The sequence below is a fragment of the Folsomia candida genome, unplaced genomic scaffold (genome assembly GCF_002217175.1).
Source record: "Folsomia candida strain VU population unplaced genomic scaffold, ASM221717v1 Fcan01_Sc054, whole genome shotgun sequence".
NCBI lineage: Eukaryota > Metazoa > Arthropoda > Collembola > Entomobryomorpha > Isotomidae > Folsomia > Folsomia candida.
This window is the reverse complement of record NW_019091246.1, coordinates 341,329-411,850: the sequence shown is the minus strand read 5'-3', so window position 1 is coordinate 411,850 and position 70,522 is coordinate 341,329. Positions and strand designations below refer to the sequence as shown.

General features: G+C 37.6%; 7 protein-coding genes and 1 non-coding gene across 11 annotated transcripts in view; 4 read left to right on the top strand and 4 right to left on the bottom strand.

The window, feature by feature from the left end:
* The window catches only part of LOC110862347 (retinal dehydrogenase 1), a 7,086-nt gene extending 5,048 nt beyond the window's left edge, over positions 1 to 2,038 (top strand). For both annotated transcript variants that reach the window (XM_022111539.2, XM_022111540.2), the window contains exons 7-10: positions 363 to 418; positions 503 to 1,010; positions 1,514 to 1,588; positions 1,680 to 2,038. In XM_022111539.2, the coding sequence (XP_021967231.1) occupies positions 363 to 418; positions 503 to 1,010; positions 1,514 to 1,588; positions 1,680 to 1,749 (709 nt within the window). In that variant the 3' untranslated portion in view covers positions 1,750 to 2,038. The remainder of the gene's footprint in view (positions 1 to 362; positions 419 to 502; positions 1,011 to 1,513; positions 1,589 to 1,679) is intronic.
* A 622-nt stretch (positions 2,039 to 2,660) lies between these two features.
* On the bottom strand, positions 2,661 to 17,583 carry LOC110862345 (nuclear factor interleukin-3-regulated protein). Of its 2 annotated transcripts, none has more exons than XM_022111537.2 (4): positions 17,189 to 17,583; positions 6,460 to 6,944; positions 5,756 to 6,368; positions 2,661 to 5,506 (listed from the first exon to the last, which is right to left on the bottom strand). In XM_022111537.2, exons 1-4 carry the CDS (start codon positions 17,226 to 17,228, stop codon positions 4,920 to 4,922), a joined length of 1,725 nt encoding a protein of 574 aa, XP_021967229.1. In that variant the 5' UTR covers positions 17,229 to 17,583; the 3' UTR covers positions 2,661 to 4,919. The 2 variants fall into 2 exon arrangements, with proteins under 2 accessions (XP_021967229.1, XP_021967230.1); XM_022111538.2 differs by lacking the exon at positions 17,189 to 17,583 and adding an exon at positions 10,498 to 10,801.
* Positions 17,584 to 33,152: 15,569 nt separating this feature from the next.
* On the bottom strand, positions 33,153 to 36,612 carry LOC110862316 (muscle-specific protein 20). Of its 2 annotated transcripts, XM_035845428.1 has the most exons (9): positions 36,404 to 36,612; positions 35,994 to 36,310; positions 35,743 to 35,821; positions 35,480 to 35,658; positions 34,956 to 35,022; positions 34,751 to 34,888; positions 34,549 to 34,690; positions 34,414 to 34,458; positions 33,153 to 33,987 (listed from the first exon to the last, which is right to left on the bottom strand). In XM_035845428.1, exons 3-9 carry the CDS (start codon positions 35,791 to 35,793, stop codon positions 33,971 to 33,973), a joined length of 639 nt encoding a protein of 212 aa, XP_035701321.1. In that variant the 5' UTR covers positions 35,794 to 35,821; positions 35,994 to 36,310; positions 36,404 to 36,612; the 3' UTR covers positions 33,153 to 33,970. The 2 variants fall into 2 exon arrangements, with proteins under 2 accessions (XP_035701321.1, XP_021967188.1); XM_022111496.2 differs by lacking the exon at positions 35,994 to 36,310.
* Positions 36,613 to 38,199: 1,587 nt separating this feature from the next.
* On the top strand, positions 38,200 to 42,951 carry LOC110862303 (protein Star). Its single transcript, XM_035845430.1, has 5 exons — positions 38,200 to 38,706; positions 38,792 to 38,976; positions 41,856 to 42,050; positions 42,129 to 42,353; positions 42,763 to 42,951. The coding sequence occupies exons 1-5, from the start codon at positions 38,565 to 38,567 to the stop codon at positions 42,919 to 42,921; spliced, it is 906 nt and encodes a 301-aa protein (XP_035701323.1). The 5' UTR covers positions 38,200 to 38,564; the 3' UTR covers positions 42,922 to 42,951.
* Positions 42,940 to 66,196, bottom strand: LOC118433481. The gene is made up of 12 exons (XM_035845429.1): positions 65,939 to 66,196; positions 49,383 to 49,626; positions 48,943 to 49,035; positions 48,815 to 48,870; positions 47,953 to 48,209; positions 47,765 to 47,884; positions 47,150 to 47,687; positions 46,214 to 46,823; positions 45,963 to 46,028; positions 45,836 to 45,906; positions 45,527 to 45,769; positions 42,940 to 44,320 (listed from the first exon to the last, which is right to left on the bottom strand). The coding sequence occupies exons 1-12, from the start codon at positions 66,072 to 66,074 to the stop codon at positions 43,923 to 43,925; spliced, it is 2,832 nt and encodes a 943-aa protein (XP_035701322.1). The 5' UTR covers positions 66,075 to 66,196; the 3' UTR covers positions 42,940 to 43,922.
* Positions 59,647 to 59,788, top strand: LOC118433483. The gene has a single exon (XR_004833405.1). It is a non-coding gene; the product is annotated as a U4 spliceosomal RNA (small nuclear RNA).
* Positions 66,197 to 67,655: 1,459 nt separating the features above from the next.
* On the bottom strand, positions 67,656 to 68,743 carry LOC110862296 (vesicle transport protein GOT1B). Its single transcript, XM_022111476.2, has 4 exons — positions 68,568 to 68,743; positions 68,395 to 68,486; positions 68,035 to 68,295; positions 67,656 to 67,844 (listed from the first exon to the last, which is right to left on the bottom strand). The coding sequence occupies exons 1-4, from the start codon at positions 68,590 to 68,592 to the stop codon at positions 67,800 to 67,802; spliced, it is 423 nt and encodes a 140-aa protein (XP_021967168.1). The 5' UTR covers positions 68,593 to 68,743; the 3' UTR covers positions 67,656 to 67,799.
* Positions 68,744 to 68,817: 74 nt separating this feature from the next.
* LOC110862297 (peptidyl-prolyl cis-trans isomerase NIMA-interacting 4) lies at positions 68,818 to 69,843 on the top strand. The gene is made up of 3 exons (XM_022111477.2): positions 68,818 to 69,192; positions 69,284 to 69,403; positions 69,489 to 69,843. Exons 1-3 carry the CDS (start codon positions 69,049 to 69,051, stop codon positions 69,645 to 69,647), a joined length of 423 nt encoding a protein of 140 aa, XP_021967169.1. The 5' UTR covers positions 68,818 to 69,048; the 3' UTR covers positions 69,648 to 69,843.
* The last annotated feature ends 679 nt before the right edge of the window (positions 69,844 to 70,522 follow it).

The following is a 70,522-nucleotide window of genomic DNA, read 5'->3' as shown; positions in this document are numbered from 1 at the left end:
CTCGCCTCTGGAGATTTATTTTAAAATTCTGGACGACAAATTTTATTCAGTAAATTGATTAATTGAATAGCCGTGAGTTCAGCCAGTTCGACGAGTTCCATTTTTTTTGAAGACGTCATTAGGCTTGAGATCTCCTTCAAAAACTGACAAAATCTAGAGTGTACATATATATTTTTTTAAATGGCAACCATCTGCTCTACGAATTTGCCGTCGGGAATTTTTATTCTCAAGGCTAAAAACGTTCATTACATATTTGTCAAATGCATATAATCAGTGCAAAGTATGCCTATGCTTTTATTGCAAAATGCATAAAATATATGATTGCAAATATTCATAGCTTTTTATGCAAAATATTTTTTCAGAGTGACTCTCGAGCTCGGAGGAAAAAGCCCGCTTATCATCTGCGCCGATTCGGATCGTAAGTTGTCGTGATTATGATTATCTCAATTTTTTTTTAAAACCTGACCTTTTCACAACTTCCCCTCTCTCTGATTTTTTCCAGTCGACCAAGCCGCTGAAATCGCGCACGGTGCCATTTTCAACAACCACGGCCAAAACTGTTGCGCTGGATCGCGCACCTTTGTCGAAGCCTCGATTTACGACTCGTTCATCGCCAAGGCGAAAGCTCTGGCGGAGAAGAGGAAGGTTGGCGACCCCTTCGGCGATGGTGTCCAGCAAGGCCCGCAGATTGATGAGACGCAGTTCAAGAAGATCCAAGACCTGATTGACTCAGGGAAGAAGGAGGGCGCGACGTGCGTGACGGGTGGGGGTCGCTGGGGCGAGAAGGGCTACTTCATCCAGCCCACGATCTTCGCCGATGTCCAGGACAACATGAGAATCGCCAAGGAGGAGATCTTCGGACCCGTCCAGTCCATCTTCAAGTTCAGCGACATCAACGAAGCCATCGAGCGCGCCAACGCGACCAAGTACGGACTCGCGGCCGGTATTATGACCAATGATATCAATAAGGCGCTCCTCTTCGCCCAGTCCGTGCAAGCTGGGTCCGTCTGGTGAGTGCCTTTTTTCACATAATTGTGCATTTTTTGTGCAAATTATACTTCTTTTAAAACAATTTGTGAAAACATTGGTATGAAAATCTTTTTTTAAGATAGACAATTCAGAAATTAATTTCATTAAGTTTCTAAAATTTTTGCGTTACTAAAAGCCTTTTTTAAATTTTATTAATATTTCACTATATTTTTTAATAAAGAGATAACCAATAATTTTTTTAGGGTAATTTTTCAGTGCATTTTAAAAGAAAGTCACCAATTAAATAATTTCATACAATTTGGCGAATTTCATTTTCTAACAAATTTTTTTTATTTTTTATGAAAAATTGTGAGTTCTTTAGCAAACAAGAAATGTATACCAAAATTGTCCCAAAATTTTAGCAATTTTTTTAAAAACTTGATATGTAAGACTGAAAAAAATTCTAAAAAATGCACACCAAAAATTGTTGTTGTGAATATTGTGTTACTTAAAAGATACAAATTCAGAGCTTCTTGTTTTACAGGGTCAACTGCTTTGACATCGTGTTTGCCAACGCTCCCTTCGGCGGATACAAGCAGTCTGGACAAGGACGTGAATTGTACGTAAAAATATAAAACTTTATGAAAAATTATACCTGGAAATTTTACCCCGACTTACAAATTTTCAAAATTTCTCTCATTTTTTTCCAGGGGCGAGGTTTCCCTGAAGGAATATTTAGAGACGAAAACGGTCACAATTGCACTGACGAAGAAGGTCTAAAAACTTATTTGGAATCAGCCAATTCATTTCCAATCAAATTATCGTTGCCAAATTAATTCAAACAAGCGTCTTGAACTGCTTTTACGTTTCTATTGATTTCTATTGTTCTATTTTTCACGTTAAAAACCAACTTTTTCTGTTAGTAGACACATTTCAGGAGTGGTTTATAAATTAAATTAGTCCAAAGTTTCTCTAGTTTTTGTAGACTTGAAGATTTTCAAATTTTGAAGGATATTTAGTTTCCAAATAATTCTGGCTTTAGAATAAATAACATTCTTCTAAAAAATCATCTCGTTTTCAAAATTTATTTCTTAAGCCATTGCATATGTAAATTGGATCTTTTTGAAGAGTTGATTACTGCGGCTCATAATTAATAAAATAGAAAAATTCTGTTAAAAATTCATATCATTTTCATATTTTTTTACATTAACTACAAATAGTGGTTTGCTTATCCGATTTTGACCAAACTAGTACCAATCGATAACAAATTTAATTAGTATGAAATTTACTGCACGATTTCTCCTCTTCGGATGCAAAATCTCTGCCAAACGTGCTCATTGGCAGATCGTGTCTTTTGCAAATTTCATATCAACTAAATTTGTGATCGATTGACAGTGTCAATTTGACACTAGTTCCTGACCTGCACCCCAAGCGTTGATTCGGTACTCGCGTCTAAAGGTGCTGACAAGGTGGTGAAATGGAACAAGGTCATAATTTCATGCACTCTACTCATCGCTCTCTTATAAATATTGCTTTATTGCTTTATTATCAGACTCTCAATTTTAAATTTGTATGCAAAAATTGTAATCAAAAATGAAATGTTTAATCAGCAGCATGCAACGCTTTTAAATATGCAAATTTGTGTCTCCTAATTATAGCACAAAATAAAACACAAATAAGCACCGATTTTGTACCGTTGAACAATTGCTTTATAATTTATTTCAAAATAAATAACACTTCATCATCATCCTCACTAATTAATCAACATGACATAATTATTCTTATTTGTATAACAGTTAAAATAAATATGGTACAGAGATAAGTTACATGCAAAAATTCATCATATTTCAATAATAATAATAATGACGTATTTACTTATGTATTTATTTATTTATGTAAATGTAAGGTAATTAATTAAATTTTGTCCACTAACTTAATTTGGACAGGGGTACAACGATGAGCTACTTACTTGGCTACCAGGTAAATATGTGTATGCAAATTGTACACGACTTTATTTAAACCTACAGATCTAAACTTTCTCTTAATTTTTGCGTAATACTTAAAGATTTTTCTTTAAAATTTGATCCAATTTAAAAAACAAACTCGAAATTTTGATTGATTGATTGATTTTTTTACGGTCAGTTCGATTTTCACTTGGTCCGAAAACAAGTAATGATTTTTTTTACAATTTTGCTGGAATTTTAATATCTTGAGCAGGAATTCATAAATTCATTTGCTGTTTTAGATTTATTTAGTAATACTTTTTTTTACGTTTAAAATTTGAGAGTGAATTTTTCAATTGATATCCGCACACACATTTTTGTCTCAATCAGTCCATTTCTTTGAAATTTACTATATTTTAACTTCGTAAATGAAATGGTAATACAAAAAAAGTAAAGTAAAATATTTCTAGAAACAAAATAACAATCTTTTCCTGCTGCCAACAATTTTATAAATATTTTTCATAAAATTATTACATTATTATTTTAAAATACAGCCGTCGCAATTAATTAATTGGTTGGTGGTGGTGGTTTTCATAATATAAAAATATATCCGTATTACATACAAATCAAGTAAGTAAGTAAATAAAAATGTGCAAAAATGGGAAGTGCGAATATTTATGTAGAGCGAAAAACTAAGGAATTGTGGAATAATGAATAATGACCCTGTTAAGAAGTATGTACTCGTATTTGGAATTTTGAAGGGTAGCTGAATACAAAAAATTAAATAAGAGGAATGATTTCACAGTTTAATTAGAGGTCAAGAAGGTCAAGTTTAAGATAGTAGAACAGTAAGTGACGACTTAATTAATTAGTCGTGAATAATTTGACGGAGAGAAAAAATCAAGAATTTTTTCATAAATTCTAAACTATTGAGAATGTTGTAATGTTGATATTTTCTAATTATTACTTATGTATTTATAGCGAACCCCTCGTTCTCACTTAAATTCTTTCAAAATTCGCAATTTTTTTGCGAATATTTATTTAGCACTAAAAAGATTGATTGTTTTTCAGAAATTAATAAAATTGCGTGCAACATTTTCATTTATCGGGCTCATTTTTTCCTCGCCATCTCATCACAAATATCACACTGATTGATTTTTTTGGTACAAATAATGATTCTCACGTGACCACGGTCAATCACAATCAAATAGATAATAGCACGCATTAGAATTTCCTACAGTTTTCTTGAGGTACACGATTTTTCTAGTCATAAATACCCTAATTTATTAAATAGTGATGAATTTCTGCTATAAACTACGATTTGCTGGCTTCCGGGCTTTCCTCTCTGTCGGATTACGACGACATTTCCCAAAATTTTGGGTTCCTTTCTAAATATTTATCATAATTTTAGAGATAAGATAAGATTTATTTAGCTTATCATGCAGCCATTTTCCTACAAATTAGCACTATTTCTTGAGATGATCACTTGTTTCTTTTACTACATATCAGTTCATATAATAATTTACATAATAATATTTTTCTTCTCGACAGGTACACAGAGTGGAATTAATTAATTATTTAATTATGAATACAAGTTGCGAAAACGACACGATTTTTTTTACGTAATAAATAAATTTTTAAATTCAGCCCAGCAGATTTTGTGAAATTTTACACATTTTTTTTTCACCCCCAAAAAATACCGGGCAGAATTCAGAGGTACAAGTTTACAGGTAATTCATGTAGTTTCTCTTAGATGAAAAAAGCTGACACTTTTTTTAGCTATGTACATACAATTTTAAGAGGTAATTTTTACACAGGTAATTTTTCCTCCCACGTGACGTGCGTGGTGTCTACGTTTAAAGCTCCATTAATTTTAATTGTTACATGAAAAATGATAAATAATAAGGATTTTCTACTTATGTAAATATGAGATGGAATTTTATTTTGAGGGGTCCAAAAAAAGTGGAGGAAAAAACGGTACAAAAAATTGTACATGAATTTATTTATTTATGACGAATCGCACGAATTTTCGTCATGCGTGGCATCCCCGGAACTCGTCCCGGTCGGTGTTTTCTTGACGAGAAAGCTTTTCAGACAGGCAACCTCAGTCGCCAAACGGGCCAGTTCCGATTTCAGTTGAACATTCTCCGTCTCAAGGACGGAATCTTCGACGAAGCGCTTTTTCACGCGTTTTCGCTGGGGTCCGGTACCCCCTTGCGAATCGCCGAGCGGTTCGCCGGCTCCGCCTTGCGACGAGGGCGCGCTCGGGCGCTCCTTCTTGATCGGGGCTAAGTGTTGGCGACCGAATTTATCCGTGATTTCGCCGTTGATTGAAATCCCTGAGTCGCGCTCGTCGGATGATCCAGAACCAGAATTTGTCGAGTCGTCGTGATCCCACGCGGTGCAGGGGGACACTTGCAATTCCTGTGGTTTGAGGGGATGCACCCCGACGACGTAGCCGTACGGGGGGATTATGATTTGCTGCTCTTTTTCGCCAAGGTTAATCTTGTGGCGGAGTTTGTGTGGGAGGCCGGAGTTGGTCGAGGAGTTGTTGTTATTATTCGCAGCGACGGCGGCGGAGACTTTGCTCATTACTGGAAATATTGGGAAGAAATTTTAAATTAGTTTAGTTTAAGGGGAGATAATTTCATAGATAATTTGGAAATTTTTGTAGCGAAATTTGCAAAACGTGTTGAAAACTGGTTGCGTGTCGTTTGGAAAATAAATTTATAACGAGATTATGGACAATTGTGGGTGCAACAATTAAGAAAATTTAAGGGAGATAATTAATTGATTCGGAAAATTTGCGAAATTTTGCCCAAATTTGAGGTAAAAATTCGTACCGTTCGCAATTGTGGGTGGTGAGTCGATCTCGACATCCGAATGATCCTCCTCCTGATCCATATTTTCCTCATGGCTCGACGAGATACTGAGATTTAGAATGTTCTCCGACGGTGAAAGTGAGCTCCGATGGCTGCCTGACGAAGAAAGCTGACCCTGTCCCCCACTCCCCCCTCCGCCTCCTCCTCCTCCCCCATTATATCCGTTATTATTCCCCCCAGGGCTGATGTACTGAGACTTGTTGTCAATATCGAGGATGGGATGGTGGTGATGGTTCACCATCGAGTTGCTCCTCTCCCTCCGGCCCCGCTCCATCGACACGTCGCGCGGGTGTTGGAACGGGCTTCGGCTGCGAGAACGGTCATCCATCCTCCGATCGTAATCGTCTCCCGGGCTCATTTCCCCCGAACTCATCCGCTCCCTCGACCTCGACGAGTTTGATCGGGACGAGGACGGTGAGCCGCCGTGATGATGGTGACCCCCTCCACCGTCCCGCTTGCCGTGATAATTCGGTGGGTAGACCTTGGTCCTCTTGGAGAAGGAGAGGAGCTGCTCATTGCTCGGCAGGGTGGCCAAGACTTGTTCCAGAATGATGAGATTGTCCCCGCTGATGCCCTATTGGAATTAATAAAAGTAGGTGGTTTATTTATTTTTACTAGTAATTGATTGAACGAAATGAATAAATCTAGTGTTTAAAGGCACTTACGAACTTGTCCTTGATCGCGTGCAGTTGTGCTTTGAGCACGTGGTTCTCCTTCGTCAATTCGAGCACGCGTTGTTCGAGGACCATGTCGTTGAAGCGGCGCTTTTCTCGGGACCTCTTTGCGGCCTCGTTATTGCGACGACGGCGGTCCCAGTAGGAATCGTCCTTCTTGTTGTCGGGGATGAATTCGCGCTGTTTGCGCTGGGTGAAGAGGTCCTTGCGCTTCATGGCGGCGGCTGAGGAGGCGGAGGAGGCTGAGTTCCCTCCGCCGGGGGTGCAGGGACCGTTGCTGAGGTCGTAGGCGACCTGTGGGGGGAGGGGGAAGCCGGGTGTGTGGGGTGGGGGTGGGTGTGACTGGGAGGGGAATAGTTGTGAGACGAGGGAGGCGTTGGGGTGGTTCATGACGAGGGAGGAGGAGTGTGGGGGGCCTTTGAGGTCGAGGGAGTCTTGACCGTGAACTAGCATGACTTGGCGGCGGAGGTGGTTATCTAGAGAGATAAGAGAGAGAGAAAAAAAATTAGGTGAGTTGTGGGATTATGAGGGAAGAATTGGTGACATTTTGGGTACAATTTAACGACGGAGGTCTCCCAGCGTATGCTCTCAGATTTTGACAAACTATAACTAATTTCAATCGATAGCAACTTTAATTAATATGAAATTTGCAAAAAGGCATGATCCCCCAATGCTCAGGGTTTGGCAGAGATATTTGCATCCGAAGAAGAGTAAATTTATGGAGAAAGTGCAAAATTTGTCCAAACTGAGACGCAGAGAGAGAGAGAGAAATTAGGTAAATTTCGGTGTTATTCATCAATGGAGTCACCGGGTACGAGAGAACAGTTGACATTTAGTGTAAAATGATGAAAGGAAATCGTACTACAAATGGAAATTAAATCCTTTGATCAATTTATGTCTACTCCTTGACAAAGGAGAGAATGAACACAAACTCTAAACGAACCGAATTCCCAGTCCGCTCATCAATCCGTTTTACCCGGAACAATTAACCCTTCAAACAACCCGACAAATTCATGCATAAATCCCTTCAAAGCAAAAAAAACTCGAGTTGTTTGACCCACAGACGCGTCTCAATTTGTTGTTTATCAAGCTTAAAAATAATGTCACAACAAGGATTTAATGCTGACAAGTGGTGGTCGTGGTTGAGATATTTCAGTGGTTTCATTTTTTCTCCCCCATACAAATCATTAAGTAAGTTAATGTGCCCTCATTCGAGCCAAAAGGTTATCATTCGTTCCTCCTCCCAATAAATGAACTGCGTAATTTATTAAGTAAGTAAATAAACACCATCAAATCTCAATTTCCCTCATACTTAATAATGTGAAAAAACAGGTCGTCGTAAACAAGGCCAGGAAGCTATTAGTGATTCGATCCGAGAGTAAGTAAATTGAATTGGGTACGTGGATGTACAATTCGGGGAAAATGTGCAGCCGAGGAGAAACGAGAAAGTACAACACGGAAAATTGAGAACTTTCTTTCTACGCCGTCATTTTCTAGCCCGTGGTTTGCTTTGGTTTGGTTTCCTATCTGGAACGAAATCACATCTCTCTCGACGACGACGAAAGAAGAAAATGATCGATACGGAAAGGGAACGAAGGAGGAAAAGAGATTAAAAAACAACGTCTCCTTCTTCCGGACAGAGAAATTTCTGGTGGAGAAATTTCTGTCAAAACGGAACAGCCAGCAGGCCACACACATGTCAAAGTAGGTACGCGAGAGAGAGGAGGTCGGAGAAAGTTCATGGTGAAAGCCATATCAGGACACGGGAAGGAAAATCTATCTCCGCTCGTTTGTCCGACCCGAAGCAGCAACCTTTCCATCTCCGTCCGACTGACGGGCACGTGGCGTTTCGCGTGTAACCTTGAAGTCAATTATTTTAGAGGAGAAAGCGAATTGAGACGAAAACAAGGAATTAGAGGAAGCCCTGCTCCCTCCAACCTCATAAAAGTTTCATCATCCCGAATAAATAATCTAATCTCCTCGGGAATAAATCTACTCCCGACGAACAGACAACGACCATGGTTCGAAACCTGATCTGATGGAAACCGTTGGATGTAAATTCTACTTGCACCGTTAGCGTGTCTGTATGTAAGTTGTCGTCACGTCGGTTGTTTCAGCAGGTTAACCAAATTATGGGGAAAAGTTGTTAAAAACAAGCTTGCCGTCACTACTAATTCCTTCTTCCAGCTCATCTCTCATTCGTGGTTTGGTTAGTCTTGTTTACGAAATGTGTCCTTCGACTTCGACGAAGTGGATGGAAAATGCATGGAAATCAAAACGAAACGAGGCTGCTCCTCCTCAACAACAAGATTTCGTGTTAATAAATAAATAAACTCGCTTTTTTAAGCATTAAAACTGCAGCAGGATTTATAATCGAATAATATATCGCTCCCATTTCGTGGAATTTGTGGTGATGATGATGAATGATAATAAGTAAGTGATGGGGGATACATATTATGTCATGCACGCCAGGCAGACGTGCACACACAATGACTGCTCGTGAATAATACACGTCCAGGATATGGATAATTTCTTGTTTTTCTCTGTACTTGATAGATACATGGGTTACGTAAGAGCTCTGTGGTGGCTGGTCTGGTGGTGGTGTGGTGTGTATGTCGTTATTCACCATTTTTTCCCCTTATCGTCACACACATATTATTATTATTATGTATTATTTTCCAGTAAATTTTTTCCCCATCATTACATTACGCAATCACAAACTGGAATCGGAATCGTATACTTATTTACGTATTTTTTTTATAGACGAGCAGAGTTGTAGGTGGGGCATGTCGGGGGCATGGGTGGTAGGGATGATTTACTATATTTTTGGCTAACATTAGGCCGATTTTTACCCTGGGAAATTTATGTCAGCCCGAAATGCCTAAAAATGTCATCAATTTGTGCGTCCTGTAGCTTTTATGCTTATTCCGATTCCATTTATTCGCCCGATTTGCCGTATTTGGCCGGATTTTATATCAATTTATACCTCAATAACACCAATTATTAGCCCAGGGAAATTTATATCATGCCCGAAATGCCCAAAATGTCATGAATTTGTGTGCCCTGCAGCTTTTCATAGCATTTATTCGCCCGATTTGCCAAATTTGACCCTCCATAACTCCCCATGAAATAATTTTCCTGCCCCAACTTTCCCTGCTGAATTTTCATGCCCTGTCCATCTTACAACTCCAGATGCACCGGAGTGATTAAACCCCTTAAAAAATCAAACATTTCATAAAAATTCTTGTTATCAACAACAAAAACCTGAATTATTTTTCCTTCTGCTTAAAAACAAGACCACCACCGCCACATACTTAATCTCGAACAAGTTTGCAGATCTGAAACTGTGTATGTATGAATCTCTCTCTGTGCTAATAAATATGCATGCAACAACACCTCTCTCAACTTGTATCTCTCTCTCTCTCTTTCTTCGCAGTTGGGATGAAACGCAGTAAAATATGAGTTTACGTACACCGTGTATTCGAATATGTAATAGTTAGTGCAGCCTCTTGTTTTCACACAGATATATGCACTATGTGTAATTTTGCAAATGTAGTGGCGGTGGTGGCGGTGGCGGTGGTGATGATGATCATCATCATAATTTGCACACAACGTATCTCTCACATCCTCCTCCGATCGATGACCAGTGCAGAAAAAAGGAGGGGGTGGGTGCAAAAAGGTTCAATTTCCTTAAAAAACTAACCAAATCCTTGTAAAGAGATGCATGTATGCGAAAAGTTGTTTACATACGCAAAAAAATAATACTATGCAAAACGTAGAAAGGATTTAGTTTGCGAAAAAAGAAGTATTTATAATTTCCTTTTCATTCCTACTTTTCCCTGTACCATTTCCAGGAAAGGATTTTATCCCGAGAAAGCCGGAGTATTTATTTCGCGAGGTGTGATAAGCCCGGATTTGTCCCTATGCAATTTCTCGCTCTCTCTTTTTTCGCAGAGTTCATACGGCAGAAAGGATGCAATGCAGCTCGTTACGTTTTATAATGATTCCCAAACTTTTTTCTTTTTTTACCTTCGTTTGTAAAGTTTCCAAAAATTCTTCACAATAACAACTTTTCCCCAAATGAAGAATGTGATGATGAGAAATCCATTATTTTTCCGAGAAACTCAATAACAAAACTTGCACACTAAACACAGAAGAAGATGACGAGGAGGATAAAGTGGTGACGATGACTGCCTAAAAATATGTCCGTATTAGTTAAACACACGCTCTGTTTTTTGAGCCTGCTTGTTGATGACACGAGAATGAGTGGACTACTAACAACTCGTCATGCTGATCCCATAAAGCAGACACGACCACTGCGGTACTGGTACTGCTGCCGCTGGTGCTGGTGGTGGTGGTCTGTTTGTACCAAAGGTAAACTTGTGCTAGCACCAAGTTACGCAATCCTGTGTGCCAACAACTCCGAGAAAAAAGGAGGCTGAGAGTATTACGACACCGTGCAAAACACATAGATGATGACCAGCCAGACTCTGTTATTATTGTTGTTATCAGCAGCATTAAACCTCATCCTTGGTTAAAATGGGAACCGCATCGTTTATGAGATAACTCTGCATGCATACATCAGATTAGATTAGGGGCATCCGCGTGGTTTTGACGGATTTTAAGGTCACCACCACCACCACCACCGCAAAAGTCTACCCGGTGAGAAGAGTGACAACAACACGGCAATGTCACACAGCGTGAGTGAGTGAGGGTCTCTCTCTTTATGCGAAATAATGCCATTATTGTAATCGATTCGGGGAAAGGAAGCCTGCTTTCTCCGTTTTTTGCACACTCGTGTCGTGTTTATAAAAACAGCAGAGTTGCGAATTTGTCCCGAGCAGGGAATATTTCGGACAGAGTGGGTCTTAAGATAGCTCACACGAGCTGAACCATTCATGCCTTTTAGCCACGCTGGGCAGCCTACTCGTGGAGAAAGTGGCGTGGAGAAAGTAGGCACGCGTGCGCCCTGGCAGCAAAACCCGGGTGCCGGAGAGAAAGAGAGAGCGTGTAACAAGTCGTGAGTGGTGAGTGGTCACCTTTTCCAAGCGTCGTACGTAGGAAGGAACATAGAGCGGCCGAATACCCCCAGCCAGCGTAGGTCACCTTCAAATGTTACGTAAGCAGGCAGGCAGGCAGAGGAGCAGCAGGAGTACAATGCGGATGATATGTATTAAGTAAGGCTTGTCCAGCCCGAGAGAGAGCCGGCCCCCAATGAAACTTATAATGCAAAAATATGTATCCCATCCCATGGCACGTTTTTGCGAAAAAGTGCACCGAACTCCAGAGCAGAAAATCTGCACAAGTTCAACTACTCCAGAGCAGAGGAGAAGCAGGTGCAAACAAAAAATGGTCCCCAGCAGCATCTCACCCACGAACGACTCCTCTGTCTCCTCCTCCTCCTCGTCCTCCCATTAAATCCTAAACCTGGGTGGGATGCATGCATGGATGGATGGAAAGTTACATTGCAGACAATCACAAGTCGCAAAAAATAAACCACCAGCATCACTGGCAAAAGCATGCGAAACATGCTACTAAATAGCGCAACCCTACTCACGTCTTGCAAATATTATTCGCGAAATATTATGTAGTCATTGGACTGGTACATACATAGTACATGAGTAGGTACGGATACGTATGGATTGCAGCATTATTACATCATCTGTGGCTGGATGCAAAAAAAGTGTCAAATCAATGTCATTTATCTCGTTATCTCCTCGCTATCTCTCTCTCCAGGCTGAACGTATCGTATCGTAACTTCCGGATCCGGGCCAGTAGTCTCTGCATTATGCGAGTCAAGGACCATTTTTCTTCTTACAAAATCGATACTCTCCTCCTCTCGCCCTTACTTTCGCCTTGAACAGAGTGCTTCTCTCCTCTCTGACGACTCCGGAAATGTGACGATCTCAACAACCAACGCTATCTTTTTTACGTAATGCTTGGATGAGTCAGTATGTAGAGGATCAATCAATGCATTACACACATTAACGTATTCCTACATGGGATGGAGTGTTATGTCATGAGACACATAACCGCACTCACTCGCTCGCATAGCATAATTCATTCATCAGCATAAGAATTATGGCCAAATTAGTAGGAAACGAAGTAACGTACAGATACGTACGTATTTACTTGTGTATTATTATTGGGGTGACATTGAGCCTCGCACTGTAAATACAGAGAGAATATTATGCTGTGCAAATTATTATAAATTCGAATAATAAAAAGCCCAGTGATGAAATGAAGCTCAATTGATGATGGAATGGAGGCATAAAAAATGGACCAATACATTTACACGGGGGTCGGTCACATTACATTACATAGACATAGACACGTTAAGCGTGGTGATGGTGGTGGCTAATGCTGCATAATTATTATTTATTGTCCAAGTCCTTGGCCACGACCTTATCGTTTGCAGACCGTTCTCTTCCGCAAGTCAAGTTCCTTAATTCTTCTCAAGTAGACAGGGCAAAAATGAGAGTGGGAATAAATTATGCATGTGGATGGAGATGTCTTCTTCGTACGTACAACGTACTTGACATTGACTTTGGCCCTTATGCAAATCTAGTGCAGGTTGATTTCATCTCACTCACTTATTATTGGCAATATTACGTATGTTTAGTAATATGGATGGATGGAATTCGCAACGTGGAAGGAAACCTTGAGATTTGTTACAAAATCGTATCCTTACTCACTCACTCAGCTCCAATGACCCTCAATAATTTCACGCCGTGCTCAACACAATATCCCATTTTATCCCGTGCTCAATTCAATCAGGATAAAATAATGTGCGTGCTTATACGAGTCTGATTTCCACATCCATTTACCTGGAGCATACGTACAATACATGTGTAGTTACTCACATTAGATAATAACATACTTATTACCAAGTATTTTGACCTACATTTCCAAATAAAGCCATGACAGAGAACTATGTAAATTATGTACGATCGCTAAAAATCCGTTAGCTCCACCACCACACCACTGACACCATTATTAATTCTCCTTTGTCACTAAATGTACCACTAAATCCGAGAGAGAGAGATCGAGGTCTGGATAGAAATAACAGAAAAAAACAAAGCCCCATAAAAAAAGGAAACAAACAAGTGTGCATTTTTTACGAGCAGGAAGTGGGACGTACGTAATTCGACAGGTGAAAAATACGCAGGGGTGACATTATCAAATGCGGACAATTCACGTCACGACAATTAATTTCCAGGAGGCGAAATGATGCCATAATTATGACCAGATTATTACTTATTATTATGCCAATGTACAGTTATAGGCATTGAATGCAAAATGGTGGTGGTGTTGGTGAAATTATTCCGCTTCGGGACAGTGGATGATGATGACGAGTGGTTAAAAAATGAGGGCTTTGAAAACTGCATCTCATCCTCCCTCCTCGTGGACTATTGTCCCACTTTGCATGCATATGCACACCAACCACGACAAAAACAAAACAACGCCTAAGTAGCAGTTGACAAACGAAATTCATAGTGGGCAGCGGCTTGCATCATTATTATCGTCGTCGTCGTCACCTTAATGACGATGCGTCACTGATTGGCGGATCTTTGCAGAGTAATTTCCGAGTGGAAAATCAGGGGTGCAAATTTAACTGACTGACGAAGGTTTAGGTTGGTGAGTATATGCGGACGGACGGAGAATATTATTCAGACGCCGTGTCGATGAGGATAAATAAAGGAGGTCGCGGAATACTTTTCATAATCTCGTCTTCCTACCTGTGCATCTTTTCAGTGGTGGAGGGATGGATGTACATAATCAGGCGCCCATCACTCACCGTTACCGTTTTACTCTTCACTTTACACAATTACAAATCTATGCCAGAAACCGAAACGTGACATAAAAGGTGACGCAGCGTGAAACAAAGTTTTATCTACGGTCTCCACCCTCGCCCCCCGCCCTCCTGTTATGCGGACAGGAAGTTTTTAAAGTTGGTAGGCTGAAAATTCACTAATTTGCGCCCATGTTGTAGCACTTAGTTATGGCGCAAGTTAGTGGAGCTGTGTGCAAACTAAGGGGGATTTACATATCTAGTTGGACTAGATTTACATATTCGTACCTATTTTTAACTAAAATCTGGTCCTAATTTGTCAAAAATCATCGTAATTTTACAGGAACAAGAGAGCCTTAAGGTACATCGTTTACATTTCTCTACTAACTTGCGCCCATGTTGTAGCCCTCAACCATGGCGCAAATACTACCCCGTCTAAATGCATAAAGTAGGAAGGATTAACAATGTATTTGGATGGACTAGATTTATTTTTCGCCGTGTACTTAAAGCTGATGGCTGGCTTGGCCGTCTGTGGGTTACACAGTGCACATTATAATCTGCAAAAGTATTACACGAGTGTGCTGCAGGCAGTAAAAAATGCGGTGCTCATCATCATCCTCGCCAACAATTCACAGTTATGTAGGTCTCGTCTTCTCGTTCAAATCCCACTTTCATTCATAACAAGGCTTTATTTCCCTTCGCGTCTTTATCATCCTTGTGTTCCAATTTCTGCAACAATGCCATTGCCAAAGCCACCACCAGCTAACTAGCGCCTTCACGGTGTGCATACGTTGCTGCAGTTTATGGGCTTCTTCTCTTTAATGAGATGGTATTCTCTAGCTCATTCAAACTTTTTTAGAGTAACACGTACCCACTTTTTTTTAAATCGAGTGTTCTTTTCTTTCTTTCTTGTACTCGGTAACAATTCGATTCACGCGAATAATTCGGCTCATCAGAAACATAATAAGTTTGTAGGGCATGGAAAAAGAATGACTTAAAAATTATGCTTTCTTTACCAATTTATTCCTGAGTTTGGTACACATTTTGCAATTTCGTTCTTCCCTTTTGTGTTTAGTTGAATTCAAAATTTTTTAAAGTTTGATAAGTAATTTAGCAGGAATTTTTTTTAATTTCTTGTGCTGATTAACTGATTACACATATATTTGTTATGTATTTATGACAAATTTGATTTGCATATAAGGGAAAAACTGCATAAGTTCAAATATTTTAGGCGCTTTTTTTACGTATTTTAATAATTTCCAAAAGTCTAAAGTTTTGTTTAATTGAATTCTCCTCACAAAAATTTTTTGTATAATCAAATCATCGAATATATATATTTTTAGACTGCCAATATATCCGCAAAGATCTCAGATAAAATGCGTTGTTTGCATTTTTCCAATATTAGGAAACTATTCTTAAATATTTTTAGAAATTTAAAAATGCAGGAATATATTTCCAAACTTTTCTCTTCTATTCGAACCATGAAATGAATTCGAGTTAAAAATAAATGCATCTCCGCCCTGCATACGTACATAAACAGAGTAATAATAGCCATTAAGAATTACTTAACCTTACGCTGCACGAGACGTAAAGTGAGCATGATTCTGTCAGTGTCTTCCTTGATGTACATACATACAACTGGACAGATCTGGATATGCATACAAACTAATCATAAATAAGTATAGATAGATAAGCAGGAGCACATTACCTAACAATAATTAATACCAAGCTAACTAACCAAGCATGGCTCAATTAAGGAGACGGGGTACATATCTATTGAGTATTAGAGTACCACACAAATAAATACATAACTTATTTGCGTCCACATTACGATGCGAATACCACAAATAAATCCTTGAATGATCTCCACCAGAAGGCGAAGGAAGAGGAAGTGACCCTGATTTTAAAAAGCTCTCACAAAATCCTCTCTTTTACCGTCTCTAACTTGTAAACAAATGGAAATAAAAAAAAGGTCTCAAAGCATACACACACAAATGACAGCAGCAGACATTCGCATTTTTGACATAATATTTTGCACACTGAATTCTCCTGCATGCATTGTTTGGACCCTGCTGTGTGGCTGATCTGAGATAAACTTTATCAATATTTCGTAACAGGAGTTACCAAAGAGAGGAGGCTGATTGTGATATTCGCCATGAGGAACAGATTCAGGAAGTAAATAGGAATGAGCTGCTGGTGGTGGAGAGGACAAGGTGAAATGAAGCTAAATATGCTCATCTGTGTGTATTTACATATGCACAACTGCCTAAATAATTTTGCACGGCCTAATAATCGTTCCTAACTCTGAGCAAATTAGTTAGTAACCGACCAAAAATACCCTGATTCTCATCCTCACTGAAACTTTGTGTGATACAAAATACCCCGATTTTCACCCGTCTCACTTTACCAGAAACTAGGTGAGATTCATGTATGTATGCCTAATTTTGCCCAATTATGCCCAGTAAATTCGCTCCTAAACGAATTATTTACCGACCAAAATATCCACTACTGCCCTGATTCTCATTTTGGTGCAGGATTCACACCTTCGCATCATTAAAACTTTTACTATGCAGATGCTGCTACCATTATGAGGACGGTAATTGAGTTAAGTAGCACTCTTCCACATACCCACTGAACCAAATTCTATACGGAGCAAGGAAAAAAGAAGCCCTCGCAAAAAGTAATTCGGGTAAAATGCCCTGCATTGGAAACTTTTTAATTTCACTACAAAGCCACACAAAATCGGAAAACTTTTCTCCGGAGAATTACGCGAAATGGAAATCCTCCACACAAAAAACGGGACTCGCTTTATCCGTCCACGGGTAAACATCCATCTTCATCATCTCTACCCACGCAAACACTGCCCGAATTCGGGTATCAGGTTACTTTCTTACTTTCTACAGGAAATAAGTCAAATCTTTGGCTTACCGGCACGCGGCTGGAGTAAGAGTAATCCTCCCGTATGCATATTTCAGCTGGTGTATGTGTAGGTAGATGTATTTCTGTCCAAATATGTAGATTTCTCTCAATCCACCAAGAATTCTGGCATGTGGAAATTTTCACCCAGTTTTTGCTCCCACGTTTCCACGCACATTAAGAAAAATATTCAAGTAAAGAAACTTCCAACAATTTTTTGGAAACCACTGTCAAATAACGAATAACTGCACACTGAAGAAGAGGATGATGGTACTGTAAAGTGGTACACGATGCGGCGTGGGTTTGGTAGCGATCTTTCCTGCGAGAGAGGTTGAGACACACTGTGGGGCAAGATGCAGAGCAAAGTGATGCCACACTGCTGGCTTGGCTTAGCTTCTCATCGTTCGTTTCAGCGTGCCCACTAAAATCGAAGCGATGCTGCTGATGTAACGTGGAAAAAGTAGGACTTTTCTCTGCCGATGAGCTACTTGCCGTTGGTTGGTTGCCAGTCGTAAATATCGAAATAGCATAGCATACCACTCATCCGAAAGTTATTACAACAATGGGACAATGGGCCGTGGAAAAGTCTGCTGCCGTGCTTCAAAATGTGTATCCACGACCAAATAGACGGTAAGGTAAGGTAAGGTAACCCCCGCAAGTAAGTAATGTAATGTAATGCCCTCAATTATTTCATTTTCAGGTGACGACGACGTGTGTGTACTGTAATAATAAATAATACCGGCTGCTAGTGGTGGGTACATGTAAATATGTAACTGGTGGATTGTTGCGTTATTTGTCGGGGGTGGTGGGAGGAGGAAGAAGAAAAAAATGGGGTTACTACAATGCTCTTAAAAGAAAGGAAAATTTGGCACGGATTGGATTTGGCTGAAGTGAAAAAAGAACAAGTTCACGGCGAATGGAAGGAACAGAGTGACGTCTTATTTTTTAACACCAAAGTCAATGTCATCAATAACAAGGAGGATTGTTGTTACATTTCTTGAAATCTGGGTGCTTCCACGTAGATCATTGTGCGTGGTATGTATGGCATTTACGTGGTAGAAGAGTAACTCGGTGAAGAAATAAAAACTTTCTAATCTTGACATAATTCCGGGCAGGTAATAAAAATGTGGCGTCATTTGCATGGTTTGAGAAGATGGATTTATATTTCTAGATATGAGACAGTGGATATTTATATGTGAAAAGTTTAAAAAGGGGAACTTTAAAATTTTCTGCAAATTGAGAGAAAAGTTAAAATTCTCTGCAAATTTAATACCCAACAAAAAAACACACAAAATGATGACTTTGATATCAAAAAGGGTTCATTTTTTCTTATCCGAGACTCTAAATAGATGAAGGAAACCCTACAACTCTTCTTCGCAGATAAGCATTTTACCCACCGCATCCCCTGTCAAAACTTCTCGAACATAACTCCCGAGACAATTCGCAAATATGTACAAGAAATTCATAGAAAAACGTATATACATACGTAGAGAACCCGGATTTCGCAATACAGCATTTCATGGTATTTACTATTTGCACTTGAGCAAGAAGACTCTAACTAAAGACAGTGGTGGTGAGTGAGTGTGGAAGAACAAGTGACCCACTTTCCTCAATATCAACATTCGCAACTTGCACTTACGAGGGCTTTATTTATATTTCACCTCTTTTTCCACCCACCCACCTCTTAGCACAATATTCTCCCCGGTGTGCCAGGCCCATGAATGCCACGCCACGATTAATACCTGTCTACGGGATCCTACTTACATCCCTTTTTAGCAAAACAAACGGAACAGTTTTCAAAACTTTTCTACTCTTTCTGCAAAAATAAATACGTAAAAGAAAAACTCTCCGTTTCTTATCCGATATTTCGCCATGTTTTTAAAATAAATGTCTATTTACCAGATATCAAGTCCCGTTACCTAAATATTTTGCATATCATTTGCATACATATAAATCACTTATCTTTTTGCATTGTTCACACGTCCAGTGTCGATATTTTGGTACCTCAATCTTTCCCATCTCCTCACCGCGTGGGTGGGTGGACGGGACTGGAGTAGTCCGACGTGTTGGGTAAAAATGTGTGTGTGTGTGAATGTGTGTACACAACAATTGCAAAAATCAGAGAGAGATTAGATAAAAGTTTGCAAATAAGTAAATAAATAAATAACTTATTCCATTTTGATTTCGTTGAGCATTACACATGCATCATGTGCTCTTATCGGGATGATAAGGTGTGTTTTATTATTGTAAAAATGTGGGATGGATTGGATTCATGGCAAGGATGCAGTTGGTTACATTACGAGTGAGAATTGTGTGGATTGGATCGGATCGTAAATGTGTAATGTAATCGAGTCCTCCACCTTCAAAAATAATTTTGTAGGAAGTAGGTCTTTGGCACAGAACGCGGCTTTGTTGTTCTGCCACCACCACCACCAACGCAGCCACTACTTGTGATCATGATCATCATCATGACGCTATATTCTAATTTAGCTCTGATGGCTGTATACATAAAATTGGTAACGGATGGAATGTATGTATGTACAGGAATATTTATCAGGAGCTTATATACTTACACACAGAGAGGCAATTAACTCAGGTAGCAAGGCAGGTAGGCAGAACATAAATATGATGTGATCATCACACAAAATTATTATTATTATCATCGTCACGAGCTTAACTTCAACTACTTTCCTTCCTCCGCTATGTTACTATTATGTACGTAAATACATGGGTAACGCTTGTCCTAAAATTGAGGTAACAACGCAAAATACAAAGAAAAATCCCACGTTTTCTTCCCCACTGAAAGAATAAAAATCTGTCAAAATTTTTCTCTTCAGATCGTTATGAATGAATCATCATTTTATTCATGGCGAGATTTATGATAGAAATGTGATGATGACGGGTATAAAATTAGTCCTCGACGTGACCCAGATTTTGAAAAATATTTTAAAATTGGTTTCTTTCTTCCCGAGAAAAATTCGGTCGTTCAATTTTATATGTTTAAACGTTTCTTTTTGGTAGTAAGGGACGAACAGTTAAACAAATATCCGCCGAGATGCAGGTACAGTTATATTCTCGGTATGTATGTACGTACATATGTGCAAATTATTATTTTTGACATGTGTGCAAAAATGTGCAACGTAATAATAATCCCCTAGAAAATTACTGTGTACAATTTCGTCTAGGATGAGTTAAGAAGGCAAATTTTACCTTTGACGAGAGAAAAAGTTGGCAAAAAAACTTGTTTTTTAAGACATAATTCAATACTATGTTACGACGATTTTTCGCCTTATTTAACAAAGTCAATCATTACATTGTTATGTACTTAAGTTTACATTACTATGCGCTTTTTTACTTCTTTATGACTGACTTTTGTTCGAAATTTGGACCAATTTCCATTTTATGGCGTGAATAAGAGAGCTAATAAAGTATTAAATTATGCAGAAACGGGGTCAAATTCAAAACCTCGGTCTTGACAGAGATGATTCGACTCTGCCTTTTACCCTGTCGGAATTTAAATCAGATTGATAAATACATACATAAAATCCGCATAAATAATTAATCCAAATTGGACCAAATTTTGTACAAATCACGGTGAAAGAGAGGAAGAACACGCGGAAGTGAGTGACACCCATGCAGCAGATCTGCTAATACGAGGCTGCTGGGCGCATACATATTTTGTCACATACATAATTCCAGGGATGGGCAATCCCAACAATTTCGATGGATTACGGATTACAGATTAATTAATTTAAAAATTTACATGGGATTACTGGATTGGGATTACTTCGTTCCTGAAATAATGTGGATTACTTGTTGGATTACTGGGATAAATTAATGACGTGGATTACGGATTACGGATTACAGTAATCAGATTACGGATTATTATCTGAATTACAAAAATCAATATTTATGTATTAAGGGGTGAAGAGAAGCGAAATCCCTTTATGGAAAAGTGTTGTCCGCCGGTCTGTATCCACAATAACTTTAGAACGGTTTCGAATTTCAACATTCAGTTTTCGCCAACGGGTTTCTAATTTTTGAGGTATGGATGAGTGAGTAAATGGGAATTGTAGGTCATAAGGTCACGGCGCCACGGTGAAGACGCCACGGGTCAAACTTGTCGAATTTTTTGTTTTGGACATAGTTTCGGGCGAGGGTACAAAAATCTTCATAGTTTTGACGTGACATGACTGAGTGACCGTGTCGACGACGCCAAACTTGAAAATGTCGAGTTTTTGTCTTGATACTTTTAGACGTAGTTTTAGGCGGGAATTTCAGAAATTAAATCTAGACATAGTTTTGGCATGCCATGACCGCATGACTGTCTCACTCCACCCCTTTGCTACATTTCGTTTGCAACGGTTTATTCTGAATAGCGTCACTTAATTTCATGATGATGATTAGCTCAAAAAACAAGAGCTTTGAATGATTCATCCGACAGTCGGTTTCTTAGGGCAGACAACAATGTATTGTAGTAAATAGACCCCTCTTAATTGTTCCAAAATTCTCTTTACTTTGCACCTCTGCTGAAGAATTCAGAAGGTAGTTTCAGCATTCAAGTTCAGCAAGTGACTCAGACTCTGGAGAAGTTGCAAGATGGAGCTGTCATGCGGTTGACAGGAGCAAAGTAATCCAACAAAGTAATCCGTAATCTGATTACATTTTCCAATCTCGTAAATTGGGGATTACGGATTACACATAATTCCAAGACCTAGCTAGGATTACGGACTACGGATTACTTTAAACTGTGAATTTTTCGTGGATTACTGGATTACGGATTACATTCAATGTAATCTGATTACTTAATCTGATTAAAGTAATCCTGGGATTGCCCATCCCTGCATAATTCCAACTTTTATCCAATTTCAATCTCAATTCTCGATATAAAATGAACCGATCCTACATTTTTTAAATGGCTATACGCATTCAAGACTTACATATTTACAAGATGCATCCTCAGATAAAGGAAAGTAACCATAATACTTAATAATATCTACCAAGAAGAAGGAAGGTATACGTAAATCTGCTCGTTAAACCGCATCCATCTGTGCATAACTACACACTGCACGAATCTAGTAGGTTACTGGGTTACCTATCCCACCTTCGATAAGTTCTAAACACTAGTGCATCTCTCACTCTGTTATTAAATTATTGCACCTTTTTTTCTCCTTCCAACATAACAGCGAGCGAGTAAGTTCTGGGCTGCTCTCAAATTATAAAATAATCCTTTAATGAAAAGTTTAAAACTTCTTCTTCCTCTCCTTGATTATCGCACATTTCGTCGTCGTCGAAGTCGTCCCCGATTGCAAAGCTGTAATAAATAAGATGCACTGTGCATCTACCACCACAAACCAAACCACCACGTTATTGCATTGCATGAATATTGCTCCAATTTCTAATGCGTACATAGATACAGAACCAGTTCTCAAAACTTTGAGAAAGTGCTCACCATAAGTATTTATGTACGAGGACGTAAGTAAGGAGGAAGGATGTACGTACATCGGTATCACCGTGATCATGATCATGACCCATTGTTGTGGTCTGTGTATGTAGGTAAGTTAAGTGCTATGTGGCACACACGTACTTAACTTCATACATACAGAAGCAGTATCAGTCGTACTTTTTACATAAATAATATCGTGAATAAATGACAATAAAATACATAAATGCATGCAGTAAAGCCTCTCTTCTTCTTCTTCCGATCTGGTCTGATTAAATAAATACGTGTGTAACCTCCTCCTCCTCCTGCCTGCTCGACTAGACGTCACCCCGCGTTTCGAAAGTTGTTACATACATGCATTACTTACTTATTTACATGGTTTATCTATCTACCAAGTAAAGTTACGATTTATTTCGTAAACAGGTAGAAGAGGAAAAAAATACGTAAATAAATGGGGATAAGTGAGGATTGATGAATACTTAAATGGGGATAAGTTTCCATTTCCACGGAGGTAGCATCTCTTCTAAATGATTCATTTCATTTCGTTTCATTTCACTCCTTTGTTGTTGTTTTGGCAGTGTGACACTGACAATGAATGTCGTCTCATCGTGGGAATGGGAATTGGGTTAAGTGGCAGATGGGGAGAAGGTATTGTTTGGGGAGTTGGTATTATTTAAGGATCGATGATGCCTCCACGTGGTAGTGAGGAGTGAGATTGATTAATCAATTTTATTAATGAGCAGGAGGGCCGAGCATAATATTTATTTTGGTTTGGTTGGGATTCCACCACGAGTCTGGTCTGGGACTCTTATTCGCACCTGACACTGAGGAAATGTCACGCAACAATCAATATCTGCACATAGAGTTATTATTGTGATGTGACGCAAGTGTGTGTGTGTCATCGCCGCCACGCGCGTGTGGTTATCGACTTAATTTATTTGCTTGCCAGCTTTCTCTCTTTATCTCCATCGACGCCTTGACATTTGTCACGTTGCGATGAAAGTCTGAATACGAGGAGATCGCAGGGTTGGGATTATCTATGATGGAGGGTTGGATGTAATCGTGATAGGGCTGAATAAAACATGGCGAGATGATTACGATAAGGATGATTTGATGGCTGATATAATAACACGGTAAATAATGCGGTAATACAATTTATTACCGAGTGGATATAGTACTGAGAGTAGTGATGTATCACCGAGGTGGTAATGATGTTTGTAGTGATTGACAATTAAATTCGAAGGACGGGAAGATTGCCTTTCTTGGACAATTTTTGACTCATTTGGCTCGCAAATAGTGTTATTACCGGCTCGGTGGGAATTTTATCTATTTATTTACACCGTGGTAATCTCAGCACTATGTATAATCGAGTTGGTAATGATTTTTGTACCCGACATTCACATTTTGCTCCCTTCAAATGGATTTCTCACCAAAGAGATTAAATTTCTTGGAGAATTCACAAACCGTTTCCAACCTGGTACCAATTTTATTACGGGATTATTCAGTGTGTGCATAATTTTCCGAGGGGAAAAGTCACCTTTTAGAGCTGCATCTTTAATGGGAACGTGCTCAATGGTCTGCACTTAGGGCGACATTTCCATTCAATATTCAAGCAGCCCGACATGATAATGCAACGCAACCCAGTTTCTCGCTCCCTTTTTTTCCAATATATTTTTTATTTTCCTTTCCTTGCGCAACATTCCCATCCATCCAACGTCTCATGATAGATAACAATAAGAAAATATGGAATTATTCATGACAAACGTGTCTACATTTCTATAAAAAACGGCACTTTTACTCTACTCCCACCCACGGACGAAACCCGAATCTGGTGCTCCAGGGGAAGATAAATATGTACAAAATTACACTTTGGATGGATGGATGGATTCCAATTGGAAATTTGTTTCACCGGTTGAACAACGTTGACGATTATTTATCTCCTCTCCTCATAAGTTCAAAAGAAATAAAAAACAATCAATTCATCCCCTTCGGGCATAAAAACATGAGGCAACTGTATGTGTCCCATCCCATTTTTAAACCGGGTATTAATAGCAAATACATATCATCACCCGGGTATCGAGACTAGTCGATTGGTCATTCATGCAAATTCCTGTCTTAAAACTTGTGGTGGACAGGAGCCGCTAAATTATTCAGGGATGGATCGTTATCATCGATTCGTGGTGACAATTCTTTCTTGTAGTCCGTGTCCTTCGGGTTTGTGGGAAAGTTACCCGCTTTACGTTACCCGGGTCCCGTTCTATTTATTTGTGTGTATGTAATAATGGGAAGAATATTTGCTACATGAGTATCGCGACCCGACCTGTTTTTAGGATATGATGATACCCCGCCATGAGATTGATTACCCATTAGTTCAGTTACTAATGTTATTAAGGTGCCCTTCACCAAATTGGCAATCCGACATTTTCCTTCCCATTGATTGATTAGGGTTATTTTCGTGGGGTAGGTATTTACATATGGATGTTTGGAGGAGGAGGAGGGCAAGTAAATAAATAAATAATTGATATTATTGTCCCAAATAAGTCTAGAGTTCGGATGATTCCCCATCAATTCCCAGCCGGGTTTCGGATAATGTGGATTCCGTGTAGTTAGGTCGGGGAAGAAATGGGTGAAGATATGTATTTAGTATGAAAATAGCATAGAGTTGTAGTTGTATCGATGCCTTGGCGTTTATGGCATGTCCGATTTGCCCAGAATAATTAATTTATTTTGTATAGATCCGTAATGATTTAAGGCATGGCCAAAATGCCAAGGATTTATTTCCATGCTAAAAATTCCGTGTGTTTATTTTCATGCTGAAAATGCCAGGTATTAATTTTCATACAAAAAATGCCAGGGATTTATTTGCATGCCAAAAATGCCTCATATTTTTATTTGCATGCCCTCGACATTGTACAACCTTACTAAATCCGATATCCGATTTCATCAAATTCAACCCATTCCAAGAAAATGTCATCCTTCTCACATTTCCCAGAAGGGTATGGATATGAATGCACACATCTTTCGACATGTTTACCTACCTACGTCGTCGTCGTCATCTCCAAAGAATCAAGACAGTTGGCAAACAAAGTCAATTTTGATCTGTTCAGAAACTATACGAATGCCTTATAGATTCGATTTAACGAGAATAAAGAAAGAAAGGAATCAATTTCATCCTCGTACCTACATATCCAAATCTCTTTTTCTTCTTTCTTCTGGAGCACATGGGATAAAATGTGGCATAATTTGACATGAATCTCCATCTCCAAGCGAAGAAAGCCCAATAAAAAAACCAGGTGATTTCGGAATTGGATGACAGACCGTCGCAAAAAAAAGTTCTCCACTAATTGCTTAGATTTGCATACATACGGCTTCTCCGAAATTGATACCAAACGAAGCAAGGAACCACCTTGTCTGTCTGGTCCAATAGTTTCCCCAGTTTTAATTTGAATAATGACTTGTTCTTCTTCTCGTTAGCAAATAGATAGGTATCCGTACACGTGTCTCGTTTGTTGTGGTGGGGAGGAGAGGAGCTTGGTTGTGCAAATAGTTGGAAATTAGGGAGCAGGAGGAGCAGTAGCAGTAAACTCTCAACAAGTAAATATTTCAACAAGTATTTGTTTCTCCCGAGAGGAAAGACGTCATGTCATGCGAGGAGAGAAACTTACTTTCCCCTGCCGGCTAGCATTTCCTGGTGAAAGCAGCAGCACCAGCCAGGGAAAGTTCGGGTTGGGCAATAATGATGAGAGAAGAACTCAACATTGCGAAATGTGAGATCTCAAAAACAAAACTAACCAGGCAGACAGACGGCCTGGCTGCGGAGAGAATTTAAGAGGGCAGAGTTTGGTTACAGGGGGGACGTGCGGGAAGGGTGTGGGGTCGAAAGGTCAACGTGTGTGACCTTCGATCCTGAGAGGAATGTTTAGATTTGGATGTCCAAAATTACTTTTGGGCTGGACAAGGGCAAAAATGTCCAAAAGCGTGCAACACTGGAAAATGGTACAAGGTGTTCTTTGACGACGTTTTTGCAAATTAATTTATTTTTCGTTTATTTTAAGCATTTTGACAGGTTTGTATGTAATACCACAAAATTCGAAAAACAAACTTTTGTTTTCACATGTTTTCTTGTGGGAAATTAAGAAATTTTCTAAAACCACATGTATTACATAGTAAAATGCTCAAAAATTAATGGGAGATTACATCTATGTGAGGGGATTATCTAAAAATTCAATAATGAAGAACTTTAAAAAATTTTGTCCTGTTTTCTATTTTGGACATTTTTTTTACGTCCAAAATTCGGTGTCCAAAACGGGTTTTGGACAATTGTTAAAACCACAGCGAAACTGTGTCCATCTTATCTGCGAAGCCCCTCGTGGAGAAAATATCTGCAAGGCACACGGATTTTCAACGTGATTTCCGTTAAAAATATGCCTGCCTATTAAGGCGAAACTGATATTTGTTTTTGTTTTTTAAGGAAATGCGATACTTTTCGGAGGACAGATAATACCCGGGAGAGAAAACTTAATGTAAAGGATTAATTTTAGAACCTTTGTGTTTTTGCTAATTTTCTCCCCTAACATTTTGCACGTATTTATATAGAAATAGTTGAGGATTTTAATTTCAGAACGTCAATGACTACATTTTGTGTGAAATATGTATTACACTTTTTGCCAATATTTTGCACATGATGGAGGACAAACTGTGTAAAATATTAATTTCAGTCTTAATGGCTTCATATTTTTGCGAATATTTTGCACATAATTGTGTATTGACGGATCGAAAAATGTAGAAAAAAAATATTAAAAATTATTCAAATCCTAATTTTAGAATATTCATTTTTGCTAAATTTATTTTTGGCGAATATTTTGCACATAACACATTAATTGAGGATGAATGGATGACAAAATGCAATTAGAATGAACCAGGGGATTCGCGTTACTCATTAAATTCCAAGTTTTTTTATCATGCATGCGTAATCAAGTTGAATGCAGCTCTCATTTACAATATGCTTGTGAACGAATCTACGTAATGGGTGCTGCTGACGACTTGTGCACTTCCTGTCCAGACCACCGGTGTACCTCAACCAGAATTATGTAAATTGCTGTTACCTAACACACAACAACCGACTAATTACCAACCACGCGTTACGAAACCCTCTCTCTGTTACTGTCTTACGTCACACTCGCTCACCACAAGTCCAGATCAGATCAGCGAAAACAACAAACCACGTAACGTACTAACTCCTGACTCATTTTATTAACCAGCAGAAAAAAAACTGGAATCCAGTGTTTCGGGTGCAAGAAGAAGTAACCACGTGCAAGAAATAAGGGAAACAGAGTGGTCTTTTGCAGGTATTTTGACCTGGGAGAAATGCACATACGGCAAGTTGGCGCATATTTCTTGCACTTTGTTTCAGTTTCTTGCACCTCGCAATTTCTTGCATGCAAAAAAATTAGCAAACCTGCAAGAAACGAAACCCTGAATTCCATCCAGTCCACCCGGAATAAATAAGTGTTATATAAAGCTGAATAAAAATAGGAATAGTCCAATGAGAATGACCCAACATGGATAATTATGCACTTGGACCTCCTCCGCATCGCCATTTCTTGGCAATGTGTCGAGGTTGACGTGCCGAGAATAAAAGGCATTTCGTAACATTGATCTTGAAAGAAAAATAAGAGTCGTCTCAAGTTCAAGTTGACCATTTATTACGTAGAGTTACCTACGCCGAGTTACATGGTGAGAGAGAGAGAGTTCCTTATTAAAGAGATTGCCAGCCAATGCTTTTAGCTGAGTATGTACATAGCATGCCCAAGGTAACTGGTAGTAGCTCTTTACCCCGAAACCGCTGGAGATAATGAAAATCTGATAAGTGCATTGGATTCCTCGTGCGATTTTGCATAAATGCCGATAATCGATTTTTTTATTTTTGCAAAGCATATAAACAGGAAAAATATTAAAGGAACGCGGGCGGCGATAATTTTTCATCAAAAAAATGGGAAAAGAAATAGCGAATTTGAAAAGTGTGACATGAATTGAACGTGCAGTTTAATTTAGTCAAACGGGCTATAAAAAGGTTCATAGGGACCAACTCGACTAAGTACAGTCAAAGAAGAATTTTTTCAAAACCTCCAAGGACCACACCCACCGTGAAGGCGCTGAAGGACAGAATCCGAAGAAATCTACGACATTCCAACGGAAAATAGCCTCACAGCTGACATTGTTGACGCAGATTATCCAATGAGTACTCGAACTGAACCTTAGGCTTAAGGCTTTGAAATGTGGTACTTGAAACCTCTTGATGTTACCCACAAACAAAGCCCTCCTAAAGAAATGAAGGGCTCTCCTCAAGCGGTACGCACCAAAAAAGTGGAGAAGATTTTTTGTAAAGACGATGAGATTTTGACATCGGAAAAATCTTTTAACAAACGAGTTGACCTAATCTACGCAAAATAGGTCAAAGACATCTCCAAATATAGACAAAAGGTCAGAAAGGCATATTATCCAGGTTTTATGATGGTTTTAGTAGGTGGGAGCAAATTGGGATGATTTCTCTACATTTCATTGAAGATAGGGGGAAGGTGAGGAGATCAAATTTCTTAAAATACGGTTTTAAGTTCGTAGTACATCCCCTCAATGAGATCCAGTTCAATGGAATCGGTTGGACCTCCCAGAAGGATTCGGCATCACCAAATAGTGGAAAAAATGATGCAAGCGTGGCTAAAAAACTAAATTCTGCACTTTACTTCCACTTCGGAATGACCATCACTCTGGCTGTATTTAAATCCCCGGATTATGAAAAATGGTCAAAGTTAGAGCAGAAGGTGTTGTCTAAGCCTCACAGACGTGTAGAAGCTTTAAAAAATCTTTGACCACAGAATGATACAATTTGTCCAAGGATTTCGTGCGTGCACCAATCGAGAACTGTAGGCAGCGTCTTCAGCGCTGCATTAATGCAGGGGGAGGAAATTTGAAAAACTAAAAATTGTTTTCTACTCAGAAATTTACTAGCTTTCCATTAAAACTAACTAGAAGTTTGTAAAGCAAAAACTGTTGAAGCCACAGCGTTTTATTTCACTCCCAGTTAGCTTGGGCATGCTATGTATGCATTTATCCACCTCTCCCTCACTCACTCACTCACGATTAGTATTACGACAAGATTATTGGCCACACACTTGACATTGACATTCAATCTGTGCCACTACTTGTTTACTTACCTGCGGCATGCAATTTATAGGGACGTGTGAGTGTACATACTTATTGCATGCATAATAAAATAAACAAATGCGATAAATGAAAATGTGCCCATTAACAGCCCAACAGCTTTAAGTTTAATAAATTGCGATGCATTTGATACATGAATTTAACCAGCTTTCGTAACAAACGCAAGGGCAGAACAGAATCTTATTCAATTTATCTGAGTCACTTTTGTGGTTATCTATCTCTACTCGAATAAGTTTTCTACTTAATTTTCATAGAAAACAAAACAACGGTGTCATTCAATCGTATGGCGAAATCGCGACGAAAATTCTGCCAGTAATTGTGGGCTTTTAATATGAAATTCGTAATTTTGAGGGGACGCGGATCGATGCCTGGTCCTCCTCCCTCGTAATAAAAAATATACAATTTTGCTGCCCCACCCACCCATTTCCAAACATCTTCCTCCTCAGGACATGGCTTCGTTTCATCGTGTATTTAGCAGTATTACTTATTCGCCTCGTCGTGGTCGTGGTCTTGAACATGAACATGAGCGAGGATGGCTCTTGGTAGGTTTGCATTTATTGAGCACAAATAATCTCGTGTTACTTAATATGTAGGTCGCGAAGAGAGAAACTTTCTAATTCTTGAACTACATAAGACCCACCGACCGACCAAGTGGTGGTAGCAATTTTATAACCATAATGTCTGCCACCACCATGCACCACCACAGTCAAGTCGTTGATTACATTTCTACCTGGCTTACTTTCTCGAGAAGAAGACAACAATATAATGTAATCTAGGTTACGACGACGATGGATGGATGGATGGTGGTGTATGTATTATCGCAAAAATTGAGATAAATTCGACATCATTTTTTGCACAGCACAGCGTCGAGATGAAAGTAAACCTCGGCAGAGGCAGGAAATTGGTTAGAGGGAAAAATGCACCTGTGGTTGGTGGCAAAAGGTTGAATTTTTGCGTGTGAATGTTATGCAGTTTGTGGAGTTATGATGAGCGATGGCTTGGTTTCGTTGGACCAATGGTGAGTCGACTTCCGCTCGCGAGAAGTGAACTTGAACGACTTGGGACTGTATTTACATTTATCATGTATTTGTATGTATGCAGTTAAGTAAAACAAGGTCGTGGCTGGTGCAGCAGCAGCATCGCATTTTTTGTGAGATTATTAATCAATCCTTAAGTACGTAAAGGGTAAGGATTACTTGGATTGGTAAAAAATGAGATGCCGTGTTTTTGTATGTGTGTCCTTATACAATCGGGAGATGAAAAAAATGTTATGACTTAAAGAGCTGTGTTTTTAGGGAAAAATTGGGAAAATGTGTGGTTTAAAGCTACTAAAACTTGGAAAATTTGATGGTTTTAAATTTGAGTATATACGAATCAAGCAGTAGGGAGATCGATTTTTAAGTATCCTCGTTTACAAAAAAGTGACAAAATCGGATCTGAATTTGAAATTGGTTTGAATTACGAAAAACTTGAAAAGTCAAGTATTAAAGTTTATTCATTATAAAAATTGACACATTGGGAATTTTAAATCTCGTTATTGACGAAAAATAGGAAAAAAACTCTTCAAATGTCATAATTTCACGATACTCTGAAAAACTTACGTATTAAAATCTCATCACTTGCGAAAATTTGGAAAATCGTTTTTCAAAATTTACGATTTCAATGAAGGTTGAAACAATTACTTTTTAAACTCTCGTAATTTACAATTTTTTAAAATTTAATCCTTCACGAAAAGTTGGGAAATAGTTTTTTAAAATGTTCTCATTTATGAAAGATTTACAAAACTCCCATCTTAAATATCCTCATTTAAGAAAAATTGACATTATTACTTTTAAAAATCTCCCCATTTACGAATTATTTAAAACTGATCTTAAACAAAAAATAGGAAAAATAGCTTCAAACTGAAGTTCTCTCTCTCTTCTTCAAGAATGGAATTTTTCGCCAACTTTTACCCCAGCAGTAAATAGTTTGCAAATCATTACAATATTTTAGTCGTCCATTGAACTTGACGTGTCTTCTAAACTATTTTTTCGTCATCATCATTTCCGTAATGACTAAATAAGTAAGGTGACGAAAGTGTGTGTGTGTACCCAAACCAACTCCAGTTTTCCCAACCTTGTCGTTGCCTTAAAAGTGATCAGCATTTTTTCCTAATTGCAAAATTAGCCGGGGGAAAGTCAGCCTCGGTTTGCTGACCTATTAATTACAACAAAAGTCTTCACGTATTGGATTTTAAACCTAATTATTCCACCAAGCCAAACTTTCAGTCATTGTTCTCTCTCATAAATTAGCATAAATAGTTATTAGTCATGTGTCCTGGTGGACAGGTCACCTTACAAAAATAAACACAGAATCAATAATAATAGAGCGATTTCTCCATGAAATTTTTCCCATTGTCGATTGTCCTCCATGACGAAGCGCTGGCCATTCTCTTACAAAACAAGGAACCAACAAAATTAGGACCAGCTTTCACTTCCGGGATGATGATGATGCTCTGGACGAAATTTTTAAAATTTCAATTTTTTCATAAAGTTTTTTTAAGTAAAAAGTAAGCAGGAAAGAAAAATGAAATGTGTTAATACCAATTTTTTTGGTAATTAGCTACTCAATAGTTGATAGTTATTATTAGCCAAGTTTAATCACTTATTGTCAAATATTTACCTAACTTTAATACATAAATGTGTATGGATGTATGTATACGTATGTAAATAAGTCATTAACCCCGATAATTTACAGAGTTGAGACGTCTTGAAGTTTAAAATAGTTAGCATAATTAAATAGATGTAGCGACTACGTAGAGTCGTGAAATGGCCAGGGCATGAAAATTTAAGGACATTTTAAGCATGGCATTAATGGCAATTTTTATAGACATCATTGGCCTTATAAATTTAAATAAATGGCTGGTGGGAAATATGGCAAATTATAATACCCTCAGCATGACCATAAATGCAAATTTGGATTTTGGGCACTAAAAAATATGGGTATTTTGGGCATGGCATAAATTCCATGCACATTTACATATGATAACATTTGTCTTATGGAAGCATTAAATACAATAAATGTCTAAAAAATATGGCAAATAAATGGCATCCGCATAAGTACGTATGTACAACTCTAGTCGGCTGTACAGCACACGCATCACATGCATATTAAAATTTGCACTAAACAATTATCATGTCGCGAATGTCATTGCCTTTTAAATTTAACTCACTCGCCATGCATTTAACACATGCCCCAAAAAGCCTCGCCGTTAATGAATTACAAACACAAACATTTCTTGGGATCATTGACTCCAAGAAATTGTTCTCGGACTTTGTTGAAATTGCAATTTATTTATATTCATAAATTATTTAATTGTTGAGCACTTTAAAAAAATTAAGCTACAATTTTCCCATTAAACTTCATACTATTTTCAAATATATAAATATATGTATGTAGTGTTAACTGAATAATTATTAATTTTAACAACAAGTATTTATAATTGTGGATGGTTTTTATTGGCACCAATTTTTAGAATTCTTCACCTTTTACTAGTTTTATATGACACATGAATTACGTAATTGACTCCCAATTTGTGTTGGCGACTTGAAGTTAATTAATTATGGCAATTATTTACGACAATTTTATAAGTAGTTTTCGAAAGAAGTGTTTCGTTTCTTGCGGATTTGCTACACTTCTTGCACCGCAAAGGGAAGTAGTTTCTTGGACCCGAAACACAAACCGTGGTTAAATTAGATTTACTTTTAGCTAATTTCCATTTCGCGTTTGGCTCTGTTCTAATAATTTCGAGCAGTAATTTCCCAACAAATTTGCATAATTATGGGTAATAATCTACTAACTAAAACAAAGTAAATGTATGGCTTGATCTGTCCCAATAAATTATTAAATATATATAAAATCTGCTAAAAATAAGATATTTTAAATTTATGTACATGTCATATTTTCGGTCATCTGAAGCAATTACATAATTATGTAAATAACCTATGTATAATTAAAGCTTTTAAGTAACTAAAGCATAATAAATGCGACATATTTATAATTTGGCATCATCATCATCATTAATTAACCTACTTTAAAATTAACCCATTTAATAAATATACATTACGCAATTTTACATTTTTACCAATCCATTAATGGCGCATAAATTCTGAAAAATACGAAAACAACGTTAAGAAATTTTGCTTAATTATTTATTTTATTTATGTATTTAACTGGACATTAATTGAATATTTATTTAATTGGTTGCAATGGAGGTCTCCCAGTGCATGCTCTCAGATTTGCGCAAACTAGTGTCAATCGATCAAAAATTTAATTATGGTGAACTATGCAAATGCTCAGGTTACATATTTGCACTTGAAGAGGAGAAATGTATTCTAAAATTTACAAATTTTTCAGTTTCCAAATTTCTCCTTTTCAGATGCAAATATCTCGACAAAATCTGCGCATTAGGAGATCGTGCCTTTCGCAACTTTCATAAGTACCAATTAAATTTGGGATCGCTTGACACTTGATTGGCCAAAATCTGTGAGAATTTGCTGGGAGACCTCCATTGTCAGGTGCTACTTTCGCTCACCATCGGGAAGAATTTTCCTCGAGTTTCCAAACGACCCCATTCCAGCTACGGAGTAGAAAATATGCACATCAAAATTTCAAGGTTTCCACTAAATTTCTAGTTAATTAATTACTCAATTGATTAAATCGTGAGTACCTTGGCTCGCCCCTCGATTGCTGCCGTACTGCAACCCGATTATTTTATTGCTCTCGGCCAACTTTTCCGGGGTGAAATTCCTCTTGTTTTCATTCGAAACCCTCACTCCCAGTCGGGCACCGTCAAAGCCATTCTTTTGTGCCTGCCGTTTTCGAAAATATTTTTTTGTAAAATTTCCGAAAATAAAATATATTTTCCTTACCATTCCACCCAACGAGAACAAGCAGTCGACGACCATGTACAAGTTTTTATTCTCGTACAAGTCATTCACTTGAAATAAATCTTGTGATTTCATCCCATAAGTTTCACACCCTTTGAGAAACATTTCTAAATTTTCACGCTGCAAAAGTTACCAAAATTTTGTAAAAATTGAGACAAATTAATAAATGATCAATTTGATTATCTACCTGTTTAAATGGGGCAGGAGACGTGTTAATTTTCTTGACAGCATTTGGGCACAGTTTGTTAATCAATCTGGGCAGAAAAATTCAAGAATTTACCCCAATTAAAAAAATGCACAATTATTTTTAACGTAGGACTCGATAACGCATCACCTAAATCATCAAAATCAGCACAATTTTAATCACTTCTCGGTTGTCGGAATTTATTTTAAAATTCTGGACGACAAATTTCAGTGCGTTGATTGGCGATGAGTTTTTTAAGTCAGTTCAAATTTTTCCGAATGCTCAGTTTTAATAACTGATATCTATTGACACATAAATAAAGGATATCAAATCAAATAAAAAAAAAATTAAACTTGAGATCCCTTTCTTCAAAAAACTGTCAAAATCTGAAGTGCATATTGTTTACTCCACAAGTTTGTCGTCCACAATTTTTAAATAAATTTCCAGAAATGATTAAAAATGTGCTAATTTTGGCGATTAGTCATCGAGTCCTACGTTAATTACGCATAAATGGATGCACTTCTTACTCGCACAAGGCGACGCCGTCCTTTAATTTGACGGCGAAATCGAGCTGATCTCGAACCCCGTCGAAGCCGTTGTGATTCCCGTTGTTGTTATTACTCTCCGAGGTCAGGTTTCGATTGACGACCGCCTCAACCCACGTGACGGCTTCTTTGGCACGGTCCAAGTTAAATTTCGCTTGAGCCTTTCATTAAAAATTTATAAATATTAAGTACCAAATTCATTTAAATAATTATTATGCACATATGAATTTTTATGGTCTACCAACTTTCAAATGGCACTCGCGACTCAGTCCGTACGAAGGTCCGTGATACGCCATTCTTACAAAAAATTTGACAAAAATCCGACTAAAATTTAAGAAATTAAAATATTAACGGGAATTTTTTAATGTAAAATATAAATAAATATAAATTATTAATTTCAGATCATTCCTCTCGTCGATGATCTCTTGTTTAATTGTCACGGACGCAGATTTACAAAAATATCATCACAAAATAGAATTCTGCACAATTAACTTACGATTTATAGTTCTAAAATTCTGGACAATTAACAATCCTTGGTCAATTTGAAGTTGTGTAAATACGAAATAAAAATATTAACAGGATTTAAAAAAATGTAAAATTCATAATTTCAGATCGCTCCCCTCGTCAATTTGTTGCTTGACATGGAACAAAAATTGTCCCAAAACAAAATATCTGGACAATTAAACAAATAACAATCCGTATAGTTAATTTGAAATTAATTAGGAAATAAAAATATTAACAAGATGATTTTTTAATGTAAAAAACTTATATAATTTCAGATCGTTCCCCTCTCGTTCTTTGTTCTTTGACACACTATATAAAAAATTGTCACCAAATAACCTCAGCCAATTAACTCACAATGAGAATACACAGTTAACCTCTCTTCTTGTTAAATTAATTAATTACCTAATAATTCCACCCTCAATTATACAACGAACTATGTCACAAGAGGATACGAAGGTAGGAATGGGGCGACAAAGTCAAAGTCACGTCTCCTACGCGTACTTTTTACTGGTACGGGACCCGACGACACCTTTCTTTCTGTGTCGTGTCAAATGAGCAGAAGAAATCAGAGGCACACAAATTCCTTCTTCCTTCTCGAAGCAAATCTTACTTGTGTACGTACTTAAGCACTTATTATTACGGCGAGATGATTACCTGTTCAGGTGTTACGAACTTGAAGATGCTGATGATGATGATGACCATCTATCCTGCAACATAATTCCACAGTGCCAGTTATGTGGCTGCTTTCCTATTTATTTTGTCTCGCTCGCCTGTCGTCCCACCCATGTCAAAATGTGTACGAAGATGTGAAAAGAAGAAACTGGATTTTAAATCAGGTATTGCAGTGAAGGAGCGAGCATTATATTATAATCGCATCTCGTCTCACCTGCACACCTTCAACCCTCTCGGCGTCTCGTCTCATCTCATCTCCACGTACTTTAGCTGAATAATATCATTATCGGTAGGTATGCCGATGTCGAGGGCATTTATCAGGCCATTTATTGCCCGGTTTTTATCTACATACGTCTTAAATTCCGAAATTTCTGGGAATCTATCCACTCCGAGGGTATTTATGCTAGATTTGCATTATCTGCCCTTTAAGCTTATGTCTCCACAATGATACACAATAATTCATTTCATGACATGCCCAAAATGTCGGGTATTTATTTCCGTGTTATGCCCAGGGATTTTTGCCATTTATGTAAGTTTGCCCGTATTAAATTGATGCCTCAATAATTTTATAAATGGCCAAGGAATTTATGCCATGCATGCCCAAAATTCTGGTTCAAAATTGATTTCATGCCGTGGCCATTGTACAACTCTTCCGAGCGACTAATTTAATGCCTACTTAAGGTCAAACAATATGTTTGTACATGTCTCCTCACGCTTTAATTGAGAGGATTAACAGACGAATCTCGTTACATCATCGTGCCCTCCTTGTAGCATGGAAGCATCTAAGGTTTCAGAAATCACGGTAAATTCTGACTTTATTATGACGCAACATGCATCCAATAACAGAAAATGGGTACGAATTACGTACGTCCTACAAACAAAAATCGTAGGAACTTGACAAGTGTAATCGACCCCTCTTTCGGAAGTGTTTTTCATACACGCCAAGTTTTATTTACTTACTTGGTAATAACGTTCTCACGAAATTTACTACGTCTTTTACAAAGATTACAAAGAAAGAGTATGAACAAAGAAATGGAGGATTCACGTGACATTTGTGTTATTTTTGAAGGGTGGAAAAATTTAGTTGTTTTTCTAGGAGACGTAAAAGGATTTGAAACATCTTTTTCTTGCTTAAACTCGGTCAGAGATCTGCGAAATTGAATATTTGCATGGTCAGAGTTAGCCAGATGGCATGTTAAGTAGCCTCTGACGAAAATGGATGGATTGATGGCCACGCTAAGAGCGTAACCTTCATGTCCAAAATCCACATTGTAACATTACTGAGGAGACGGAACCTCGTCTTAAAAAGGAATGAATTCGAGATCACGACTTCTTTTGGAAGCTTTACAAATATTATGGTCACAAGGATTTGTAGATTATGTTCCATTTTCACGTCGGGATGGAAAATTATGAAAACTTTAATGTAAGTTTGTCAAATCAAGGTTAATTAATTAAAGTTGTAAATACATCATTTTTAAATTCTTAACAATATTACTGGAAATTTTCGAAAAAAATTTTGATAAATTAAAATTTCAAACAAATAATATGTAGTGGTACACTCATCTTAAGACCACATTTAAAATGTGCGTCTTTTTCTAAGTTTGAGATCTGATTTTAACGTTTAATTAATTTTCATAATTTTCCATCCTGACGTAAAAATGTCGACCTAATTTCGCAAGAAATCGAGCCATTGTACAAAAAATATTTTCATGAAGCTACATGCATAATAAGATAAGTCGACATCTCGAATATGAGCTGGACAGAGGCTGCGCCATGGCGACTTAACTTATTTTAGGTTCATATTTCATAAATGAACATAATTTTCACTCCTTGCCGTCCAGAAAACTCGCCCCATTATTCTTTCGGTCAGTTTTTGGGATAAAAATTAAAAATGCGTCAAATTTGCAAGTCAAGATTTGCTTCTAAATTTGCGCTATCAGGAATTGTTGTATTAATAGTTTTTCTATCCACATATCAATGGCTTTTTTCGAGGGATGTCTTATTTTCCAGAAATCAGGTCAATTCTATCGACCGTAAGTAAACTTTACTCAACTTGCGCCATAGCTAAACTATTCACACCATTGGCATAAGTTATGTAGACATGTTTTCATTTGTTAGAAGGGACGAGCTACGTGGAGATTAACTTTGATCGGTTGGACCAGCACGATCCGGAACTGATTCGATACACGAGAACAAGATATTTGTCGCCACCCCCACCACAATATGTGCCATATCGGTTAAATAACCCCAAAAATCCGGAGACCGGGCATGGAAAGTGGGCCAGAAAATTTTTTAAGAACAAGGTCTGATATTTTTTAAGCTAATTTGTATTCCATTGTTTGTTTGTTTGTTTAGCATTTATTCATGTGTTATTTCTCGATCAGTACATGAAATGACTGGTTTTCATCAAGTAACACGAAAAAATAGGAGAAGAAAGATTTAGTTAAACTAAGTCATAATACATACTAAAATACGTGACATTCAAAGCGTTATCGAACATTATTCCTTACAAAACTACTAATTATTATTGTATGCGGTTATTTATGCATCATTATAACGGTTTTTTATGACATGTTCTACCAAAATTGAACGAACATTTCCTGCAGTTTTTGGGTCAGAATCTAAGATTTGATCTATTGTAGCAGAGGACAAACTATTCCATAACTTAGTACTGAAATATTTGACTGAATTTGTGAATAACTCGGAGTTGTGCTGAATCACTTGTAGCTTCTGACTACTACGAGTATTATGTCCGGAGCTATTCACTGTAAACATTGTATTAATTTGGTCAACGGTTGATCCTCAAGTTGAAGTCGCTCATTTATAGATAACAGATTGAATTGTTCGAGCAAAACATTGTAATTCACTTTCTCATGCAATTTTCTACATTCAATTTTGGCAATTTTCAGTTCATTTCTGTCAGATTTACCTTTCCAGAACGATTTGCTATAAAATTTTGTGAGTCGTGGATAACAGAATATAGCTAACAAGTTATTTGTTTTTGCTTGAATTTCCTTAAATGTAACTAAACTAGACGGACCCCAAATTGTTATACAATAATCCGTTGAGTTTACATAGGCATTGATGAGAACAGTTAACATATGTCGTGTTATATACCTTTTAAATCTATGAATCATTCCAATATTTACACACACCCGTTTCTTTACATTTTCAGCGTGATCTTTAAAACTAAAGTGTTCATCGATCCAAACCCCTAGGTATTTATAAGTATTCACTCTACGAATTTCGCTACCATTAATCATAATATTAGAGATGTTATTCACGTTCGTTTTACATTGCTTTTTTCTAATAATCATAAATTTTGTCTTCTCCCAGTTCATTGTCAGTCCTTTAACAATAAACCATTCATTTAGTTTAATTAAAATGGACGCCACCTTTGCATGAACATCCTTTGGGTTAGTTCCGCTGACGACAAAGGAAATATCGTCGGCAAAGATAGTGTAGTAACAGACTTTTAGAACTACATGAATATCTGATAAAAATAGAATAAACAAGTTTGGACCACACACAAAACCTTGGCCAATTCCCCGGTTAACTATGAAGGGTTTAGACATAAATTTACCATTTTTTATCAAATAAAATCGATCTCTTAAATAGTTGGAAATTAGAAGTAACAGTTTTCCTTGTATCAAAAATACATTACGCAACATTACCACTAGTAGGTTAATATTTAGTGAGTCAAATCCTTTCTTCAAATCAATGAATACAACGAAAACTAAATTATTTGGTACATCCAATTCATTAAAAATATTTTGCGAGAAACAAGTTAATGCCGTAGTACATGATCTCCCACTCCTAAATCCGTGTTGATTATCATCAAGAATCTTCAGTGACTCTACTTTTTTCATAAGTTTAGTTTTTAATAAATATTCAAAAAGTTTGCTGAGAGAGTGAAGAGATGAGATGGGTCTGTAGTTACTCGCATTGGTCAAGCTACCTTTCCCCTTATATAACGGTAAGACTGTACATTCCTTAAATTTCTTTGGATAATTGCACGTCGAAAAGATTGATGTAAAAAACATAGCTAGAGGTATAACTAAAAATGGTAAAAGAGGTTTTAACATTTTGATCGGAATTTTATCTGTTGGCGAAGACTTAAGCTTTAATTTTGATATACATTTGGTTACCTCTTCTTTGCTAATTATACAGTTCTCGTTGTCAAATAAGGCATCAGCCTTCACAGAGCTAATGATATCCGATTCTACATTGGATGGGGTATCATTCTTTAATATAAAATTATCGCTCAAATTTTCGGAAATAGTATCCTTGTCAGAAATTAAAACATTACCAACTTTTAAAAATGGAATTTCGCTATTCTGTCTAACATTTCTTCCAATTAAATCATCATAAGTCTTCCAAATCGTTTGAGAGTCTAACTTTGAAAATTTATCTTTGAAATGTTGTCGCTTTTTGGCGGATACACAGTTTTTTACATAATTTCGAAGTTTGTTATACTCTTGTTTGGAATCTAAACTTGGATTTTTATCTAATTCATTTTTCAATGCATCCCGTTTCCTGATTAAATCTAATAATTCGCTATCCATCCATTCTCCAGCATTACCACGCAGTCTTCTTTTACGAATGGGGCACAATACATCTAGATAGCTGAGAATTGTGGATTCGAAATAAAGTAATTGTGAGTCAACATCGCTAGAATTTTCAATTACACTCCAATCCAAATTTTCTAACTCTTTACCTAACATCTGTGCATCAAAGTTCTTAAAAGAACGAAATTCAATTATTTTTGACGGTTTTTTGACTAGCTTATTTCTCTTAACAAAAAATGTAAACCGATGGTCTGAAGTGTTAACGGAGAAGACACCTGCCTGCCTAATTTTATCAGAAAAGGAAACATAAATGTGATCAATAAGAGTCTGTGACGTAAGAGTGACTCTTGTTGGTTCCTTAATTATTTGAATTGAGTTTACACTGTTAACTAAGCTATTTGTACAGTTGTACAGTTGGAGGGGAGTTTTGGATTGAAAACCATTTTTCCTTAAGATTGTCTATTTTTAACCAAATTTGACATATGCGTGACCCAAAATTTATGCCCCCGAAGGCAGGAAAATACTCTTGAAATCCAAAAATTCCCCCTGAAAGCGCATTGACCCCTTCAGACTGCCTCTTAATTTGAATTAAATTTTGATTTCCATATTTTTAGAGGAGCGGGACCTTCCTGGAGGCGGGCGCAAACGAGGGAGAACACCACTCTCACACGCTCTTCCTGGAAACTGACCTCAACTGGACGGGGCTCTTGATCGAGTGCAATCCAACCGTGGCGTCGTATTTGCGAACGAAAAAAAGGAAATCGTGGACTGCCAGCGTTTGCATTTCGACATCAGCACAGCCGAAAATTGTAACATACAAATACTCAAATATGAAATGACCACTCACTATTAAATTAGTAATAATTATCTTTATGGATGGATTTCAGGTGAATTTTTCCAACCCTGAAAAGTGGTCGTACAGTGGGCGTTTAGGGGCCGCTTGGAATCTGCCTATTCCCACGAATTGGACCTATTTTGACGTCGAGACAGTCCCACTTTACACGATTATCGCGGCTGCAGGATTTAAGGAAATTGATTTCTTCTCGTTTGATGTGGAAGGCGTGGAAAGGGACGTTTTGAGAGATTTCCCATTCGATAAGATTCGTTTCAAGGTATTAATTATTTACATGTTCACCTGGAATTAATGCTCTGTAACAATTATCTAGTAGTACGAAAATTCAGGCACATTTTCTGCAGAAAAAATACAGGATTTCGCACGGGTGGGCAAAATACTTTGCCAAAATGTAGCATTTTGAGCCCCATGAGCCCCTCCGTTTTTGATTCCCATGATGTAAAATCCCCAAGATTTTGTCTGTATTTTTTCCGCAAGTACTTTCTCAAGAGAGTTAGAAAATTAATGCAGAGAAACTGTGTAAAACCCTGCGTATTTTCTGAAGAAATGTGTCGATTCAGTTCAATTAGACTGTCTAATTTAGACATGCCAATTTTAATACGTATTTGGATTCATATAATGGTATTTGTATTAGTTATTTATGTATTTTTTTGTTTTAATTTATCTAGTTGATGATCATAGAAGTGTATTTTCTAAACGAGACGGAACGTACTGAATTGGATGAGTTTTTGGACGGGCATGGCTACACGGTACTAGAGAGACAAGTTGATGACCATATTTATGCCCATAAGTCAGTCTTGGCCCAACGTGCACCCCATTCTGGGTGAAATTTGTAAAAATTCAAATAAAAAACAAGTTATTTTATTTATTTTTATGAACACGAAGGATATTCGACAAGTTTTTTTGTACATTAAAAATAATTGGCACATAATAAGTACGTCGGATATGACACGTGACCATATTATGTAAATAGAATCGATGACTTCCTGTCACGTGGTATGGTGGTCTATAATTTCAACAATTACAAAATTACCATAATTATTGTTTAGTTAATCTTCTAAAGTATATTAATAGTTCCTAATTATTATTCTCATTTTAATTGCGGTACAAATTTTTAAGGTTTAAAAAATCCAACCTAATTATCAATTTAATTAAATAGCTTACATAATTATTTTCTATACACTGACCTTTTCCTTGGGTTGGGTGGCGAACAATATACAATTTCTGTCTTTTGAGGACATAATTGGGCAATTATTATACTGCACAAATAATTACATACTTAATGCATAATAATTAATTATTAATTAGTATACTCAATTATTATTATATGGATTCATTCAATAATTATAATAATCACATCACATGAACAAATCAATTAAAATAAAGTATTCCCAAAAAAATCCACCTTCTCTTTTTTACAAATTTCTCATCAATTTTAAATAGGAAATATTTTAATATAATTTACAAGAATTTGAGACAAATGTTAAATGACAAAGAAATTTGAAAGTTTGAAATTACTATTTAAAAAAACACGTAATATATTTCTTCCCATCTCACGTTTCTGAAATAAATCTAAAAATTTTCGTTTTTGACAACGTTATTTTTTCAACCACCAACCTATTATTTTACTTGGGCTTGAGGATTTACTCAATTAACTTGAATCGGCGTTAAAGTTACACATGTACGCAAAATCGTTAAATTTTGCATAAAAGTCCATAAACCCTAAACTAATTGGTAACTTGCGCCATGAATAGTTTAACTATGGCGCAAATACGCCGTTTTAATTACAGAATATCAAAAAGTGTCACAAAATTGTTTTCAAAAAAAGTTAATTCCTCCTCCTCCTCTGCGTGTCTTCCTTCTCTTCGTCATGATGATTTTGATTCCACAACAATAATTCTGCCTTCTCCAACAACTTGTTGCTGTTCCTCGTCCCGTGACGCCAAGGATTTTCGTGTGACGGCGACAACGACGAGGATGGCGTGGGAGGAGGAGGCAGAATTCTCCTCCTGTTCCTATTACTGCTACTACTGCTGCTACTGGACTGCTTAAAAAATTTGGAAAAAATCCCCCTCGACGTGGAATAGCGACACCCGGGGGGCAAATAGTACGCGTAGTGAACCGTCCATCTGCCCGTTTTCAAATTCGGGCAAATGATCATGTGCCGGTGGTAATTATTTGTTCCCGTGTAGTAGGAATAATCCGCCATTTCGTACTCTTCCGGTCCTACAAAGGAGAAAAATTATTCCAATTATTCAATTGCGCCATAATTATTAATAGAGGGCTGATATGTATTTACGAAAAACCGCAAAATGTGCAGGGAAAAAATAATAATAATTTTAATTTCCGATCCGAATATAAGTAATGCTCTCGATTTTTTGTGGTCGAGTTTCTTTGAGTAAAAAAATTCATACAAAGGTGGAAAATTTTCATTTTGAGGGACCCTATGAGATGACCCATACTGATTTTTCAAAATTGTCATATCGAGCTGAAATTTCGTAGAGAGGTTGGTTTAGGAGAGATCTTAATGGAAGAATACGAAATGATTAAACACGGTCGTGGAGATAAGTGCAGTATGAAAACATGTCGACAACTCTGAGGAAGAGATTGTGTCCGAAAATGGTGCAAATCGGATAAGAAATGGATAAGTTATGGCGAAAAAAGATGTGAGACAAGTTGTTGCGGTGCAGTGAGATTTGGCTGAACGGGTCCCCGAAATCTCAGAATCTGCAAGGCCATTGACCTCGTCAAATCGCTTCCATCTCAAAATTTTCTGAGGGACCGTCAGAATTTTGAGATGGAAGCGATTTGACGAGTTCGATTGCCTTGCAGATTCTCACTTTTCATCCACAGTTTCAGCTCAATTTTATTGCTGAACCGCAACAACTCTCAACAAATCTCAAATCTTTTTTCGCCATAACTTATCCATTTCTTATCCGATTTGCACCATTTTCGGACACAACCTCTTCCTCAGAGTTGTCGACATATGTGCGTACACTGCGCTTATCGCCACGACCGTGTTTGAGCACAAATTGAACGAAAAATTGTGAGATTATGACTCATCTCAAGCTCACGATGTTAAAGAAGCCACTATTCATGGTAGTCGAGGGGAAGGATTTGTAATCCTGCAAAAATTTGGTACCACATGGTAGAAAATATCGAACAAACATTTAGCCAACCATCCACCCACACCACGGAGGTTGGCAATATTATGTCGGTCAATTTGAAAACAATACAAGTGGGCTCTGACTCGGTGAATCATATCCCCTCAGTCCCTGACTCGGGCTAAATCGAGTCTGCACTACACTGTCTGTAGGTTTTGTGATCTGCAAGAGTTGGGGGAACACATGCACAAGGTTTGACCGTGGGTCGTCATCGAATGAAAACGTCGAAAATAAGTGCATATCCACCCTCTGGGCGCGAGGTACGTACCATGAACGGTGATGGAGAAGGAGCATCGCGCCTTGTTGCCCTCCGCGTCCCCGGCGACATAGTTGATGTGCGTGGTCCCGTCGGTCATCAGGAGGCCGGGATTGTGACTCTGCTGGACGTAGTGCAGCTTCACATTGTCCGTGAACTTGGGCTCGGACCACCACATTTCTCGCGACGTTTCTCCAGGATTTAGCCGCACTTCGAAGGACGTTGGACACCCTTGAACGCGTGGGGCTTCGAGATCTGGAAAATTTACATGGGCACATTTTATAAAATAATTTGGAGAACACGTTAAGATTTTTGTCTTACCGATCACATGGATTTTAAAGCGGCAGGCCGCCGTGTCATTGGAGACTGGACTTCGAGCCGTAAAAGTGACCCTAAAAGATATTTGGTAACTTGTTTTCGAGTAAATTTTTAAATAATTCTGAATTACTGCGTGTAGCCGGCGGGGACTTCCCATTCCAAATTTTTAGCCCAGGTCGGATCAGCCTCGACATATCTGAAGGGGTCAAAGTTCAATAATTAGTTCCAGAAATAACTAACAATGGAGGTCCCCCAATTCGCAGATAGTGTCATTTGAAAATTTTACGCTAATTAAATTTGTGATCGATTGACACAAGTTTAATAAAACATCTGAGAGTACACTGAGAAAACCTCCGTTGTCCGTTTTTACGTCTCACGAACCTGTACCAATCCATGTTGGCCTGCGGTTGGGGGATTTTGACGTAGGCCGACGCCATCCCCGGCATGAGGTCCACCTTCACATCAGAGGGGCAGTGGATGTAGGGTCGTGGCGTCGCGGGGAGTCGGATGCAGACCGTGGAATCTTCTGGACTCCATCGATACCCTTTCGAGCAGGTCCGCAGCCTCCCATTTTTTGGATAATAACCCACCTCGCATAGCACGAGGCACTGCGTGTTCAACTGAATTCGGTCCGAGGAGGAGCAAATTTCGGGGAAAAGTGTGCCAAATTCGGGTTTCGACAGGGCCGGACAACTCGACGCGGTGCAGGCGACGGTCTCCTCGTAATCGGCGGGACTCCACGTGCCATCGCCGGAACACGTGACATATTTTGAGTTTGAGCCCCCCAAACTTTTGACCTGCTTGCCAAAAATGGTGGTCTCGATTTCGTTGAGGAGTGTTAAAGAGAAGCCGGGAAGACAGTTGACGCGACATTTCGTCCCAGACCGGAAATAGCCGTCGGTGGATAAGGTCGTGGTTCTCAGAGTGTCGTGGTGTTCGCACTCCCAGCCAGATGCGTTCACGAGGAGGGGAGGATCCTGACAAAATTCGGCTAGAAATTGACCAAAATATTGAAGATACATGTAAAAAAAATTATGGAATTTTGCAATTATTTTGTTAAAAATTCGGCTAAATTTTTTAGAAATGATAAGTTAAGTCAATTTGAAATTATCTTGACAAATAAAATTTCGAATGATACTTTCAGAAATGTGCAAAAAGAGCAATTCTGAAATTGTTTTACACAAATTAATTACATATTATCTAGAAATTGCATACAAAATCGGCTATAGACGTCCGAAAAGTTCAGAATTATTGCAATTATTTATTTTGCACAAATGAATTAATCTTGCAACTATTTTTAGTCCAAATTGCACATACGTTCACAAATGCGTTTATCCTCCTTGAGAACGTATCCCGGTTTACATGAGCAGAAGAAAGTGCCCGGAATATTGGTGCAGTCCTGGTCACAGCCCCCGTTCTCCGTGTCACACTCGTTCACGTCGCGACACGCCGTCCCATTCACGAGTTCGTACCCCTTCCGGCAAGAACAGACGCGGTACGAGTCGGACGTGTCGATGCAGATGTGGTCACAACCCCCGTTCTCCACGGAACAGTCCGCATGCTCCACGCAAATCAAGGAATTCTCGGAATCCAGGGCTGACCCCGGAGGACAGTCGGCCACCAGGGTGTTGAGCAGCTCGAGATTTTCGGGGGGCTGGTCCTCCTCCTCTCGGGGTGGGAGTGGGGGTTGAGTGGTAGGCTCAGGAATTTCTTCGGAAATGCACGTCTTGTAATTCTCCGCGGACAAGGCGAAACCTTTCGGACACGTGCAGAACGCAGTGCCAAACGTGTTCAGACACCCATGCGAGCAGTTAAAGTTGTTGGTGTCACATTCGTTGATGTCTTCGCAGGAGTGCTGAGCCAGAAATTTTCAAAGTTTTTAGAAATTCAAAATTTTATGAAATAGTTTATGCATTGAAAAAATTCTCGTACTTTATCTGATCCTAGTTTCGTGCCAGGAGTTCGTTCACAGGAGCAGGTGTAACTTCCAGGCGTGTTTTCGCAGCCGTCCTGACAAGGTCCGTGCCCGTTGCGGAGGAGGCATTCGTTCCTCTGCGTTCAATTGGCACGTGCAAAATTAATTTGCACGTATATAATTTTGCAATGCATCTTCTACTTACATCGATACATGTTTTCCCATCGGGGCCGACCTGATGCCCGGCGGGGCAGTAGCATTGGAAGGAGCCGGGCTGGTTGAAGCAGATTCCGGTGCAGCCCCCGTTATCGGTGAGGCACTCGTTGATGTCGACGCAGGTGGAGGACGAGGTCATCTCGTAGCCCGAGTAGCAGGAACAGACCACGCCCGACTTGTTGTCCCCCTCCGACCCGTGGGAACAGATCTGGTCACATTTTATGCAGTCGGACTCGTCCAAAGTTCCTAATAATTATTCATGTTGATAAAATTCTGGTGTAAAATGTTTTAAAAATACGCGTAATTTCCAATGAATTACTCCCACAAAAGGTAAAGCATTTCAATGTAGTATTTCATGTTTTGAAATTGCTCGTAATTTTTGCAGAATTTCTCGTTTAATTAATCATCTCATAAAAGAAGAATCCCATTTCAATATTTCCTGATATTTGAAGTTCTCTCCTAATTTTTCATATAGAACATAACTTTTTTAGTCCTCTTTTTTATTTTTATTTAATTTGCGTAATTTCGGCACCGGAAAACATGTTTTAAAGATTCTTGTGGTTTTCATTAATTTTTCGATTTAATTTAATAATCGTGTCACAAAAAAGAGTAGCATTTCAATATTTCCAAGACTTGTCTTTCTCACCCAACTTTTCAACACAATCATTTTTTCCGTACGGAAATATAAATCTTGTCCATTTTTTAAATTGTTAGCTGCACCACCGCACCGTGGAGCATGTTGCTCTATTATTAAACTGTCGCTGAGATTATTACCTGAATAATTATTCTTGTTATAAATATGAATAAATGCCCTTCAAAAAGTGGTGTAAATTACGGAAACCTCGTCTCACCTTTGGCGAGGCAGACGGGTGTCGGTCCCACCCACTTGTTTCTCGAGCAAAACATCCTACAATTTTTACGATAAATAAAGTTACACTATATTTTTAGTGTATTTTCAGTCATAGGATTTTTATTTTACCTGTCGGACGATTCCAGAGGGAAATCATAGCCTTCCAAACATTCGTATAACGCCATCACGTAATAATTCCGGTCTCGCGAGCGGTTTCGTCGCCTGGAAAAAATTAGACTTTCATTTTTAGATTTCAAAACTATTCACATTTTGCGATTTAGTGTTCTCGAGATTGATTTGCGTAAAAAATATACCCAAAAATTTGAACTATTTCAAAATTTAAATAAAATTTGTATCTCTACCCGTTCAAAAGATATTGAAGGTCATAGTTTGATCGAGATGGAATAAAACAAAAATTGGGATTTGGGAAACTTTGATCATAAATAAGTTATCTTTTGAACGGGTATAAGTTCATTTTATTTTTGAAAGTATCCCACTTTTTAGGAAAAAATCTAGGCTCGAGGACTACGTGAAGCACAAGGCTTTTAGGAACTTGAGGAATCACTGACCTCGTATATTTGACGACACGGGCGTGCGAAACGGCGGGTGCGGTCAAACCACGACCCTCCCGTTTGACACAGGTCGTATCAAATTTGGAAAAGTCGAGGCGGAAATTTCTCAGAAATTTGAGAATTCTCTTCTTCTTGAGGTTGGTGGTGGTGGTGGTGTCGTCATCGTGGTCCCGATGTCGGGACGTGCTCATGACCGTGCTGGATGGGAAGATGGGAATCTCGTTCGCCGTAGTGCCCCCACCTGCGGAAAAAAATTGTATGAAGAGAGAGATAAGCCCGAGTCAGGTGACACAGAAGAATTTCATAATTTCAAGATACATTTCTTTTCAAAAATCGGCGTGGGTCACGTGGAGCTGTTTTTTTTACTGTGTACACAAATTCTGAGGTAATTGTGACCCCACCAGGTCATAGGTCAACCAGTATCAAACCTATCTTTGAATTTACTGTCCACGTCAATCAACAGTTAGACAGACACGACGGTTCAATAAGGCCGAAAAAAGCAGGATATATTTTTCATACAGAACTGATGTTCTTAAATGCAAAAAAATAAGTAACAATAATAATGCATTGGCGACCTCACTGGGTCATAGGTCAAGTATCTTTTTTATTTATTTATTATTCCAGTCAATTGATTTCAATCTAGACAGACGGACCGACAGACACTCTGATTCCATAAGCCTCATCTTAAACAAATAACTTGGTATCACCTCACATTAGAGGGAGAGCTGTCATCCCATCACTCGTATCACTCGTAGGAGACCCTTGTCTTGTCTCCCTTCTAGGCTTAATTAGCATTTTAAGTTCAATCATTGTCACACTGACATGATTGTCGAGACGGGAAAAGTCTGGTTTAATCAGTGAATTGGGTGGATCCCAGGCCTGTTTTTGAGGTAAAAATAGAGTGTGTGTGGCTTGGGCCCTTTTTTAAGGCTTGATTAAGACGCGATGGTGGTGGTGGTGGTGTACAAAAAATCGGAAAGGGTGAGACTTGCGTTAGAAATTGGGCTGCATTGAATTTTGAGATAAGAATCCTGAACCAACGAAATTACGTATGCATAAAAAATGCACGTACTCCACCCCACAATTATTCGGGTTTTGAGACAGATTGAAAAATTGAGACGAGTTGGGTTTGATTTCTAACGAGACCCTTAACAAAATAAGAAGACGAAGGAAAGTAAAAAAAAGTAGGTAAAATTTCACCTGGTTCAAACAAAGGTAAAATCTGAAAGTGATATAAAAGTGATATAGCCAGTCGATTTTATCGTCGTTTACGAAACTGTGTGAAATTCGCTCAAAATTACACACTTTTCAGAGACCATTTATTTCTAAAAAGATGGGAAAATTTTCAGCAGAGCGATTTCTGATTTTGCTAAACATTGATGCCAAAAAAGATATATTAGGTCCTCTCAAAGCTCTAAAAAAGAGCAGATTTTTCTGCTCATCGCTCATTCTGATCTTTTGTGCTCGGCTGTGCGCATGCGATTTCGCTCAAAATCAGATTTTCTTGCTCAACAAAAAAATCGAGTTTTGGGTTGATTTTTTCTCTCATAATCCTGCTCATTCTGCTCCACATCAGCAAATCAGTTGTTTGTTTACTTCAATTTTTGGTTTAAAACTTAAGTAAAGTTTTGTAAAACATATTCTTTATCATTATGGGTCCCAAGACCAAGGTTAAGAGTACCAGTGTCGAAAATGTTGTAAATCCCGTAATTTGTCGTAACAAGTGGAGGTAGGCGGCCGAAAAACATTTCGCTGGACACCACAAATAAAAATTGACATGACAAATTATGTCGTCGACAATAACACCGCATTTAAGGTAAATTATGATTTGTTATCCACATGTAATTTTGAATGACCAAATCCTTAATCGCAAAAAAATGTTTGAGCAGGTGACCAACCGCACTGAATTCCTTGGTCGTCTCCAAGATGCTTTGGCCCTTAACTGCGAAGAAAGTCAAATAAAAATGGATTTGGCAGATTTCTTAAAACGTACACAAAGACTAAAGAGAAGTTAAACCAGTCGGGTTTTGGGATTGACCCTCAGAAAGACGAAACTCTGGACAAAAGTGCGGTCATTTCCATCCATTACATGAAATCAAATGATTTTCAATGCGATAAAATTACGATTCAGCGAAGCCACTGGAACTCAAAATTCAATTGGAAACTATTAAATCTAAATTTTAGATATTTGACTTATAAAATTGTTTATTGCTGCTACATAAAATGAATTATTTGAGATAATGCTGTTCATTAATTCTCCTGCAATATTTTCACAATGCGTGTTGTTGAAACCCATTAAAAGCCATGCTAAGACCACAATGATAAAAATTCTCATATCTCTTGACGTTCAGTTATTTTCGGAATTTTATGAATTATGAGACTGAATTTACAACCATGAAAATGATAACAAATAATTGAACTTCCACAAATAAAGATCACGATTCTCAAGAATTATGATCGATAAAAAAAGTGGTACGTTCAAGGCTTGAGCAGAAAAATCGGATTTTTTATTTTTCTGCTCATTGCTCATTTCGCTCATTTTTTTAGCCTTGAGAGCTCCTATTATCAAAGTTTATTTTAAAATACTACTTCAATAGATGAGGATTGTTGGAACCCGATACAATTCTGGCTAAACTGTTTCCACAATTTGTTTTCTCACATGCAAAAGTCCATGCATTCGGCGGAAGTGAGAGTAAAAATGCCAAAGTCTTGTCAATAAATCAAATAATATTTCCCTAAAAGTCAGAAATCGACATGTTTCAACTGAAAATTTCCACACAAATAAATTCCGCACATTTGTGTAAATATTGTGACAAATTTGGCTACAGATGACAGATTGCCTTCAAATATATAGGATATTTTCCTAACTTTAGTTCAGAAGCTACTCTTGCAAGTACATACATTCTTGAATTTAATGAATAATTTTCCATAAGAAAAACTGTCCCATTCTTCTCTCAAATCCAAAAATATCCCGATACGAACTAACTTTCCTAAAAAAATTATTAGTTTTTATCAATTTTCCAGTATATCCAGCAAGAATAATTTCAAATTTACAGACAGATGGACATTACATTTACGATTCAAGAAATCAGTATGCGTGAAATTCATTACAAATGCTGTACCTATTTCGAAACCAATGTTTTGACAAAGGTAGATTTAAAAAAATATTTTTCACATTTTTGATGTAATTTTTCCACCTAAAATTTCATTTCTACAAACACACAAACTGACACACAAACGGATCACGATTACATACTTAAGACCTCTCTCAGGATAAAAATATATCCTTATTTTCCCCAAGTTACAATTTTCCCGTGGTTCTCAAAGACCACAAAATTCATAAAATTCCACCCCAAACCGTCCCTTTGACACGTTTCATATTTCCGTGGGTGACGTTATCTTGATAATAAATTGACATTTAGAGGCATAACGTTTCCTGATAAAAGCATATAAAAAAGCCTGAGCCGCAGATGGATCTCAGCACCTACTGGTGGAAACCTAGGTCAGTAATAAAATAGCAGCAGCCGTTTAAAAAGCCCTTAAAACTGACCCCCGTCGCGTTTTTCATCATCATTTTAGAAATATTATTATTAGATGGATGCAACCTGGATGGGACTGAAATCCGGACTTTGTGCGCACCTTTCGTTATTCCTTTGGTTCGAGTGGACCTTTTCATTACGTAAGTATCATCTTCGTCATAATGGGAATAATAATGGTGATCGTGACCCGAATAGAATGGAAATCTCGTTTTTTTTTTGTGGGGAATTTTTATACGGAATGGGAATCAGGAGGAGTAAATAAAGTAGCATCATAATCGTCAACCTTCTTTAAAAATTGTAAATGGGATACTTTTAGTCACAAGGTGAAATATGGCATCTGATTTTCAAGCGGTTGACAATAGAAAAAAATATCTAAATATGATTTAGAAAATAGATAAATTCACAAAAATTCAGAAATGGAATTATGGTTAAACATTTTCAAAAAATATTAACTTTTTTTAAGCCGAAAACAATATAAACTCAGAATTAATTAGAAATGGAACGATTGCATAGTTTAACCTAGGACTAGCTGACTCAAAATCAGCACATTTCCAGAATTTAGAACAGATTAGGCGAGAAAAGATTAAAAATGTGACGATTTTGGCGATGAGTCATCGAGTCGTGTGTTAAATTATAGGCACATATTTTAAATAAGTAACATATCTCCTATGATTTATCATCTATTCGACACATCAAATTTTTCTGAGATCCAAATTATACCCAAAAATAACAAAATGTTATCCTAAAACCACGTTACAACAATTAAGGATAATCTTGTCCTTGCTAATGATCCATAATTTGTCACACACGTGGACCACTGACAGTTGATGGATTATTTACTTTATTTCTACAAAAATCGGAGGACGGATAATTGAGAAAGGGCATCTCTGATTTGCTCAGAAACCATTTTTTTGAAGGAAAATGTGCCCATTTCATGTCATATATTTGCCTTTTTCGAAACCATTCATCTTTCATTTCATTACAATGTGTGGTTTGGTTTCGTTTCTTGTTTGACAATGGGATTATGCTCTCTCGCACAGAATGGAGATGGATAGATCATTATTACGTAATAAAACTTTTGTGCGTAAGTATAACGAGCATCGATGCATTTATTTTGTATGGGTTTTTTTGTGCTTTTTATTTATGTGGAATGCAAATGGTGATAATACGTATCCATTCAGCAATTGGATACGATTCATTACGGTGCGAGAAGGGCCCGATTTAAGAAATCATAGAGCCCTTTTGTGGTTTAATGTCGTACGCAATCCGAGTGTGCCGTGAAGCTAAACTTGGAAAAAATGGTCTCCTGATCTGTAAATAAAAAGCCCTTGGTACATACGCAAGGTTTCAGAAGTTCTTAATAAATTCTGCCCACGTATTTTATTTCGATTAGAAAAAGAACGGTTCAGAAATTATTATTTATGACAAATTATAATTAGCAGACTTTCCCACCACGAGGAAGGAATATAAATGGAAACTCTGCACCTGGAAATTTTTGATAAATGTTTCCATAATTTGTAGACATTTCCACGCCATAAGGAAAAATTTGAGAAGCAGGAAATTTTACATGCATGCAAATTATGTATTTCATGACTCAAGAATTGTTATCAATAATTGATGATGAATTATTTTCCACTTTGTACATTTTCCCACGATGATTAAATATGAGCTCAAACTATCTGCACCTGCAATTTTTTCATAATCCACAATTTCCACACAATTAGAGAACGAAATCTTGAAAAATGGCAAATTTTCTACCCTTCATTCATCGCCTCCACGATCCACAATTAAATAAATTCTTTAAAAGTGCATGATTTACGGTAACTTTATTTACTTCCAATTTGCCCATCTTCCCAAAATGTGTAGAATGTAATAAATGTTTTTAATAATTCATAAATATTTGCACAAGCTTCAAACATTTAATCGTTGCGGATTCAACAAACCATTTTTTCCATTTTTTCTCGAAATTATGGAACTGTTGGCCAATTCGTTATTCATCATCATCTTTTCCGGTTTTCCACAATAATTGGATTTCAAAGTGAGCCCACGATTACAAGAAATCAGCAGCTTTCGTCCGTTCGTAGATTATGTAATTTGATCCCCTCAGGCGTCAGATTGTAAACAGTGGAACAAATCTGGGCGAAATATGGCAATTACAGAAAAAAAAACTCAACGAGTCCCTAGTAATCCTTGCCAAGCCTGACCATTTCCTTATTCAGCTCATCCCAACCAAAATCTTGAACAATCTGCCATTCAATTCACTTTTCGACCCTACTATTATTAACGTCAACACTTTATCTTTCTTCTCTGGGAATGGAAAATCCGGTCCGGTTTACAAGAAAAAAATGCGGCGTATTTTCTAATCCGATATATAAAAATCTGTATAAAAATAGGGATCGACTAATCGTTAAATTATTTGGATGGACCAAATTTACGACTATTTTGACCCCTTTTTCCCTCGTCATCATTAATATGTAGGAAGCGACGTTTTAATTGCAGGTGGGTTTGGGAGGGTTCACAAATTATAATTATGGTTATTACGGAAAACTATGACCCACTCATAAAATTCAGTAGTTGCCACTTGTTTTTCTTATCTTGGAAAAAATCTAGATCTGATTTTATCCCAGATTTTAAGAATGATCTTTCATTCTGATTAAGAAATCTTTTCCGTTTAAGATATGTAGAGGAGATTTTTAATTTATGACAAAAAACTAATTACTGTTTAAAGAGGCGGAAAAGAAAATGGGCTGTGACGACGTGGTTTCATTATTACGTAACTAGCGGAATTGAGTAAAGGAGGATTTTTAATCGTGGTTTAAGGGGGTGCATTACGTGCTATCTCATACGCTTTATGTACATGTTAGAGACGTATGAAATGCATATAACGACCAACAAATGAGATAGCACACACATATCCAGCCACTCACCCTCCTCATCCAGAAAATATTGACCTTTTTACAAATCCCAGCGTCGTCCAGGATTGGAATTCCACCACCTCATTAAATCTCCTTGATCCATAATAACATCTCCATCACAAGGTTATCTTTACGGCTTAGGAAGAAAACCTCTTCCTCCTTCTGCAACAGGTCGCTTCTTTCATTTCATTCCAACCCAAGCTTTCCCCAGCAGAAGACCCAGTTTTTTTCTGCCCTGAGAAATCAGTCAATTGAACGACTTTGACATATTTAATTTCGCCATTAAGAAGATTACGCGAACGTCGGTCTGGTCTGGAAAAGAGTGTCCATGCATCCAGCAGGTGCACGTGGTCACCTGTGCGTGTGTGTCGATTAAGTGCATATGTATATGGACATGATCCCTTACACATAAGTCGTCATGTCCAAGTATGGATGCCACCTGTCAAAACTGACGTGTCACCTGCGTACGGACGTATGCAAACCTACACATGTATGTCACCTTAATAAGTTATGCCTACGTATTAGAAGAATATTGATTTTATTGCTTATGCATCAGCTCGTCCACCATAATTCCATCCATGTCTCTCTAACAAATATGTACCATCTTGTCCAGTGTTTGTTCCGGGTGCAAGAAATAACGGGGAGAAAGTGGTATATATTTTGACCTGCAAAAAATACACGGCGCAAGAAACTAAGCCCCCACCGCTATTTTTTGTACGTCGCGTGGCTGGATGGCGCTTATTTCTTGCGCTTCTCCCAGTTTCTTGCACCTCGCATTTCTTGCGCTTTCTCCCAGTTTGTTGCACTTCGCATTTCTTGCGCTTTCTCCCAGTTTCTTGCACCTCATACTTCTCGCACTTCTTTTTTCAGTGCAAGAAATGCACGTTAGTCAACCCGCAAGAAACGCAGCACTGATCTTGTCCATAAAACGGACGATCTGTGTCTCTCCTCCAATCCACGCCTCTCCGGAGGATATGATGGTTGCATTGTAAGCCTACCTGTGGATCAGCTAAATTGTCCATAGTTGAAAAACCAATAATTCATTACACATTTTTCTGCTGCGCCTATGTCACAATATTTCTATGTCCGCACTAATTGCTCATTCTTACATTGTCCTCAATTTGCATATCTTGCTGAAATCGTACCAGCGACGAGCCGGGTGCAAATTTTGGCAAAGAAAAAAAAGAGAACGATGCATGGACTGGAATGATGCATTGTTTCAAGTGTCGCAATCATTTACACACCCATGCATTCCGACCTGGTCGATACGTCATCTCGTGGATCCTGCACTTCCACCTTTTCCCTTCCTACTTGCTTACCTTGTGAATCATATTTTATTCCAAGTTGAGAGAATTGCTGGCACTAAAAACATTGCGTACTTCCAAATATGAAAAAAAAACTCTTGCTCCGCTCCTTTCTGCCATGCATCGTGGTAATAATCTTGTGGACATAATTGGGCAAAAGAATAAGTAAGAGTCGTCGGTTTGGTTTGGTTTAAGGTCTGCTGGTAGATATTTAAAGGTTACGTAAGAGCAAGAAGAGTCACGTTGCTTAATATATTTCTGATGGGACGGACGTAAAACATGGGACGGTTAGAATTTTATAGTCGCTACGACAAGTTGTAAATACGAATGAACGTGGTTATTGTTTCATTCGAATTTTTGTCACAAGTTGAACAGACATCCGAAATTTAGTGTTTTCTCGTTAATTTGACGTCATTATTATGACGATCATGTCCTAAGTGTGATGAATTTAAGGACTTCCAATAAAAGAAATTTAACGAGATCAAGGTACAAATTGTCCACTTGTTGTTGTTCAATAGATTCCAGTACTTGGGAATATTGTGGCAGGGTGGGCTGACTATGTCACCCTTTAAAAGGAGGTTAATTGCGTCATAAAACCAGCCAGGGTACGCTTTTACCATCGCCGTTGAAGATGCCAAAGGGTCAATCGGATTTGTTTGCCGGTACATTTCTTATATCCAGTTCTTCAACATGGACATTAAAATGGGATGCAGCAGACAGAAACTCCGATTTGCACCTTCAACGACGATATGTATTCTAAATATGTAACAATCAAGATGGACAAATCTGCAACACTCTTCAATTTTTAAAAGATCGAATAAAAAAAGAATAAAACCAAACGGAGAGTAAAAAGTGATACAATAATCTGGGGGCGATTGATGCAGTAATAAAATCTGCTCCATAAAATGCCAAAATAAGCTTATCATGCCGCAATTGAGACACAATTACTACCCAAAAAAGAAGCACGACAGGTTAAAAATTCAATTTAGACACGCTAATAAATCGCCAAATTTCATTTTTCGCTGTCTGTCGGGTGGGACGTAAATGTCAAATTTCTTGGTGGCACCAGACCTGACCTGACACACGTGACATGACACATGACATTACTCCTCGTACTCGTCATACATAATCTCATTTCGTAATAAGTACATAAACCCTTGCAGAAATCAGGTAGGCAAAATTAATTGAAAATCTGTCTCAAAATGTGTACGAGAAACTAGGCGTGGTGGTGAGGAGGCAAAGTGAGACTGACACTCAACCCAGATTATTCTTCACGGGGTTCACTCAATCACAAAATCTGGTTCGGAAGAGCAAGGAAGTAAATAGAGTGACATTTTCGTCTCCGTCTCACATCTCACATCTCACCCCATGTGAGCTGAGATGTGAGATTGAGCATGTTTGTACATATGTAGCAAAAAAAGGTACAGAATTCCGTACACTGACATGGCTGCTGGCCTGCTGCGACGAAACCCTTATCTCACTTTCTTCCTCCACGTCGCCTTCTTTAGGCCATCACACACTTCATCTCAGGCTCGAAAATGCAGTGAAAAGAGGATTACGACGACGACCAAGCAGATATATTCGTTTCCTTATTGCGGAATTTAATACGGGGAGGAGGAGGAGGACTGAAAAGTGACGATTTTGTGAGAAATGAGATGAAGAAATAAATTTTATGATTCCTTGGGAAAACTTTAATTGAAGATTAAACACAATAATCTATTTAATGATTATTATTTTCAAAATGTCTCTGATCTATATTAAAATTGCTAAAATAAAACTTTCATGAAATCCAGTTTTTGACGCTAGAGTTTCTCAACTGGGAAAAAATTTTGCAGACGGAATTTAGATTTACAAGTGAACACTATTTACTAAAAATAATGAAGTTTAAATAGACATTTTTGGTTGAAATTTGTAATTAAAATTTTCGGGAATTTTAAGTTATTCATTGTGCAAAGATTAATTGCGATTTAAGAACGATTTACGTATTTAAGTTTATTTAGAAATATTTAAAAGACGGTTTGAAGGCTGTTACTTCAAAAAACCTTACAGTTCTCTTAACAAATGTCTAAATTTATTTTTTTCTCAATTTTTCGACGCTAAAATAATGTCATAACACACAACTTTAACAAAGTTTCCTCTAAAGGACCGTACGTAAAGGATGTTGGAAATTTCCCCAAATTTTGACATTTCCCTCATCGAATGCCACGTATTCTTCATTCAAGGAAATAATGTTGCTCCCTAAAAATCTGTCACATCCTTTGTGCACCATCCCTTTATACGAAACCCCTCAAAATTTGTGATTTTTTGCAAAATTCTCACCTACTGACGCCATACTTGAAAATATGAATGCACCAAAAGTTAAATGTACGATTTTTCTTTACGAAAATTTAATTTAGAGTGGAAGACAAGCAAAACCGGGTGCTGGGTAAGTCGGTAAAAATCCGCATCTTTTGTGGTTAGTGTGTCCCGGCGTGGGGTGAAAGTGGAGATGTGAGTGTGAGTTATCTTTGCGCAGTGGCAGTATCCTAGACGATGAGGTTTATACCGAGTCGGGATTATTGCTAGTTGAAAACTTTAACCAATGCCCCGCCGCTGTTGGAGTGAAATACCTCCGATTACGGCAATTTTTGGAGACCCGTAAGGGTCAATCTATCAAATATAAAGATAAAACACCAGCAATAAGGATGGAAACCTTGCGAATTTGGGTTTTCTAGAAGGTCTCGAATTAGCAAACTCCAATCGTGTCCTACTTTCGTTTCATGAATTAAACAGGCCAAATTTATCCGTGACAAGATGTGTTCAGTTTGGGATCGAATTGACAGATTTATTCATGCAGTCATAATTTTCCGTGATTTCGTGTAGACCATTTTTTCTTTGCTGTAATGGTTTGCCAAATTATTTTTTCGCGACAAATTAGACAAAAAGCACGATCGTCTTCATTACAAGTTGGATTCATTCCAATCATCAATGCATTTTGAAAATGGGTTGTTCACCACCACGTAAATTTAAAAAAGTGCATTTGTATGTGCTAATTAAACCACCTATATATTTTTGTCCGACAACGAGAATAACTAACCAACCAGGCCATTAACGTAGGATTCAATGACTCATCGCCAAAATTTGCACTTTTTTCGGATCTGGGAATTTATTTTAAAATTCTGAACGACAAATTTGTGGTTAGTAAGTTGACTAATTGAATAACGGTGAGTTTTCGCGAGTTTCGATGAGTTCCAATTTTTCTGAAAGCGGCTTAAACTTCAGACGTCTCCTCCAGAATTTTAAAATAATTTCTCAGAGCCGAGAAATGATTAAAAATGTGCTAATTTCGACAGTGAGTCACCAAGTCCTCCATTAAACGTTTCCACCCGTTCCCAAAAGTCGCTTCGTCTTGGAAATGTGTGCCCACAAATTGGTTCAACTCTTTAGCATCGCATCCCACAAAAGGAGAAATTGTGTCTCTGCATTGTTGACCAGGTAAAAATCATGAATAGCACGCAATCAGATGCATTGTGTTCTTCTTCTCCCATTTAAAATCAGATTCACACGTGTCAATCAAATCGTTACCAATTCAGAGAGCTCGGTTCTCTTATTAACGCCCCCGACTGGAGAACGAATTAGAGTCCACTTTTGCTCAGTGGCCGCGGACAGGGGTACAATGTCCTCACAGATATTCGATGTCCCCATGTTATATAAACCCCTGCCTACTTTACCCTGTGTCCCCAAATGTCCCCACGGCTTCCGCAGCCCCTGCCTTTGGTCACGATATAGCCAGAAGAATTGTCCGTATCACCAGGTGTGGCATTCCAGCGTTCGGATTAGGATCCCAATCCAGCCCCAAAAAATGTCTCTATCGATCCCAGAGATCAACAAGTAGCTCAGAAATGTTAAAGCCGAGCGAGAAATGGGAATCCAAATCGTAAAAGTCATTCTGCATGAATGAAATCTGTTTTTGGTTGACTTATAGCTCGCTGAGGCGAAATGTGACACTCACTCGAAAAGTCTGGTAACAAATTTGGACCTGCATCTCACTTACTCACCCGTGACACGAGTTTTAAGACGTGTCATTTTTTCCTCATCCGTCGCCTGACACGACGACACTCGGGCCAAAAACGGATATGGAGATGATCCATTTCGTTCCTTCCAGAGGGAAGAATTTCGTTAAAAGTTCTCCCACTTTTTTCCAAACTTTGTTATGCGACACTGTCAAAAAAATTTTAACTACGACTACGACGACTCTCCAGAAATGTATCGCTATTTCGGAGAGTAATTGGCAAGGCGTAATTTTTTACTGGGGATAAAAAATTGGGACAGATTTCTCTGTAAAAATTTGATCTTTTGCTCCCAGATTATTCAAACTGTGGTAAAAATAACAAGTTTCAAAATTCTCTCGGATAAATTTTAACCTTGACATGACACCTTTTTTATTCACTGTTTTTTTTTGCGTGGTAAATCGCATAAAAAATCGTGCTTAAGCAGAGGGTGGATAAGCATTTAATTTTAACTTTTTCATTTGATGACGGTCAAACTTTGTGGGTGTGTGTTGCCTAACTCGAATAGATCACAAAAATCTCAAAATATTTTTACATAGTGTTGCATATTTCTAGGTTTTCAGACATCAATATTTCAAAATGCAAAAAAAATTATATATTTTTTCAAAAATGCAATGACATTGCAACGATTTGAGACGAAGTTTTTTGCTCAAGGAAATTGGACTACAAAAAAACTAGAACATTGAATTCAATAATTGAAAGTTTGCTAAAATTCTTATGTTTTGTGTACACATTTCATGCATATTTTAGCGTTTTTTTGTTAAATATTAAATACATAATTCAACGATTTTTCGTAAATACCTATCCACCCTCTGATTATAAGGCCAACACGGGATCTGCGTCGGAATGCGGAAAGTAAGAAAGGTTAAATTTGGTCAAAAATATGACAGGTTGGAGACGAACTGGTGAAATATGGGATCTTGTTCATCCGATCTACATGTGCGCATATTTATTGTACACGCAGCTGGACTGGATTTATTTCAATTTCTCGGCTGGGAGGAGGAATGCTAACAAAAAAGTCAGTGTGGCCGTCGAGCTGCTGGTGTCAAAACAGGGTGTAAAATATGGCCAAATGATGATGCTGATCCCCCCAAGCAGCCCCATATCATCGTTGGAGAGACTTGGGAATTCTAAAACTCTGTGTGTCACGTCATGTGATTTCACCTTTCGTTAAATACCATTCTTCACGAGGAAATAGTTTGTTTAAACAAACAATGCAATTACAAATTGCGACAGAGAAATGTTTCTCTTGCAGAAAGATTAACCCGAAAGAAGGAAGTCAAAAACGTATGTACGGTATCCGGTCGGAAATTTGTGTGTGCTTCAATCCAACCAGAGTTTCGCAGTCGTAATGAGTCTTAAAATCGGATAAATCTGAGAATAAATGGCTTCTTGGTGGGTGTTTTTGTAGGCAGGGTGCAGTTACGTGAGCATTTTGTCGTCCCATTTGAAAACGTCGTATGCAAAAGTTTTTGCGAATTTGCTGCAGAATTGAAAAGTTGATTGCAAATTAATTTTTGACTAATCTAACTATAAATCCACACAGATAGTTTTTGTATCAAATGACGCACATCTAAAATACTCACTGGTAAATATGTATTTCTGAATAAAACAATTTCGGAATTGAGTATTGACAAAAAATATTAACAAAATTCATAGTTTTAAAATCCTTCTTTATGAACACGTGTTACACAAAACTCATTTTTTGAACTCGCCTTTTTTTGAGAAATGATTTACCATCAAATTTCAGCAATTAAAAAATACTTAATGTCGAAACCAAATTTCAAAATTTAAATTCGTTTTTAAGCTTTTTTAAGAAAGTTTCCACTTTGAAACCCTGCTTGGTTCCTTCTTCCTTAGCAAACACGTGTCAGAAGCCACAACTAACTTTTCCTTAATCCCATTTGAATCATGAATGATGAGACGTCGTCAAACATCAACAACGCCAATGTTCCGCGGAACTCCTCGCCTGCCGTGGCCAAGATGAAGATGCACTCTCGAACATAAAACTGTTCACACTCTCTTCCTCTCATCCCCACTTTTTTACTCAATGTTTCCCGAAAATCAAATCCTTCCAAGAAAATTCAAACATGTTTACAAAATATATGCGTTTTTGAAAAAAATGTTTAAAAGATTTGCGTATTTTTCAAATAATAGCAGAAATATCCATGTCTGAAAACCTAGAAAGGTGTGATAATAATATGTGGAAATATTTCGAAAATGTGACCTATAAAAGTTAGGTAACACACGCACAAAGTTTGACCGTCATCAAATGGAAAAGTTGAAAATGAATGCATATCCTCCCTCTGATAAGAAGGAATGAAATGGTCGTGTGCCTGACCGGACTGGATTTAGATTTCTTCATCTGAAGGAATGAAATCCCATCCAGATTTCCGGTGGTCTTACTGCCTCACTCAGGTTCAGTTCAGACTCGTACGTAAAATATGTGCACATCTCATTAAAAGGTATTAGAATTTGTTTCGAAGCCATTGAATGCGCCAAATATGGGAGAAGAAGACGAGTTTAGTAGTTTTATTCGATTAGATTCAAGCACTTTAAACTAATCCAAAGTCTACAGACGACCATCATCAAAAAAGAAAATAAAGATTTCAAAGCCTTTCAACATTTTATGAAATGTAGACTCAAAAAATAAATATGGGTCAAAAAATTTAAATAAGTACGTGGTTTAAAATTATAAAGATTTACACAAAAAAATTAGTGGTACACAAAAACTCGTATCGATCTGAACGAAATATTTCAAAATTGTAACTCTGATTTAAAAATTGTAAGATTTTGATGCCAAAAATTAAAAATAATTCATTAGATATTATTATTACTGTAAAAATCCAGGTCATTCAAAGACTTATTATTCTTTGATTGTACGGTTGCAAATTTCAAAAAATAATAATTATTATCAAATTAAAACGGGGAAAAATGTGGAAAATATTTGTCTTTAAAATAGCAAATTGTGCAAGATATTTTGATACTAAAAATTAACCATAATTAATTATTAGAGATAATTACAGAGATAAATCCATGCCGGGTAATATTAATCTGATTGTTGACTTAGGATTAGTCTTGTGTAAGTAGATAATAAAATTTTCAGAAATCTTGCTTCAGGCGGAAGAATGGATAAAAAATAGAATTTTCTCCTCTCTCTCCACGCTGGCAGTTACAGAATCCATAATTTACTCCTCACAGGGAATGATTTCATTTCATTCTCTTAATTGAAATTGCAGAGATCTATAAGAACGCAGGAAAGAAAATGATGATGAGTTGATCATCGTCGTCGTGTGTACAAACTTGGGTATGATCTTTTTTTAATGGAGTATCCAATCCAGCATATTTGGTTAGGTAACCGGATAGTTTTTTATGGTGAGTTACCTCTCATTTCACAACGGGACATGAAAACGAAACCACTAGGTCAACAAATTCCCGGAGTGAATGTAATGGACGTTTCAATTCAATAACGGTAGGAAATTTTTAACCAGGATCCAGGCCAGTCCGATCCGATGAGGAAATAATTCCAATTTCATTTCTCAAATGGCTACTGAATCTTTTAGATGAGATTTCCGATAAGGTAATGATGATTTCAATGTCAAGTAAAAATATTTAGTTTTTTTATTTCCATCTGAATCCTTGAGGGAGCCGTAAATTGAAAAAAAATCAAAATATGGGAGCAAAATTTGAAAAACATACATGTCATTTCAGAAATGATCATTAATCTCAATAAGATTATTTTCTGGTGAAATTTTAAATAAAACTTGCCCCGAATTTGGAATAATTTTTGAAATAAAGGAAGAAACGGAGAATTTATTGTCCAAGTGTTTCCGATGAATTTCAAAAATTCAAAACAACTGGAGCAAAATTTGAAATACAAAATATGTCATTTCAGAAATGATTAATTAATGAATTAATGAATTCATTTATTTATTAATCTCAATAAGATTATTTTTTTGTGTGAAATTTTCAACAAAATTTGCCCCAAAATTTCCATTTTCCGCAGAAAATTAAGAAAGGATTATTTGTTTACGTACTAAAATTCTTCCCCCTCCGCGTCCGCCTCCCCTGCTGGACGTCATGTCGTTTGGGTCAACTAATGACAACATTTGTAGCAAATTATGTCAACTTTTTAGCCCAAAAGCTGCCCACCAACGCGGCAGGAGTTGTCTTCCCTTATAGCGAGCGGTTTCATGGTCGTAATCATGTCATTTTTACCCATTTTCCTATAAAACTATGCACAATTCTGTGCATTACGTGATCAGACTGCGCTTAAATAGCTGTCCAGTAAGAAGAGAAAACCTTACATAATAATTCCAACATTCCCGTCGACATTGCATGCGTGTACGTATGCAAATTAATTGCTTCTTTGCTTAGTTAGTTGAGTTGTTTCTTCGAGTTCAAAATACCAATTTGGCTTAAATTTATGATCTCGGCTTCCAATTTTCGGAAAAGTAGCAATTGTAAATATTTTTTCCCAACTTTTTCTCCCATGTACAAATATTGAGAGAAGGAGAAATGTGTGCAGCCAATAAAATCTGTACAAAAACGGCAGCACAGAGTAAAAAATAAAAAGTAAACACTTAAAATTCGACAAGACTGAAATTTCGATCCGCTCTTTGATTCCTTGCCCATTGTTTGTTTAAAAATAATAAAATCTCAATTGTGACCATTTCCGATCAAACTTTTACTTTTTATTGTACATTCACCGACACTTGTATAAATTTACAAGAAAACAGTCCTTACCTGAAAACGCGTCCATTTTCGGCGTCACGAAAATAAGCCCGTTATCTTCCACATCTTGAGAAAGTATGGAGTGCAAAATTGACACAAAAATCAAGCCCGAACACAAACACGAACAACACAAGGGTGGAAATCTCATCTTGCTGATGTGATACTTTTGCAGCTTATTTCCTAAATTTCTCACTTTACCCCGACGAAATATGTGTAACTGAGAGATGGGATCACAAACAAGTCCTGTTCCGAGATCAGAGAGTTGAAATGGAATGAATGAGGAGAGTGAGAAGAAGTGCAGCAGGAGGACAGAAAAAGTGAGACTCGTTCAGAATGAAACGGGCCCAATATGGAGAAATGCTGATGTTGCATCTTCCCCACTACACAAAATATTTATGTACATGACCATTTCATTAGTGTGCAAACTGCTACACTTTTCCCGTAACAATTATCTCAAACTACCGGAAGTTGATTAAATTGCCACCTGTGATATTGCCACATGTGATGACGATGAAGGTGAAGCGATCAATCAGCAAAAAGTATTTACAAACTGATTAACTCGGAACCAAATTAATTACTCAATTAATTAGGACACTTTTCCCTTAAAAATCGCATTTTCTCATACCCAAAACCTACCAATAAATTATTGCCACCTTTGTGTCATAAATTATTAAAAAGCACAAATTAATGAAATAATATAATGAACCCGACATTAAGTTAATGACAGTTCACCCTTAATTACTTACGATACAACCTGATTTTAGGTAGAAAATTATGTTATTATTTATTAAAGTTGGGGGCTGAAGGGAATCAGAGTTTTTTAGTAGGTTGGGTGGGTGCACCTCCCACATATCACACTATTTATTATCATGTTTTTTTTCTGAAAATCTATTCCATATCGGTAACACGGAGCGGTCCGCCCCTTTATCCTCGCTCGTTGCATACATCTTTAACTGACTGGATTTCCTGTACTTCCTCTGTAATGGCATCATCATCATCAGATTTCAAGCTTGGTTACTTACTTACTTACTTTATTCTATTTCAACCCTACTTTGGCTTGGTGTACAAAAAAAGAGAGTTGGGATAACAGTTTCGCTCCAAATAAGCCGAGAAGCATAACTTGTTTCGAGCATTTTTATAATGCGGATGCGATCTTGTGATCCAGAATCACAAAACTACAACTCATCACGTAAAAGGAAGGAAGAAATATTAAATATGTAAAGATGATGGTGATCATTTGTGGTGATCATTTTCATCCTCCTCCCTACTTTGGACATGTGGAAGAAAAGCAACACAATTTTTTTCATTTACGGTCAAACATTGAGGATGCAATGGTAGGTAGGTCAAATTATAAATAAATCGAGATAGATTAACGTAGGACCGATGACTCATCGACAAAATCGTACAAATCATCACATTATAAATTATTTACTGGAATTATTAGATTTTTAAAATTCTGGATGACTAGATGATAATTTGTAAAACAGGTCGCGGCCAATTTTGTTAAGAAGTATACACTCCGGATTTTGACAGTTTGTGGTGGAGATTTGAAGTTTAAGAAGCATTCAGAAAAATTGAAACTGGCTTAAAAAACTTGGTCATCCTATTAATCAAGTTACTCATTTACAAATTTGTCGTCCAGAAATTTAGAATAAATTCCCAGAGCCGAGAAGTGATTACAAATGTCCTGATCTTGGCGATGAATGACCAAGTCCTACGTCAATGTTAGTACATAGCAAATGTCTTGTAATTTCCCCTTTTTTCGTCCATCACATATTTACATACACACGAGTAAAAAAGAGAACAATTATAACTTAAATTGACACGATATACAAAAAATTAATCATGGATGATGATGATATGATGTCCCGCATCAAACATTTGATCTCGATGTGTCTCCTGCTAAGCGATCGACGTACTGCAATCAAGACAAAGACAACATCCATTATTATTTGGAATTACTTGTTTATTTGACAATAATAATATTCCACGTGTTACAAAGCTCGGATTTAATAATAAAAATGTAAAATGTTTGAAAAAATTCATCCGTTGTTTGAAAATGTGTCAATTTTTTATGAGGACGAGGGTGGAAAGCAGTCATCAAGTACCTTGCTGATTCCTGGCATATTGAGGAGCGTCCCTATGACGGGAACTCTCCGCAGAAAGTTTATGGCGTATGGGAAGAAGCCAGAAAAGAGGAGGAAGAATCCATACGTTTCCACCACCATGCCAATTATCGGCCATCCTATGAGGACCACGAATATTCCGCCAAAGAAGGCCGCACTCCCTTTAATCTTGTGGCGTTGAAAGAAAAATCGAAACGTCCTTTCCAACCCGATTAGGAAGGCTAGTCCGCATAAGAATAAGATCTAAAATGTGGAATTAATCAGACAGATTAGTTAGCAAATTAATTAGGGCAGATTTGTAATTACGGTTCAAAGTTTTTAAGAAACAAATGACAAGTTTACATTTCCGATCGCCAAAAGTCCCTTATCAAATACGAGGAGGACCCCAAGGAATAGAAAACACGCTCCAAAAGCGACAAGACCAATGCCGATTTCTAAAATAAGGCAAATAATTAATTGAGGAAGCTTTTAATTATTTGTAAACAGTTAAATTTTAATTTAACCATTTTACTTACTCTGTGAATCGGTGGGATTGAACATGACGGATTTGTTGATGTGTGTTTGTCCTGCTAATTAATAATCTTCGTAATTAAAATAACTATGTTTTAATTTAATTCCACGTCACACACTTGACGAAGTGACGACAGAGACCCTTGACTTTGACACGAGTGACGAAAAGTAAGATATTCACGGTTAAAGAAATGAGTAGTCGTGGTCCCGCGATGGTGACTCACTGCTCGAACTCTCAATTCCCCCAAATACAAATGTTGGAACGAAAAATATATATTTTTTTTATTTGTCCAGTAGTTTTCGAAATATATAAAAAATAAGTTAGGATTGTCAATTTTCAATTAGACACGACACTAAACGCAAATATGCTGAGGTGCCAAGTAATTTAAGTGACAAGGTGAAAATCTTCATGAGTTTTGTTCGACATAAACATTCAACATTTCCATATCTAAATTAACACGTGAAAACTTGACAAAGAAATATAAAATGGGTCCTAAAAAGGATGCAAAATCCGGCGGGGGTGGTGGAGGTGCTTCGAAAGGGGGGAAAGGTGGAAAGGCTGGAAAATCTGGGGGTGGTGGTGGCGATGAAGATGCAAAAGCCGCTCCAAAAGGTGGTACGGCAGTTAAGGTAAATAATTAACGTTATGACTTTGATAAATTTATAAGTATAAAAAAAAAAACTTAGTAAGTATTTAACTTATTCCTTATCACTATATTAGGTACGACACATCCTGTGCGAAAAACAATCCAAGGTATTAGAAGCCTTAGAAAAATTGCAAGCCGGTACAAAATTCTCTGAAGTGGCTGCAACGTACAGTGAAGATAAGGCCAGATCTGGGGTAAGGACTTGATTGATACTTAAATGACTTAATAGTCAGTAATTGTCAGACATAAATAATATGTAAATTGGTCTCTAATTATCAGGGAGATCTTGGCTGGATGATTCGAGGCTCAATGGTTGGACCTTTTCAAGAAGCAGCCTTCGCCCTCCCGATCTCTTCCATGGATAAGCCCGTCTACACAAATCCACCCATTAAGACAAAGTTTGGCTATCATATTATCATGGTTGAGGGGAAGCGATGAGCTACTTATAGCTTAGTTAATATAATTAGTTACAATAATTAGTTTAAATTATCAAGTAATTCTGCATTTAATTGTAAAAAATTCACTCCAAAAAACAGAGACATGTGTCAAACTTAATACTTTTATAAAGTCGAAATATGTTTAAAATTATCGTGTAAATATAATAAATAATTGATAAGCCACTTATCCTGCTAAATAATATCCATATGCATATTTATTTGTCGACTTTTTAGCCCGAGTCATGGCCATGGCTTATGGAACAGTCATGTCCGTCCGTAAACACGATAGAGCTAAAACGGCTGAACTGGTCGACTTGAAATTTTGACCATGTGCATACTGGACAAAGTCAAGACTTGAGTTCGAAGATAGGTGAAAACGGTCAAGTGGTTGATCGGTGGAGGTCATCGGAGTGGGTGCGGTATCATGTGCTAAAATTTCATAATTGTCGTACTTTAGTAGCAAGCTGAAATTTGGTAGAGAGGTTACTAATGGCTTCTAAAATAGATAAAGATGACTTCAACTTGGGATAATTTTCATCTTGAGGGACCCCACAGGGTGACCCATACTGATTTTTCCAAAATTTTCATATCGAGCTGATATGATAGTCTTAATGGAAGAAAATAAAATGATCAAACACGGTCGTGGCGATAAGCGCAGTATATAAACATGTCGACAACGCAATGGAGGAGATTGTGTCCACAAATGGTGCAAATCGGATAAGAAATGGATAAGTAATGGCGAAAAAAAGAGTTGAGATTTGTTGAGAGATGCAGCAGTGAAATTTGGTTGAAAAGTGAGAATCTGCAAGGCCATTGACCTCGTCAAATCGCTTCCATCTCAAAATTCTGAGACGAAAATTTTGAGATGGAAGCGAT

Coding starts and splice junctions, on each gene's coding strand:
- LOC110862345 (XM_022111537.2), bottom strand. CDS start 17,228: ATGCATACGGGAGGATTACTCTTACTCCAGCCGCGTGCCG. Junction 6,369..6,459: donor ACGCGATCAAGGACAAGTTC/GTAAGTGCCTTT, acceptor TAATTCCAATAG/GGCATCAGCGGGGACAATCT. Junction 5,507..5,755: donor ACCACCCACAATTGCGAACG/GTACGAATTTTT, acceptor CAATATTTCCAG/TAATGAGCAAAGTCTCCGCC.
- LOC110862316 (XM_035845428.1), bottom strand. CDS start 35,793: ATGGCGTATCACGGACCTTCGTACGGACTGAGTCGCGAGTGCCATTTG. Junction 34,691..34,750: donor TGTTCTCGTTGGGTGGAATG/GTAAGGAAAATA, acceptor CGAAAACGGCAG/GCACAAAAGAATGGCTTTGA. Junction 34,459..34,548: donor CAATCGAGGGGCGAGCCAAG/GTACTCACGATT, acceptor TCTACTCCGTAG/CTGGAATGGGGTCGTTTGGA.
- LOC110862303 (XM_035845430.1), top strand. CDS start 38,565: ATGCGTCAAATTTGCAAGTCAAGATTTGCTTCTAAATTTGCGCTATCA. Junction 38,707..38,791: donor TCAGGTCAATTCTATCGACC/GTAAGTAAACTT, acceptor TTCATTTGTTAG/AAGGGACGAGCTACGTGGAG. Junction 38,977..41,855: donor GAAAATTTTTTAAGAACAAG/GTCTGATATTTT, acceptor CCATATTTTTAG/AGGAGCGGGACCTTCCTGGA.
- LOC118433481 (XM_035845429.1), bottom strand. CDS start 66,074: ATGAGATTTCCACCCTTGTGTTGTTCGTGTTTGTGTTCGGGCTTGATT. Junction 48,871..48,942: donor CCTCTGGAATCGTCCGACAG/GTAAAATAAAAA, acceptor TAAAAATTGTAG/GATGTTTTGCTCGAGAAACA. Junction 45,907..45,962: donor GTCCCCGCCGGCTACACGCA/GTAATTCAGAAT, acceptor AATATCTTTTAG/GGTCACTTTTACGGCTCGAA.
- LOC110862296 (XM_022111476.2), bottom strand. CDS start 68,592: ATGTTCAATCCCACCGATTCACAGA. Junction 68,296..68,394: donor GACTTTTGGCGATCGGAAAT/GTAAACTTGTCA, acceptor TCCACATTTTAG/ATCTTATTCTTATGCGGACT. Junction 67,845..68,034: donor ATATGCCAGGAATCAGCAAG/GTACTTGATGAC, acceptor TCTTGATTGCAG/TACGTCGATCGCTTAGCAGG.
- LOC110862297 (XM_022111477.2), top strand. CDS start 69,049: ATGGGTCCTAAAAAGGATGCAAAATCCGGCGGGGGTGGTGGAGGTGCT. Junction 69,193..69,283: donor AAGGTGGTACGGCAGTTAAG/GTAAATAATTAA, acceptor TCACTATATTAG/GTACGACACATCCTGTGCGA. Junction 69,404..69,488: donor AAGATAAGGCCAGATCTGGG/GTAAGGACTTGA, acceptor TCTAATTATCAG/GGAGATCTTGGCTGGATGAT.